We start from the raw sequence: 68444 nt of genomic DNA, 5'->3' as shown, positions 1-68444 counted from the left end.
CAGAAACCACGCTTAATGAGGGAGGGCAAAGAGCATGCTGAAGAAGGCAGAGAGGCGCCGCAGGAGGGGTCTAGAAATGGAGATGAGCGGGGGCCTGGGTGCGGTGATCCATCCACTGGGAACACCTCGGGCCAGGGAGAATTCAGCTTCCAAACACTTAGATGCTCAAGTGAATGGAGGAAGGAGAATTCATTCACACAACCACTGCCGAAACTGCAGTGTGGCCGCTGCACCCTGCTGCCCTGTGTAGCCCAAGCCCAGAGAGCTTGCCTTCTGGCCTCCTCCTCGGAATCTGTTCCCAGGGCCACAGCAGAGGCCAGAGGCCCAGGGAGGTGGGATAGGAAGTGGAGCTCCCTGAACTCACTGCCTCCACTGCTCTTTCCCCAAAACGTGTGTCCTGGAGCTGGCACATGGGCACCTCTCTCCCTTTGGGCTGGAGAGGATCCAGGCAGGCCTGGCCCAACACGGTGTCTCTGGGCCAGGAAGTCCCAGCCTGTCCAGGAGAGGCCAGCGAAAGGGGAGCCTGGCACTGGGCCATAGGTGAGGGGCCCTTCCAGTCCAGAGAGTTCTTGGAAGAGGCCTCCAAGGATTCCCAGGTCAGGGGTGATTCCCGAGCTTCCACACTTGCCACCCCTCCTTGGATGTCCCAGATGGAGTTCTTCATGTCTCCCCAACACCACCCCAGCCCCACTCTGTTCCTCCTTCCACAGCCTCACCCCCTCTGTCTCCCCTGGCCAGTGACCCCCCACATTCTGTGGACCCAGAATCTCTCTCCATTCTGCCTCCAGCTCCGTGGTTCTTTTTGTTTTGTTTTGTTTTGTTTTTTGGCCACAACACACAGCCTGTGGGATTTAGCTCCCCGACCGGGGATCGAACCCAGGCCCTCGGCAGTGACAGCATGGAGTCCTAACCACTGGACCGCAAGGGAACTCCCCAGCTCCGTGGCTCTGATTACCAACAGCCCTCGCCTGAGTAACTGCAGGAGCCTCCCGGCCAGTCTTCCTGCTTCCACCTTTGTCTCTGCTCTGATCCTTTCTCTTCCCTAAACCGCAGCCATCTTTCCAAAATGTAAACCTCAGCATGTTTCCACAAGACTTCAAACTAACAGCACTTCCCAAACTGTATTTGGGATAAAGTCCAAATTCCTTGAGCTGGCCTGTAAAGCCCTCCGTGGCCCAGGCTCTGCTTGTTATCTCCAGCCTCACTGCTTGCCCTCTAGATTCCAGCAATCCGGATCTCTCTCGTTTCTTCTAAGCTAACCTTCCTGGACTTGGCACATGCTTTGCCCTCTGACCAACTCCTCCTCACCCTCCCGGCTCAGCTAAAAAGTGCCACTAAGTCTGGGTTAGGTGCCCCGCTAAGCCCTCAACATCTCCTGTCACACGAAATTGACACTGTCTGTGTTCACCTCTGTCTTCCCACATTAGGGGAACTCCTTGAGGGTAGAGGCTGGGTGGGTCTGGGCCTCCCCTGTATTACCAGCACCCAGCACAGTGCCTGGGACAGAGAAGTTTCTCTGTTCACATGTGAGCTGAGCATCTCAACAGACCCCCCCTCCTGAACCAGCACTCCCAAAGCTCAACTCCTCCCTCTAATTTGTCCACACACCCCGCTCTTCAGCACCTAATTCTAGCCCTGCCTTCCTCCCACGTGCCCCTCACTGCCTCCCTGTATCGGAGCTCTACGTGTGCTCGCTCTGCAACCAGGCCTCTCTCCACACCCAGCCCAGGGCATAGTCCCAATACCAGTAGTAACAACGGCTACTGTTTACAGAGCGGTTGCTATGTGACAGGGCCTGTTCTAGGTTCTTTCCATTCATTGGCTCATTTGATACCCAGCAGGAGCTAAAAAAAGAGACTGGCCCAAGAACCTGACTTGTCTGATGGTTCAGGACCAATCTCTCCAGGAGCTTATAACTCTGTCATCACAGTGTGTAAAGGAGATGGGTTATATACTAGGCTGTCAATAAATGTCTACTGAGGGAAGGAACAATATAATTGCCTACATTTACAGCAGGTCCTATCACTCTTGAAACATTACCTCTGGACAGCCCTGGGAACTGAGCTGGGCAAGGTCATTATTCTCATTTTATAGAAGGGGACTTGGTCCAAATGAGTGGGGAGAGACCGGCTTCTGGCCACACAGGTGGCTCTCAACCAAATGGCAGAACCTCCAGGGCCATGCAGGGAGTCCTGTGTGGCACAGGACAGGGAGCCACTGTCCACGACGGGGGTGAGGGTGGGGTGGGATCTATTCGAGGGTTTTCAGGGGTCATGGCTGGGGGGAACCCTGTGGTCTCAACCCTCACTGGGCATCAAAATCGCTTGGGGGAGGGGGCTTTCAAAACTGCCAGCATCCAAAGTTGGGGTATTTTGATGCAATAATTCATCTAGGGTGGGACCCTGGCATTTTTCAGTAAACACTACTTCAGTCTGTCATTTAACAGATGGAGAAGCTGAGGTTTGGAGTAGGGATTATAATAACGGCTAACACTGAGTGCTGACGATGCCAGGCACTGTTCTAAATAGAGCAGGTGCATTATTCACCCGATCCTCACCATGACCCTGCGTGGGAAGGACTGTTATTATCAGCTCCATTTTACGGGTGAGAAAACACAGCACAGTGGGTCCAGGGTCACACAACCAATCAGTGGTGGAGCTGGGATTCAAACCCCAGAGACCTGGCTTGGAAGAGCACACTCTCAACCCCAAAGTTGCAAAGGAGCCAGTGGCGGAACCAGGCCCAGCCAGATGCTATCTCCTCTAGACACAAGTCAGAAAGCCGGTGAGAGTGGGTAAACCAAGGTCAGAGAAGCCACAGTCCAGGTGGGAGGCCTGAAAGCTCCCAGCCCCTCCCTCACAGGGGCAGAAGGGGCTGGGTGGTAAGGGCCTGGGCAGTAAGGCAACTTCCCCATGGGACCACACTTCCACCTGCCTGACGCCCTCCCCTCCTGAAGGGGAGCCCTGACCAGCCCCAGCTGAGCCATCACTCTCCCTGTGCTAATTGATGGAGCCTCCTAATTGCTGATCACAAGCAGGCAATTAAGTCCAATTAGGGAGCGAGAGCTAATTAGTCCTCAGCTTCCCACAGCCTCTGGGCACCCCCAGGGTCTGCAGGAACCTGCTGCCCACCTCCCCCTGCCCCCAGGGAGGAGAATTGCTGCTTGTAGTGAGCATGTGAAAAGTTCACGTGGCTTTCTTACTCTCCTAAGGATCAAGGGTCAAGCACCTCAGCTTATCATCTACCTCTGCACTCCGGGGCAACTCTGTCTCCAGTCCCACTATACATGACTTGCCTTCCCTGACAACCAAGAACATTCATGTCACCCCATAATTCATAAGAGCTTGCCCACCATCCCATCCATCATCCCTAAAACCCTGGAGGTAGGGTACTCCACATTATCACTGGGGCTCAGAGAGGGTAAGTGATTTGCCAAAGATCACGCAGTCCACTTTGACCAAAGATCCTCTACCCCCTGACATACATATGTGATAAGTCTTTCTGATGATCCCCCCACTATCATTCCTGTTGTAACATGGTAGACAGGTGGGGCATGAGTTGTGTACCTTCTTTCCACGGGCTATATACTATGTTAGGTTTTCCCATTTAATCTGCTGTCCTCCCTCTGTTCCTCTGCCTGACTCCGATCTAAGAACCCAGTGCCAAATTCAAGAAGGTTCTTTCTGGGATCACAGAACTTAGAAGACAGAGGATCTAGTTCTCTCTTCCATTAATTTGCTCTGTGACCTTGGAGAAATTTCTTCCTTTCTATGGGTCTCGGTTTCCTCATCTGCAAAACAAGTGGACTGGACTGGAAGATTTCCAAGGCAGTTCCAACCTCCATCCCTTCTGCTGCAGAGGAAGAGATGGTGAAGAGCTACAGTTCCTTCTTGCATGTCATTAGGGGATGAGACAGGGATACCCCCTTTCATACTGAAATTGTGGGGGCCCCACGACTAAACAAGAATGAAACTGTCCTGACAATGACTGGAGGATGCTGGGAATTCCCAGGCTCTAGTAGGGGCTGGGAGTGGAGAGTAGGGGGTCAAACATGATGACCTCTCTCTCTCTCTCTCTCTCTCTCTCTCTCTCTCTCACTCACACACACACACACACACACACACACACACACACACACACACACTACTGCCCCAAGGACCAGGATACAGGAAAATTGGTAGGGGAAATTGCATGGCCAGAATTATGACCTGCTTCCTTGGGCTTGGAGGACAGTGAGAGGCAGGCTGGATGCACAGTTTCTGGCCCACCTCAGGCTGTACATTTTGCCAAGCTCCCTCCCTGTCAGGGTTGGATTCACACAGGGCAGAGCAGGCAGGGAGGGTGGGGGAGATGGAGGGGCCCCTTCCTGTCTCCTCCTGGGTCTTAGCCACACTCTAACTTCCATGCCCCTGTTCTTCTTTTTCTGCTTTCTGGGTCTTCACAGGATGGTTAGAGTCAGACTAGCCTGGGTTCCAATCCTGGCTCTACCACTCATGTCCTACTTGTGTCACCCTTGGCCAGCCTGACAATTTCCTCTTCTGTAAAATGGGGTAACACTAATTCCAGAGGGCCGTTGTGAGCAATAAGTGAAATGTGCATGTACGGTGAGGAGCACAGGGCCTGCCTCTTGTCAGGGCTCAGCTCCCCTCGCAGCACCTGAAAGAGCACAGGTTCGGGAGCTGTGGTTGGGAGAACGTGTGCTGAGCACCAAGAAGGAACCACAGGGCATCCGGTCCCCAGCATCCAGTCCCTCTGCAGCTTTCCCGTTCCTGCGGAGAATCACTGTTCACAGGCCCTGGGGTCCCAGGAGTCCCCAGCTTGCCACAAACACTACCATTGTCATAGAAACCGGACCTCCTCTTCCTCTCTCACTGATTGATTTCACCACATTGTCCCCCACACTGTGTCTGGTTCCTAGATCTCAGCTTTTGATTCACTGATTGAACCGTTTCTCATTTCATGTCCCCAGGATACCATCAACCTTGTCCCCACTTCAGGATCTGTGCCCACAGTCCCTCAGCAGGGCCCTCTTCCCCAGCGGCCTCCACTCCCTTCCCTGCCAAGTTAGTCTGGGCACCTCCTGGAAAAACGTCTGCCCATGAGGTATGAGTGAACTTCAGCCCCGGCTGCCCCCGCAGGCCTCAGGACCTCACCTTTCCTGCCCATTTCAAACTCCGTTAGCGTGGGGTTGTAAAAGCAGCGAGGGCAAGGGAGGTGGCCACGGACAGAGACTGACGGGCGCTGGCGCCACCTGCTGGCCCGGGGGTACCAGCCCCACCTCCTCCTTAAGGGTGGGCGTGTCCAGGCTAGTCCTGAGTGGCAGAAGGCCCTGGCTGTGTCCTGCCAGGGGAGACAGTCATCCACATCATTCGTTCATTCATTCATTCACAGATATTTACCATCTGTGTGCCCCAAATAGCTCTTGTCCTAGCGGAACAAGCAATTAAACTGTCATGAGTGCCTCAAAAGGCGCAGCTAGGGATGCGAGGGTTGGCAGGGGCAGAGAACCAGGCACCTAACCCAGGCTGCGGTTCCCCGAGTAAAGGGTGACCAAGCTAAGTCCTGAATAATAATCACCAACATTTATTAAGCACTTTCTGTGTACTAGACGCTATGTCAGTACTTTACATGCCTCTTGCCACTAATCACATAACAATCCCATGAAGTAATTGCTTATCTTCATTTTATAGATGGGGAAAACAAATTCAGAGACATTAAGTAATTTGCATAGAGCTCACCGGTAATAGGCCACCTGCCCACCTGTAGCCCAGGTGCGGAGGACACTACGGGCTCCCGCTTGAATAGCTGGGCAGAAAGGGAGAAGAAAGTGTGTTCCAGGTGGAGGAAACTACAGGCCTGGAAATCACTGGCCCTGTGGAAACAGGAGGAGAGACGGGCAAAGGAGACCGAAAAGGAGCACCCAGGGAGGGAGGAGAAAAGCCGGGGAGGAAATAAAGGGTATAGAGAAGGAAGGAGGGGCCAGCAGGTTCAGAGGTCAGAGGTCCAGCAAGATAAAAACTGAGACTGGACTCAGCCCCTGCTCTAAGGGAGCCCATCAGTGTGGGAAGGTGGGACCCAGAAACACCGGGAGAGCAGGGTAGGTAATCCCTCTGCACAGGTCTGATGTCAGGGCTTGGGCCAACCAACAGGCCTGGAGCAGTCTGGGAAGGCTGCCTGGGAGAGACATGTATAGTTACCCACCTGGAATGGGCATGGAAGCGCCTCTAGAAAACTGGCAATAAGGGTATAACTGGCAGCCTGGGTATAACTGGCCAAGTCCTGGAACTGTATACAACTGGGGAACAGCCTGACCTCCCTCAGGCTCTGGAGAAGGGGCATTGTGCAAGGATGTTGGAATGAGAAAGTGCCTTGAAGTCCCTCTGGCCCAAGCCACCCCATCTGTAGTCCTGAGCTGGAGGTAGCTTATGCCTGCTGGTAAGAACCCATTGTTTACATTGAAATCAGCCATGGTGAGAGAATTTACACCTTGGAAATTGACAACTGCCACAAACCAGGACTTCCCCCCACCCCACCCCTGTTATTAAACATGTGCAAGCACATCTCTGTTCTACCCTCTCCTGTCCCTACTTCAAAGAAGACGAAACTGAGGCCCAAAGATGGGGAGTGACTTATTCAGTATCACACAGTAATTTTCTTCCTCTTACTCATTCAATTAATCATTCACTTAATAAATTTTTATTGAGTGCCCCCTCCGCTAGGCTTTGGGAAGACATGTCCCTTGTCCTGGGGGAGCCTGAAGTCTGGGGTAGCATACAGAACATGTACACTGGCTGTGACGGCACTGTGGGCTAAGTACCACCAAAGGGGTAGGTACCGGTGCCACGGCAGACTCAGGAGGAGCACTGAAGTCCATCAGCACAGTCAGGAAGGCCTCTCAGAGGACATGACTCCTGAGCTCAGCTCTGAAGGATGAGTGGGAGATAGACAAGATGATGGGGGAGAGAGGGTTGGAGGCAGAGAGAATAGCACCTGCAAAGGCATAGGGGAATGAGAAGACCTGGCAGGAGCACATGATCTATGTGTACTTCTTTGCACTCTCAAGGGCCTACTGGGTCCAAGACTCCTTTTACCAGCAGTGACTGAAGGGAGGGGTTTACATGCTTAGAGATCCCTTCTGAGCCATCAGTCAGAAGTCACACCAGTGAATTAGCACCATTATGGAGTTCCTGCTGTGAATGAGTTCCGGACTAGGCGTTGGCGAGAGGAGGACTCCTGGTTCCAACCCAGTGAAGGTCTATGCCAAGCATCATGCAAACGGCACCCCTCTGGAGACCAGATGAGGGATGGCTCTGAGGGCCCAGGGGTGGGGCTTGGGAGGGGAGGGGAGAGATGCAGCTGGGTGTGGAGGGTAGGAGGTATGGTGGAAAAGCAGAGGGAGAAGTTGAATATTTGGTGGGGTGTGGGGGTCAAGGGAAGAGGCTGTTCAAGAGGGAAGTATGGATGAGCACGCACACGCAGCTTCCAAGCAGCAAACATTGAGCACCTACTGTGTGCCGGCACAGGTGCTGGGAATACAGGAGTGGACTAGAGCCAGCCCCTGTCCTCAAGGGGCTCCCAGGGTACTTGGGGAGACAGAAATGTAAACGGACAGTTACAATATAGTGTGATGAATGGTAAGAGATCTCCAAAAATGACCGGGAGAGATTTCCCAGGGAAAGTGACCTGGAATTTGAGTCCCACAAGATGAACCAGCATGAGCCAGGTGAAGGGTGAGGGAACAGCAGATGGGACAGCACAGGCCAAAGCTGGATGATGGGCAGAACATTGTGTGCTCAAAGCCCTGAAAGAGGGCTCATGTAGCTGGAGTGGAGGGTGAGAGGGAGGGCAGGATCAGCTGACCGCTGGGCAAGGGCCAGAATGTGAGGGATATTCTAAATCACACTAAGGAGTTTGGTCTTGGATCTAATGACAATGGGGAGCCAATACAGTGTTTTAAGGAGAGTTTCATGATCATATTTGGTTTTTAAAAATTATCTCTCTGGCCACCATGTGGAGAATGGATTGGAGGGGTCAGGGGAGACAAGAATGGAGGAGAGAGACCAGCTAGAGACTACTGCAGGCAGGAGAGGATGATGGCTTGGATCAGGAGAGTAGCAGTGGAGGTGGGAAGTTGATGGATTTGGGAAATGTTTTGAGGGGTAGTTGACAGAATTGGTTGATAGACTAGATGGGAGGAAGTTAGGGAAAAGGCAGGGATGATAGATGGCTCCAGATTTCTGGCTTGAGCAACCAGGTGGAGGGTGATGTCATTTACCAGAAGCGGGGGAGGGGAGAGCCGGTTTGGACTGTTGTGGCGGAGCCAGGACTAAAAACTCAGGACTCCTGGTTCCAAGCCAGCACCTGTTTTCCCTGGGGGGACTACTGGGAGAAAGCAGCGAGAATGTGAGACAGAGGAAGGGGAACATGGGGATGGAGAAGGGCGGAAGCAAAGGGAACAAAATAATAGTAACAATTGCTAACTCAATGCCAGGCACTGTGCTTTATATATGTCCAGTTAAATTCTCACAACATGACCATTCTTTCTAAATTAACCACCTCACACCTTTCTGCCCCCAAATCCTGCTTTGTTTTTCCTCACAGTGATTACCGCTACCAGAAATTACATGATATACTTGTTTACTCTGTCTCCCCTCCCCCACAGAATATCAGGTCCATGAGAGTAAGGACTTTGTCATGTTCAATGATGTATCTCCAATGCCTGGAACAGCGCCTGACACAGCAAGTGTTCAATATGTGTTTATTGGATGAAAACTTTTTAACTCCTTATTAGGTAGGTTTTATTATTATTCTGCTTCAGACCCAGGTTGGTTGTACTCAAATGTCTGTTTGGTTAGCCTGGCCCCGATCAGTGTCTGCCAGGGACTCAGGAGGGCAACTGGACATGAACCAGTCTTAAGCAGCTGGAGGGGGCTCAGGATTACCTGGGGAGCTGGTCAGACCATGGGGATGGTCTGTAAACCCAGGCCACCTGGGTTTTTGTCCTTAGTCAGGAATAGACTGGTAGCCTCCTTGTCTCCCACTTGGTGGATGCCCCTCCAGAAAAGGGAAAGGTGGAAGCTTGAGATGACACTTGAGGAGGCAGGACTGGGCGTGGATCCCTAACTGGCAGGGAAGAAACCTCTGGGTCCTAGTGTGCAAGCCCACGCTGGAGCCGCTCCCAGTAGCTGGCCTGCAGCGCCACCTCGTGGCCAAAGTTCAAAGGTGCTTTTCCTCCACCTATCCCTGGCGCTCCTCAGGATCCAGGCAAGCAGGCCACTTTCCCAACCAGCAAGCCTCCTGGGCACCTCTGACATAAATCTCCAGTCCTCTCCCTTTGAATGAACTTCACTCATACTTCAGGGACTCCAGATCCAGGAAGCCTCTCCTGGTCCAACTTCAGTGATCACTCTCTCCTCGGCCTCCAGACTACTCACTGGGTGTCACTGTTCACTTCTGGGGTCCTAGGCTCTGGAGTCAGACAGATCTGGCTTTGAACACTGGAGTGTCCATTTACCAGCTGTGTGACCTGAGCAAGTTACTTAACCTCTCTGAGCCTTAGGTCCCTGATGTTAAGCAGAGATGGCAATTCCAGCCTCACAGAGTTGTGAAGAGTATTAAATGAGATCAAGTCTGTAAACACCAAGAAGAGAGCCTGGAAATAAGGAAACTCAGGAATTGGAAAGTCCCTCTTCCCACCCCTCTCTCTCTAACTTCCTCTTCCCTTTCCTGAAAAAGGAAGCATGATGGAACAGAAGGCACAAGAGAGTCATAGGACCTGAGTTCTCTGGGCCTCAATCTTCCTCGCTGTAAAACAAGGCCATTAGATAACTGGTGAATCTATTCATTCATTCATTCAGTTTCTAGTCCACCTATGACATTCTATACAGTCTTTTATATCCATTAATTCACCTGTGCCAGATTGTGTCTTATGCTTCAGTATCCCCTGTTAGTATCCAGTACAGTGCCTGGCACAGAGAGGACACTGGAAAAATCCCTCCCCAACAACCTAGCAAGGGCATGTTTACTGCCGCCCTCTCCCTGCCCCAAGAGAACACCCAGCCCTGCCTGGCACCAGGTGCCCCTCCCCCTCCCTTGCCTCAGCCCGAAACCAGAGCTGGCGCCACTGGGTGAGGAATCTGGGGACCAACTGTCACAGCTCTGGTATCACCTGCCTCCTGGACACCTGGGTCCGGCCCTGAATCCCAGGGGGGCCCTGTCAGCCAGCTGTCCTGGGGGACCCTAGTTCTGCCACAGCCCCTCTGAGCTGCTCTCCCTAGGGAAATCAGAGAGTGCAGGGGACCTGCTAGGGGGAGTGCTGGAGTGGTCCCAGGGGAGGAGCAGAGAGGTGTTTGTCTGTCCAGGTCCAAAGCCCTTGGAGATTGGGCCCACAACAGTGGAAGGACCCAGAGAGACCTCCTCTCTTCTCCAATCTCTGTAGCCCTCCAAGTACCAAAGACTGTTTTGCCCTCACATTTAATCCTGTTTGTCCATGTTCTCTGGGTCATGTAGGCTAGTTTCTGTGTCTTGCTGAGGGCAGAGATCAAGTCTGTTACTTCTTTTGTGTGTCCTAGAGAATTTTACCCAATACATTGTCACTGATTGAAATTAATGAGTTGAGGGGAATTCCCTGGTGGTCCAGTGGTTAACTCCGTGTTCTCACTGCCTCACTGCCAATGGCCTGGGTTAAATCCCTGGTCGGGGAACTAAGATCCTACAAGCCATGTGGTGTGGCCGGAAAGAAAGGGAGAGAGGGAGAGAAAGAAAGAAAAAAAGGAAGAGAAAGAGAAAGAGAAAGAAAAAGAAAGAAAGGGAGAGAGAGAGAGGGAGAGAAAGAAAGAAAGAAAGAAAGAAAGAAAGAAAGAAAGAAAGAAAGGAAGAAAGAAAGAAAGAAAAAGAAAATAAAGAAAGAAAGAAAAAGAAAGAAAGGAGGGAAGGAGGGAAGGGAGGAAGGAGGGAGGGAAGGAAGCAAGGAAGAAAGAAGGAAAGAAATTAATGAGTTGAGTGTATTCGAGCAACAGAGAGAAAACTGGCTGCGCTCTCAGCAGGAAGAATGGTGTTTAGATCACAAGGCAGACTTCCCATAAGGGAGGGGTATTAAGAAAAGAAAACATAAACCCCATAAAGCACAGGAGAGGGGAGGCTCAGCTGATTAAGACAGATGGAGAAGGCATCCCGAGAGGAGTAGGGAGATGGCTGAGATAACCTCTATAAGGGCCAGCCAGCTTGCTAGGGCAACCTTGGTGGTAGCCTCCTGTGTCTGCCTCCCTCCCTGGGGGCTCTGAGAATAGGGCAGGGGAGGGGCAGGTGTTAGGTTTGTGCCCCAACCCTTGGTACTTGACAGCAATAATAGGTGCCCAGGTTTGCTGGAAGAAGAAAAGGGACACAGCTCCACACACAGATAAGCACAGTCTGGATCACCCATCCTACTCCTGTCTTTCAGCCTCCACTCGAGCTCTGGGCCATCCCACTCTCAACTGGGTCACCTTTCTTGCCTTGCAGCCAGACCTGTGTGTACACACACACACACAGATACACTTGCACATAGACACACACGCTCATACAGCCAACTCAACGACTCCACAGGGTCCTTTGTTCCTCAGGCCTGAGGCTGTGTGTGTGCTAGAGACATATAGAGTTCACCTGCACTCCAGTGCTCAACAGGAATTATTTTTGGATTTATCTGCTGTTTGTTTGGGATGATCTTATTTCTGCAAGTCTAGATCTAGAACTATCTTCAAATGACTCACAGTGGGTCAGGATCTCCTCCAGTGCCTGGCACAACCTAAGAGCTCAATAGGAAGTAGTTAGCTGAATGAATGAATTAAAATTAATTAATGAAGACCACAGTCTAGGTAAAGTCAATTGCCAGGGGAGAGCAACCAGGGCCCCCAAACTAACATTGACTGAACACCTTAAATGAGCCAGGCACTGTGCTAGGAACTTGGCTTATTATTTCCATTTGAGAGATGAGGAAATCGAGGCTCAGCAGTAATTGACTGCTCAAGGGGCAGAACTAGCACCCAGCATGTTTGGCTCCAGAGGTCTGCTCCTTCCTCTTACATCATGAAGGCTGGAATGCGAGGTTACACTCACTACACCCTTACTGAGCTTCTGCTCTGGGCAGGGCCGTGTACTAGGTACTGGGGGACCAGGGTGGGAGACAATGACAAAGATGAGACCCACAGTCCTGTCCTCCAAGGTCCTGAAGGGGAGAGATATGCCACCTACACACCTTTCTGGTCATGGGCAGAGTGAGGGCTGGGGGGGCGGGGCGGGCATAGCTACCTATTTCCAAGCAAAATTGTTTAAGTAAGGCCTTCAGCCCTCATGGGGCTAATTCTAGAATGGGCAGGCAGGGGGAGAGAGGAAAAGGAGTGCCCCTGGACAGAAACTTAGCTTGGCCAGCACAAATGTCAGTGGAGGAGGGGAGTCCCCTGAACAAAGGACGGCACCAGCCTCTGGGAGTGAGGGAAGGACTCATCAAAACCCCTCCCGAGGGAATTCCCTGGCAGTCCAGTGGTTAGGACTTGAGCTTTCACTGCCAAGGGCATGGGTTCAATCCCTGGCCAGGGAACTAAGATCCTGCAGCCAAAAAAAAAACCTCCTGAGAACCTGGCTCTTCAAGGTGCCCATCGCCAGGCTCCGCTGCCACTGGGCACTCTGGCAGGCCCCCCCCCACCCCGTGGGTGGACGTACCCCGCACAATCTGCAGGCACATGCCTCTATGTGCACAGCCAAGCCCCAGACCTAAGTGCGCTCACACACACATCCTGCCCTCCAGGTGCCAGGTTCACGTTTGCCTCTCTCACCTTGGATATTTGGAGTCAGTGGGAGCCTGAGGGTGGACCCATGGTACATGAACACACCCAGGGGGGCTGATTAGTCCTTGTTGGATCAGTGAGCGGGGGTCCAGCAGGGACTGCCGCTTCCCCTACCCTGCCCCTTAGTCTGTCCCTTCCCATTCAGCAGCTGTCCCCTCCCCACTAGCACACACTTGTTTCTGTCCTTTGTTTTCCTCCCTGGCCAAACCCCCAAGGCTTCTTTGGTCATTAACCTCCTGCTTTAATTAGCTTAGTGGGGAGGAAAGTGGAAGCAGGGCCGATTCAGGAGTGGGTGTCTAGGGGGAATCTCATTTCAGAGGGGACAGGAAGGCTCAGACCAGCTGGTGACAAAAAGGCCTGGCACACAATCCATCCTATGCAACTGTTTGCGATTTCTGTTCATGTGAAAAACAGTCACCTGGTCCACAGAGTAGGAGGCTTTCCCCATAGCTCCTGGTTCCCCCAGTCCAGGTTCCTGGGGCAGAAGGAGAGGGGACAAGAGCAGGAAACAGCCACTCCCAAAGGCCCTGTCTCTCCAATTCTTCCTCGCCCACTCTTGCTTAGGGCGGGAGCGCCCAATCCAAGAAGGTTTATTGTTAACTTTATGTTAAATCCTCGATCCAGAGGGCACCCCTCTCCAATTCCGGGGGCTTCCGGGGTTTCTCAGTCACGGCTCCCCTTCCCTGGATCTTCTGCCGGGCAAAGAAGCAAGAGCCCCGCAGTGCGCCAACCCCCAACCCCTCCTGAGATCCTGCACCCTGGCTCCCACCCTCCCATTGGTGTGCAAATTTACTCTCTCCAAGAATCAGTTTAGGGAACTGGGTTTGCAGCTCAGCCCTCACGGCCTCACAGTGCCTGGTCTCTGAGGTCATCTCCTCTGTTCCCCTGCCTCCAAGCAGGACTTTACCTCACAAACTAGTTCAGATTTTTGGTTTCCAAGGCACTCCAGAAAAGGACACCTTACTACTGTAGCTCACCCCCCCCATTCTTATAAAACTCTTTTGGGAAGTTCTTAAAAGTCTGACCTCAAGCCCTCAAGCTGCAGTGCCATCCCTTCTCCTACTGGGAAAGACCCAGGCATAAAAAGGGTAACAAAAGAAATGTTGAAGCTATGGGGTAAGGGGAGAAAAGATTGCATTACACTCCAACTTCCACAAACTCCCCTAAAAGTGCCCAACTGTCCAATTCATGCCTTAAAAACTGATTTTTACTTTCACCAAATTTCCAGAGTCAAAGGAGCTGAATTAATTAATGGGTTTTCAATGGGGAGAGGTGGGTGAGACAAAGTGGGATGATGGTGAAGATCACCCCCAAGCTATATATATGGCCCAGGCCTGAAGAAGTCTGGGTCTCCATTCCATCCAGTCACTCTTTCCTCCTTCTGTCACACCCAAAGCTCCTGGCTCTCACCCGAAACTGTTAAGTCACATCATGCCTTTAAGACTTACTCGCCTCCTCACTCTCTGTCCCCCCACTTCTCTCCTCTCCCTCCACCCCTTCATCCTCCTCACTTCATCTCTCCACAGCCCTCCCAGCTCCCCTCTACTGATCAGAAGGATATTAACTAACTCACCTCCCAGTCGGTGCCTCTCAGATCTCCGAGACTGGGGGAGCGGGAGGGGACGAGGGGGGATGGCTTGCCGCTTGGGGATGAGGGGACCCCGTCTTTTACCAAGGGGTCCCACCCTCCAACCCGGCACCCCATCCCGGCCCCCCCAGCGCGCAGAGCCGTGTTCTCCCCGCATCGCGGCTGCGGGCTTTGTCTGCTCTGCGGAGAACCTCTCCCCGCGGCCCAGAGCCGGGATCGACTCTGGGAGAGCGGGAGGGGGGAGCTGAGAGCGGAGAGGGAGCGCGGCAGGGAGGGGGAAGAGGGGAGAAAGAGCGAGAGAGAGAGAGAGAGCGACAGAAAGCCGCAGTGACCCAGCCGGGACCGCTCCCCGCCCTCTCGCCCCCAGCTCATTACCATAAGAAAGAGGGACCAAAGACCGGCCCGGATCGGGAAGGAGCCTGCCTTGGGAGGGGGGCACATTCCATTAGCCTTTTTTCAACACGTTCCGTTTCTGTACACTGACTCCTCTCCTGGTGCCCGCCTCTTGGAAAAATGAGGGACCTTGACTTCCATCCCACCCCCAGCTTCGCCTCCCAGCCGCGGGTAAAGACCGAAGGCACATCCATATCTTCCTCGGGTCAAGGAATTCGTCCCCGCGCCCCCGAGGGCGGGAAACTACAACTCCCGGCATGCCCCGGGCGCCCCCGGCGCGCCCCCCTCCCGTCAGTTCCATGCTGCTCCATCCAGTTCATTTAAAACAAAAGAGTTTGAGCGCTGGAAGGGGCTGGGCTCTATTGGGGGCCACTGAGCGCCGCTCCTGGACTGGGGCTCGGTGCGGGAGCCTAAAGGGGGCGTCTGGACGGTGGGGTCTAGAGACTCCCGGGACTGAGGCGGGAGGGGTGGGGGCAGAGATCCCGCAGCCCCCCGCCCCCCGTCACCCCCGGAGAGGAGAGGAGATCTGCTTTCTTGGTTTTGCTTCTCTTTCCCCCCACCCCCACCCTGGGGGCTGGGGCGAGGGGAGTCGGGTTACAGGGTGTTTGGGGAGGGGGGCTTAGGGGGAGGGTCTATCTTTCTATCTCGCTTTCTTCCCCCCTCCCCAGTTCTTTGTTCCCCCCTCCCCACACACCCCCCTCCTCTCCTCTCCCCTCCCCTCCTCTCTCCTCTTTTCCCTTCCACCACCTCTCTCTCTCTCTCTCCCTCTCTCTCTCTCCCCCAGCTTTTGTTTCGCCATGCCTAGTCTAGTGGTATCTGGAATAATGGAAAGAAATGGGGGCTTTGGAGAACTAGGATGTTTCGGGGGAAGCGCTAAGGACCGAGGGTTGCTGGAAGACGAGCGCGCCCTTCAGCTGGCTCTCGATCAACTCTGCCTCCTGGGTTTGGGGGAGCCCCCCGCCCCCACGACGGGCGAGGACGGGGGAGGTGGGGGGGGCGGCGCCCCCGCGCAGCCGGCCGCCCCCCCGCAGCCGGCCCCGCCGCCGCCGCCCGCGGCGCCCCCGGCAGCCCCGACGGCGGCCCCCGCGGCGCAGACGCCCCAACCCCCCACCGCCCCCAAAGGGGCCAGCGACGCCAAGCTCTGCGCTCTCTACAAAGAGGCCGAGCTGCGCCTGAAGGGCAGCAGCAACACCACCGAGTGTGTACCCGTGCCCACCTCCGAGCACGTGGCCGAGATCGTGGGCAGGCAAGGTAAGCGGGCGCCGGGACCGCGGAGAGGGATTGGAGTGGGGGGCACGCCATTCCTACCACGGAAAGTTCATTTCCTCCCTTCTTGCCCGCCTCTGGCTCTGTCCCTTCCCCACAAAGGGGGACCCGCTCCCTACCCTGATTTCCAAGTGCCATAAAGTTCCCTGCTACCCCCACCCCGCCAGTTGGGACTGTTCTCCAGATCCTTCCTCCCCCAGGGCCCTGCCCTTAGACAAAGAAATATCCTCTCGTGGAGAGAGGGAAAAGGGAGGGGGATCGGTCTTCCAATCCGGGGAGGCTGTCCGGAGGGGGTGTCCACTCGTAGACAGAAAAACTGGTGGAATGTGCAAAGAGTTACTCAGAAGCCCCAACTCCGGCATTTGCTAGTGGTTTTGGGGAGGGGGCACCCCTGGGACCCCCAGCCGCCTGGAGTTACAGACTTTGGGGGAGACCTGGCCTGGGAAGCCAGACTGAGTATCTATCTCTTTGTTGGGCTGAGTGTAGGAATGGAAGGGGGTGTGGCTCATGGGAGGGTCCCAGCCTGGGGGTGAGGTGGGAAAGGGGGGCTGCTGGGAGGAGGGAGTCCTGTGGTCACCCACACACCAAAGTTGAATGGTCTATGGGGTTTTGGAAGGGGCGCCTCCAATGAAGTGCCACGTCCTGGTGTGGACCTCTCCTCCTCCCTCTCAGGCTTTTGTTCTGGGCTGGCCACGGCAAGGGGCCAGAGGCCTGGAGAGGGGTCTCTGGTAGTGAGAGAGTAGGACAGAGTGGGTGAGGGCATGCTGGGGGGTAAGAAACCTTCACCTGGAGATCTGGTGGAGGGCATGTGTCTGGGTGTGTTGTTGGGGGGAGGGGGGTGTGGGTGTAGAATTAATCCAGTGTAGTATGTCTGATACCACACCCTCCTCCGCTCCAGCATCCCTGGGCGGGTGGGGGTGGGAGTGTTGGTGAGGGTCCAGATTGAGCAGACGGGATCCTGGGGACCCTTCCCTCTCCCAGTTTCCCAAAGGGGAGTTGGGGGGTGGGATTTGGAAATTGCAAGGGGGCTGGGCTGGGGAGGTGTGGGGTGGGGGAGGAGCAGGGGAGGAGCTGTCCCACAGTGGGGAACAATAGAGGAGCTGCATTCCGGCTGGGAGTGAGGGAGGAGGCCGGCTGCTGGCCGGGGAAGAGGGGAGGCAAGCCAGGAGGGCCCCTACTCCACATCTCACCTCATCTACCAGAAGTGTGGGGGGTTGGGGGGATTTTGCAGGGAGATCCAGAATGGAGGAGGGGAAGATGCCACTCCCAGGCATAGCCCTCATCCTCCTGGGCACTCCATCTCTTGAGATTTCTGGTTTTAAAAGTTGGATTTCCTCTTGTTGCCAGAAACTAGGGACCCAGAGCCCTGGAGTTGGGTGGGGACACTGATATCTTTTCTTGGGTGCGGGGGTGGTCTTGGGAGGCCCCGGAATTTCATGGAGTCATTCTTTCCTCTTCTGCCTCCGCATCAGATGGGCCTGTCTCTCATAAAAGTAGGGGGATTTCTCCTATTCAGAGAAGATAAGCCTCTCCCTCATTCCTTAAGTAAATGGAAGTCCTTTCTCTTGTCTAACCTCCCTCCTCCTGCTGCAGTGTCCGTGCTCCTCTATTTGACCTCTAGGAAGGTGAAGCCAACTGGGTCTTCCCTTCAAGAGATGCTTCTTCAGGGTTGTGAAACCCAGGACGAGGTCCACCACCAGTTCTGCACCTCCAGGCCTCTAGCTTTTCTCCTTAGTTTTATACCCGGCCTGTCCTCCTCACCCCAACTCCAATCCCTAAAGACACCTAGCTCTCGCGTAAGTTTATGGGCCCAAAACTTAGAGCCAGAACGCCGATGCCTATCAGATGCCATGCGATTAGAAGTTGTAGGAGAAGGGGCTTCACTGTTCCTTAACCCTCCATGCCTCACAAATAGAACAGTCATTTACTGACTGACATTAAAGCAGCAAGGATGTGGGCTTGACAACAGGTAGGACTTCTCAGCTGCCAAGAGGTCTGAAGACAAAAAGGGAGGAGCAAATTCTCCTTCCTGAGGTCTCTTGAAGGTGAGGAGAGCTGCCCCCAGCCCACTCTCTCCTCCCACATGCCAATCTGGAGAAGAAGCCATCTGGAGTGGAGGAAGGAGAGGGAAAAAAAGATGAGCTCACCCCAGGCCTGTGGTTGGAGGGTTGGGGCAGAATCAGAAAACTAGGACCACTGGCGTTGGTTGGGGAGTGAGGAAGGGAATGGTGAATGTGTATCTGGAGAGGGGTGTGAACGTGTCTAAATGTGAATGGGAACCAAAGTTGTGGGCAGGTGTGTATAGGAATGTGCTGCTTGTGTGCTGGGGATGATGGGGATGGAAGAGTGGGATGGATGAAAGGTTGAAATGCAGGGAATCTGTGTGTATGGGACAGAGGAGTATGTGAAAGTGTACATTAGGCTTGCACCACAAGTATCACTTAGATAAAGGCACACTGCATCACGGCTCCTAGGTTCGTGTGTGTGTGCGCACGCGCAAACTCACACACGTAGCATGTGTGCTTCGAGAAAGCATGTGAGTCTCTGAGGTTCTGTGTGAAGCTAGGGGCAGGGAGAGGGAAGTGGGAGAGGAGGAGAGAGGCTTGTCCACTCAGCCATCAAGGTCTGCCACCTTTAAACTGCAGTGTGGCCATCCCAGCCTCCCTCACTTTTCTCTTTCCCCTTCTCCCTCTTTGTCTCTCTTTGTCTGGGCCTTTCTCCTTTCTCTTTCTGCCTCTCTTCCCAACCTCCCACCTTGAACCCACTCCTTCTTCAAAGCAAGAGTACAGGTCCAGAACACCTTCTTCCCCACCCTACTCAGCCCCCAGCCCATCTTGGCTCTCCTGCCCCCAGGGGACAGGGTGGCAGGAGTGTCCATGGGGTCAGGCACTACACATCATTATCCTCCTTTCCCTCTTGAAACTCTGATTCTCAGACCCTTCCCAGTCTCCCACACTCCACTAGTTGCTGAAAACTTGCTATGAATTTGGGACCCACTGAGAGACACTAATGGGTGGAAGGCATGGGAGCAGCTGGGGGGTCAGTGGTCCCAGAGTAGACTGGAGGACACTTTTAAGGCATGGAGATCAAGTGAGGAGTAGATTGTGGGTTGCTGGGTCCATTGCAGTTCTGAGGAAAGATCAAGGTCAGTGACAGATTGTAGATTGCATTTCCAGGGCAGGGTGGGGGTGATTAAGTGATTTGTAAGTTTGAGTAGCCAGAAATCAGTAGAGAAATTGTGGCAACGGCTCGTGGTTGGAGAGGAGTTAGTGAGTAGGTTTGAGGTTAGCACCTTGTCTGGAGGGTCAGTGATTATTTCAGGATTTCAAAGAGTGCATGAATTTGGAGGTCCTGAATGGAATTCAAGGGAAAGTTGGGACATTTGGCGATCTGTGGTTGACAGAGACGTTGGGTAGATTTAAGATACGATGAGTGAATTGTTCCGGTTAGGGTGGATTGGGGGGGCGGGGTTCAAAGGGTAGACAGAGGTTCCTGGGGGGCTGAGTATCTGAGTAGGAGCAGGAGCTTGTTGGACTGAGTACAAACCTTCTTGGCCGGTGAGTTTCTTTCTCTCTTCCCTTAACTACCTGTCCCAGGCTGCAAGATTAAGGCTCTGAGGGCCAAGACCAACACCTACATCAAGACGCCGGTGCGAGGCGAGGAGCCAGTGTTCATGGTGACCGGGCGGCGGGAGGACGTGGCCACAGCCCGACGCGAAATCATCTCAGCAGCTGAGCACTTCTCCATGATCCGGGCCTCCCGCAACAAGTCGGGCGCCGCCTTTGGCGTGGCGCCTGCTCTGCCCGGCCAAGTGACTATTCGTGTGCGGGTGCCCTACCGCGTGGTGGGGCTGGTGGTGGGCCCCAAGGGGGCAACCATCAAACGCATCCAGCAGCAGACCAACACGTACATTATCACGCCAAGCCGGGACCGCGACCCGGTGTTCGAGATCACTGGTGCCCCGGGCAACGTGGAGCGTGCGCGCGAGGAGATCGAGACGCACATTGCGGTCCGCACAGGCAAAATCCTCGAGTACAACAATGAAAACGACTTCCTGGCCGGGAGCCCCGACGCCGCGCTTGATAGCCGCTACTCCGAGGCCTGGCGGGTGCACCCGCCTGGCTGCAAGCCCCTCTCCACCTTCAGGCAGAACAGTCTGGGCTGCATCGGCGAGTGTGGAGTGGACTCTGGTTTTGAGGCCCCGCGCCTGGGCGAGCAGGGAGGGGACTTTGGCTACGGAGGGTACCTGTTTCCTGGCTATGGCGTGGGCAAGCAGGACGTGTACTACGGGGTGGCAGAGACTAGCCCCCCTCTCTGGGCGGGCCAGGAGAACGCCACGCCCACCTCGGTGCTCTTCTCTTCCGCCTCTTCCTCCTCCTCCTCTTCCGCCAAGGCCCGCGCTGGGCCCCCGGGCGCGCACCGCTCTCCTGCCGCCTCTGCGGGGCCTGAGCTGGCAGGACTCCCGAGACGCCCGCCGGGAGAGCCGCTCCAGGGCTTCTCTAAACTTGGGGGGGGCGGCCTGCGGAGCCCCGGCGGCGGGCGGGATTGCATGGTGTGCTTCGAGAGTGAGGTGACTGCCGCACTCGTGCCCTGCGGACACAACCTGTTCTGCATGGAGTGTGCAGTACGCATCTGCGAGAGGACGGACCCGGAGTGTCCCGTCTGCCACATCACAGCCACGCAAGCCATCCGAATATTTTCCTAAGCCCCCTGCCCCTTGCCTCCTGGGGCCACTCCCCAGGGGCCCTTCTTGGAGCTGTGTTCCACTAGGGCCTTTTGGAAATCAGTGATTTGAGGGGCAAGGTGCTTAGAGATACTCGCTCTCTGGGGAGGGGGGAGGGGAGGCGATGGTGGCTGGAGGGTGGACCACTTTCAGAGCCTCTGGTCACCCTGTCCTGGAAAGGTTGGGAGGGGGCCAGGCCGGAAATTTTACTAGAGTTACAACTCTGATACCTCAACACACCTTTCAGTCTGGAAGCAGCTAAGAGAAACTTTTGTTTTGCCAGAGGTGGCCGCTAAGGTATCCTGACCCCCTCTCCACCTACCCTTATGTGTGTCACACTACCCTTTCCTCTGTGGAGGGGATGGGGAAAGGGAGAGGGAGAATTACCATCTGTATCTAGAGGTGCTCTAACAATCCCCAAGCCCTCTGGTCCTGACCTCTGACCTCCAACCTCGACCCTTTAGACCCTCCACCGCCGTATCCTGTTTGGGAATCTGTTCCTGGGTTTCCAGCAGTATAAGGGGGTTGGGGCCCTTTTGGAAGTCGGGATAGATTTTCTAAGGGGGAAGGGGAGGAAGTATGTCAACCAATAAAGGGCTCAGAACTCATCTATCCCCACAAAGCTGGGCTAGAGGAATCTGGAGAGGGGGTGCTCCTCTCTGCCCCTTGCAGCTTTTCCCTCCACTCTCTCCTCCCCATCTTTCTTCCCTTTGGGTTTTCCTCACTCCTTTTTTCTCTCCCCCAACTCTCCTCTTTGCTTCCCCTGGCTGGCTGTCACAACCAGCCCTGTCTTGCTCTTTTTCTTTCCTCCCTTCTCCCCCCTCCCTCCTGCTCCTTCCAGCCCAGCTCTGGGGACACCATCCCCCTGGGGAGAAGTAGGGGGAAGAACAATTTGATGGTCCCCCCTAATTCCTCTTCTGGCATCCGGAGGCCCTCTCTCGTACTCCTCCAAAGAAACACCTCAAATTCTTGATGGAATGTATCCCTGTTCTCAGTGAAAATTTGAGAAGGGGACCAATACTGGGTTACATAAAGGGTCAAACCTCCACCTTTATCATCTTGGGGCATTACATTTAGGGAACAGTTCTTGGGCTGGATTTTCTGGTGGTGGGAGGGGGAGAGCCAGGGTAGTGTGTCTGCAGTTTTGAGCAGGAAAGGGCCTGAGGCCATAGGAGAGGCTGCTGGGGGGAGGGGCTGCTCCTCCTCCCCTGCGGTGCCCCACTCCATGCGCCCCTCTCTGGACCTGACCTGAACCCTTATTAGCACGTTAATCATGAAGTCTCTGTCTCACTCTTTGTGGGTGAGGAGAGAGACCAGGTCTTCAGAGAGGGGTCAATCCAGAGCCAAGCAGGATTGGGGTACAGCAGGGCCTGTTCTGAGAATCATGTATGATTTTAGGCCTTGCACCCCCTTTGCTGCTTCCCTACTGCTCATCTGGGGCAGCCACCAGCCTCCCGCCCTCCTGGGTTCCGCTGGCCGGGCCAGGAGAGGATGGGGGATGGGAGTCCCGCGGGGGTCCTAGGAGATTCTTGTATATAGTAGGGTGGGACTCTTCTAAGTGATCTCTGAGCACTTAAGCTCCAGAGTCCCATTCTTCCTGGATGGAGAGGGGGTGCAGGGATGGGGGTACAGAGGGGATTTCCTCCTCTCCTTCCTCCTGTTGTGAATTAACTCACCTCTCCTCAGCCTTCCCCTCCAGACCACCAGCCAGGGAGGGGAGCGGAAGGAGGTCACAGCCAGGAACACTGGCCTGTGACAACTTCCCTCCTTCCCGCCAATGTGAGCCATCCTGAGATGTCTGTACAATAGAAACCAAACCAAATGGGCACCCCTCGGTCGCCGAGGGGGGTGGGGAGGGGGGTGGGAAGATGGGATGTCTGTCTGTCGATCCCCCTCCCCCTCTCCACTCTACCCACAAAGGCAGAAGACTGTTACACTAGGGGGCTCGGAAAATTCAATCCCACTCTTACTAATTGAGCCAAACCTAGAAACAAACGCAAAACACATAGTGAGAGACAAGATAGAGGAGAGAAAGAGAGCGTGAGAGGGAGCGAGATAGGTGACCAACACAGAGGAGAGAAAACAAAAATAGCAAAAAAAAAAAAAAAAAAAAAAAACAGTTCTTTATAATTTAATATTCTATTTTAATAAAGGCGTTTATTACCGTATAAATGTAGCAAAGAACCTGGGCTAATATGAAAAAAAGACTTTTTATTAGGTAATTTATTATATGAAAAGGATATTTTATTTTATGATAAAGTGATCCTTAAAAAAAATAAAAAAACTTTAGAAGGTTTAGAATATATGTAGGGAGAGAAGAAAAAAAATACATTTGTATTCAGAGTTAAATCTTAAAAAAGTGTTTTTAATATATGTTCGGGTTTACGTTCCTTTTTCCCCCCACTTTTTTTTTGGGGAGGAATGTCATTTGCTTTTCCGGGGGAGCATCCTGGGATGGATTGTGGAGACAGGGGCTAGGGGAACTTGGTCCCTCTGGGGCCCTGCAAGTAGATTGGATTTCACTCCCGGGGCTCCCCCTCCCCTCTACCCCACCCCCTGGGGGGAGCCGGCAGAGCCAAACAAAGAAAGGGATTAAGGAGAAAGGAAGAAGTTGGAGGACTGAGGACTGAGGATCCTGGGGTGTCCCCCCCCCTTCCCCTGCCCTGTCCCAGGGGCGAGTGAGAAGGGCAAGTCCAGAACTGAGGCCTAGCAGGCCTCCGGGAACCCTCAGAGAGGTGTGAGATTTAAGAGAAATAGTTTTTTTTGTTTGTTTGTTTTTTTAACCAAAAATGAGAGAGAGAGAAGAAAAAGAAAGAAACCGAGGGGTTTAAAAGAAAAGAGTACTACAAAATAATAATTATAATAATAATAATAATTCAAATTTATTTCATATAATCCTAGAGAAAAAGAGAAAGAATTACTAGTTACTTAGTAGATGATATTCAGATAGCTTAAAGTTTAGTAGCATTGAGGGCCCCTGGGTCCAGTAGAATGTATAAAAGTCATAACGAAAAGGAAAATAGAGGAGGGAAGTGGCTGAGTCCACCCTGAGCCACTCCATCTTCAGGTATCAGGGTGGGAGCAGGTTGCTAGGTAAGGTTAGGAGCTTCCTTCCAGTCTGCTGGGGTTGATTCTGAGAATCCTTGGATTTTTAAATTATAGGACAAATAGATAAGGGGCTCAGTTCCCAGGGTCTTTGAAAGGATGAACAGTGGTCATTTCAACCAGAGGAGGGCTGGGCTAGGGACAGCAGAGGAGGGAGAGCACATTCACCTGCACCCCTGCTCTGCACCCCAGTACCTGAGGGCCTGGCCATCCTGGCCTTTCCTGTCTGTTGGGCAGCCCTTACTCCGAATGTGTCCTCTTGGGGTTCTCTGGGAGGGTGGAGACTGCCCAGCTCCAACCCTCCTGAGGCAACTTCTCCCAGGCCTAACTGAAGAAGTCCTTCTTGAAGTATAACCTCAATCCACTCCACCTCAGATTGATCCAAGAGCCTGGTAGGTCATTTCACCAACAGACACACATGCTCACGCTTCTTTCTCAGAGCTTCAAGGGGACTGAGGGGGTAGTCTGTCCCCTTTCCTTGTTCCCACCCAATATTCTACTTAGCTTCCGACCTCCATGGCAGCAGGTGGAGGAACCAACTCAATAATCGTTCTCCTTTAAAGCTGCACTGTGCTTTACAGCTTTGCAAAAGTGCTTTATTATCTCATAGAAGTTAGATTTCAAGAAGGACTTCCCACCCACTGGGGTAGAGCAGAGATGCTGTCCTTAAAGGCCTGGGAGAACTGGTCCCCAAGGGTACAAAGGCAGGGGGAGGGCAGGCAGCAGCGACTTTGGGTGACCCTGACCCTAATGCTCTGTTCTAGTGCACCTCCATCTGTAAGTGTTCAGGTAGGGGTCATCCACTGTGCCCTGGCCCCAGGGCACATCACCCTCCCCACAGAAAACTGGGGAGCTTGGCTTTTGCTTGTGAGAAATCAACTCGTTTTTTAAGCACTTGCCTTCTACCAACCCCAGCTTGCAATCAGGTCGGGCCCCTCCCTCCTACCCAAGGGAGTGGGGAGGCCCCTTGGCTCTTGGCAAGAAGAGCCTGCTCCATGACACCAACGACTGTCATGCCCCTCCCTGGCCCTAGACCCCAAACACACAACTCCCTCTCCCCAGTTTACTCTTCTCACCCCACCTAGGGACAGATATCCCCCCTGCTCTTTTTGTCCTAGAAACCCCGCTAGTTTGGGAAGGTAGCGTCTGGGGTGGGGAGGGCTTCCCCTTCCCCGCTCGAGGGTACGGGTGGGGTAGGGTGGGTGGGGGGAGACAGCCCTGGGGCAGGGGGAGTGGTCTCTCCACTGTAGAAAGTAGAGTAGGATTGTGGTCAGACTTAATTTGAGGCATCTAGTGAAGACACGTTACAAATCCACCAAGGAAAAACGTTTCAAAAGCAAAATAAAGGCGGGAATAAAACGGACCCATGAATAATCAAGTCAAAGTGATGTTGCACAAAACACAGAGAAACCAAGAAGGGGGAGGGTTAATGTATTAAATGTGCTATTAAGAACTTAATTTTATTAAAAGTATTATTACTTAAGGCTCCGGCTTCTTTCTCTGCATGTGAGTCTGAACCACCTTGGGGTGAGTGAGGTTTTCTCTGGTGTGATTCTGGGTGACCCTGCTCACCTTGCAGGAAGTGGATGGCTCCTGTCTGCTCTCCACAGCTCCCTACTTGCGTCTCCAAGTGCTCAACCTCTCTTTTTTCTCCCCATTTACCGCCTTCTCTTCCTTGGGGGTGCCAGCAGACCTCCTTCCACTCTGCCCTGCAGAACAGGGGAAGGCGAGGCTGGGTGACCTCGACGCTCCCTGGACAGCCAGCTTGTGGACTTGATGGAGAAGGGGCAGAGAGCTGAGAGCCCGACTCTCCCCGCTCATCCCCGCCAGATTCAATCCATCCCTACACACCACACCCCCTCTTCTTCGGGGTCAGGCAGAAACCTGGATGGAAGACTTAGACCCTCCACCTCCCAGGCTTAAAACCCCTTCCCCAGCACACACAGACAGGGCTAGCCCTGACTCCCCCTTCTCTCGAACAACTCCCCCGCCTCCTCCCCTCACCCCTGGCATCGGAGTGCCCTCAGTTCTTGGCACCAGGGCCCTGGGCACCAGATGGTACCCGCCGATGGTTTCCTTTTGTCTCGCCTTCCAGATACCCTCTCTCTGCCATGCTGTCCTCCCTCCCCTACCTGCCCTGGGGGTTGGCAGAGGGTAGGGCGGGCGCCTCCCACCCCCTTGGCACTGTCCCCGGACCACAGGACTCCAGAGGCAGCTGGCCCTGGGGGGCAGTGTATGGTGGGGAGGATGGAGGGAGGGGGAGGGGAAGGGGAACTGGGCCAGAGATGAAGGGGAGGCACCAGGAAGCAGCAGGATGGCCAGGTCTTGATACAAAACACAGCTTTATTGGGGGGCCCTAGTCTGTGAGGAGGTGACCGATAATAGAGATATGTGGGGAGGAGGGGCGGCGCATGAAGACCTTAGAGCTCTGCGGGGCTGTGAACAAGGACCGGCCACTCTGACATCTGGAACCACAGGGCAGGGAAAGCTCCTGGATCTGGGGTGGGAATGGGGGACACCAGAGTGCCAGCAGGGGCAGGTCAGAGGCTGATGCAACAGGCCCTCTTCTCACCAGGGCCCGGCTCACTGCCCAGGGTGAGGGCATTGGTCCGGGTGCTGTTCTGCCTCTGCTTGGACACCTTGGCGAAGATCTCTGTGAGGGCAGAGGGCAGTGGTCAGGTCAGATGAAGATTTAGAGCCTGCCCTCCGCATACACACTCTATGTGCCCCTTTCTGAACACCGTGGGTTTTGCTAGAAGGAAGAGGAGTTTGGGCACCTGGGTCCCTTCTACTTACGTGGGTGGAGAAGGGCTAAGACTCAGCTCCCTGGTAAGTGTGGCCTTCTGCTTCTTTCCCTAAGCTCCAGCTGAGGGGGTGGGGGGCATACTAGGGAGGCTCTGAGGAGGCTGGGGGCCCACAGAGGGGCTGAGGAATCAGCTGGGGCGGGCGAGGGCTGGGTGTCTGCGTTCCTCACACTGTCCACAGAAGGCTCACGGATGGGATGGGGTGCCTGCCGAATAGCAGGGGCTCTACCTTTGAGGACAGTCTCAAAGGCCAGCTCAACGTTGGTGGAATCCAGGGCCGAGGTCTCCAAGAATAGCAGCCCATTGTTTTCTGACAGGAAAGGAAGCACACCATTAGCTGTGGAGGGCCAACGTGATAATAATAATATTTACTTCATGTTTACCATGTACATTTGCTACGCACTAAGCCCTTGGCATGTGTAGCTCATATAAAACTTAAAACAACCTGTGAGGTAGGTTTGAATACTATCCCTTTCTTATAGAAGAGGAAACTGAAGCCCAGAAACAGAGAGAATGAATAAAGAACTTGCTTGGTGTCCCACAGCTAGTCATTGGCCAAGAGATGTGAAGCTGGGCCATGGGACTCCACAGCCTACACCCTTAACCACTGTATCTTGCTGCCTCTAAACCCCAGAAAGCCTGGGGAAAGTGTGACTGCAGGTGGTCAAGGGGAGCCCACCTGCTACACTTAAGATCTCTGAGCATCGCAGGGTGGGCTGTCCTAAAACCAACTATGAATAATTGCCCATAAAGACAATCTCAGGGCAAGTGGTGGGACATAAAGAGGGACACAGGGTCACAGAGGGGAGGGTCTAGGAGATTCTGAGGAAGATGGGATAGAGGTAGGGGATCCTGTGGAGGATGTCCAGGCCGGAGCCCTACGGTGGGAGCAGGGGCTGGGGAGGTGGGAGCAGGGGCTGGGGAGGTGGGAGCAGGGGCTGGGGAGGTGGGATCTGGGGTTGCATTGGCAGGGCTGGAGGGGTCAGGCTGGGTCATGGTGGGCTCTCACCAGCGAACATGCGGGCCTCGTCAGTAGGCACCTCTCGGGCCTGGCTGAGGTCACTCTTGTTACCAACGAGCATGACGATGATTGTGGCCTCGGCGTGGTCGTAGAGCTCCTTCAGCCAGCGCTCCACCACGGCATAGGTCTGGTGCTTGGTTAGGTCAAACACCAGTAGGGCCCCCACCGCACCACGATAGTACCTGGGTGGGGGGTAGTGGGGTGGACAGAGGCAAGGTCAGGGCCATCAGGCCCAGCCTCAGAGCAGAGCCCTCAAGCCAAAAGCCAGAGATGAGTACCAGAGATGGGGAATATGAAAACTAGAGTCCAAAGACCCAAACCACACAGGGCAGCCCAAAGCTCCCATGTCTGAAGCTGAGCGCCCTCCAGAGATACTGGTCTTGGAGCCTCCGAAGACTCACCTCCCTTCTCCAAAACCAGTGGCTCCCTCCTCCTTCCTAGGCCTTCTGCTTCTCCAGGTCTTTTTTTTCTGATTTGAGTCCCTGCTATTCACCAATGTATACCAGGGCTCTGGTCAAGACAGCCTCCTAGATGTCCCACCTCTAAGATCTTGACCCACAGTGCCTTCTCTCTCATGGCCATCTTTCTAGGACTAGTTAAATCTCCCCTATCATCTGAGGCACCCTTGCAAGCATCCAGTCTCACTCTTGGAGTTAGATGGAGCTTCTTCGGATTGGTGGTATCTAATTACTCCCATTTTATTGAAGAGTCAACTGAGGCTCATAAGAGTCAGGTGACCAGGACTTCCCTGGTGGCGCAGTGGTTAAGAATCCTCCTGCCAATGCAGGGGACACGGGTTTGAGCCCTGGTCCGGGAAGATCCCACATGCCGTGGAGCAACTAAGCCCATGTGCCACAACTACTGAGCCTGCGCTCTAGAGCCCGTGAGCCGCAACTACTGAAGCCCTCGCGCCTAGAACCCATGCTCCGCAACAAGAGAAGCCACCACAACCAGAAGCCCGCGCACCGCAATGAAGAGTAGCCCCCGCTCACTGCAACTAGAGAAAGCCCGCGTGCAGCAACGAAGACCCAACACAGCCAAAAATAAATAAATAAAATAAACGTTTTTTAAAAAGAGTCAGGTGACCAGTCCAAGAGTAATGCGTATGTATAAACCAAGCCCCTGACTCCTGTGCTGTCCCCCACTACACACACACACACACACACACACACACACACACACACCACCTTTGGCCTAACACTGCCTGGGAGATAACTCTGTGTCTGGTGTCAGGAGACCTACGTTCCTCTGTGTCCTCTGAGTCTTTGTAAAATGCAGCTGAGGGGTCCAGCCCTTCACCTTGTGGTTAGACAGTGAAGGCTGCCAAGTGCAAAGCACTGTGCAGAAGTGAGGGGGTGCTCTTGATCGCAGAACCTGCCCCCATCCCAGCAGCACCCTGATTTCACCTGCTTGAGACTCAAACTTCTCGTATTTAAAGAGGAATTAATGATAGCACCTTACTCCTGTGGTACTTTGAGGATTCCATAAAATGCCCAATGTAAAGTGCCTTGTACCTTCCTGGGCACATAGCAAGGACTTAAGTAAGTGGTGGCGATGGCCCTTGTGTTTAGTTCCAGCAGTCAGCATCACTGCAGCCTGTCTCAGACTGTTCGCAGCTCACAGTACTCACGTCTCCTGACTCGGGCCGCAGTGGCCCGTGGTCCCATTCAGGGAACTTACTGCTGAGTGTCCTTGCCTCCTCCTCCTCCTCCACGTCTCCTCCAGAGGTATGCCCTGACTTCCCCAGCACCCCCGCGCCCCAGGAGACCCCCAGCCCCAGCTCACGCCGAGGTGATGGCTCGGTACCGCTCCAGGCCAGCCGTGTCCCAGATCTGAGCCTTGACAGCGGCGGTGCCCAGCATGACAGTGCGGGTGGAGAACTCAACCCCGATGGTGGTACGGCTGTCGTGGCTGAACTCATTGCGAGTGAATCGGGATAGCAGATTGGTCTTCCCCACGCCTGACTCGCCGATCAGCACCACTGAAGGAGTGGAGAGATAAGGGCTGAGCTTGGAGGGTCTGCCCATCCGAAAAGGGGAGCTGAGCTCAGAGAACTGAGGAGGGAGCCAGGTCTCCTGGCAGAGGCTAGGGTCTGCAACTCTACATGAATGCATCCATCCGGGGGCAGAAGGGCTGAGAGTTTGAAACAGGCCGTTTAAGAGGTCTAGGCCTGGTCTGTTGTGACCTGGCTGCAGAGTCAACCTGCGAATACGGTGATGGAGTGACGTCTATGGGCTGTTTGTGGGTATTGGCATTCAGGGTTGTGAGGTAAGAGGGAGGGTAGGGGCCTGGGGGGAGGTTGCACATTTCTGGGTGGGGGAGTATGAGAACATTGTGCGTGTTTCTATGTATACGAGCTGGAAGGACAAGTGGGAGGTTTGTGTGTGTCTGCGTGGGGAGCAGAGGTGTGAACAGAAGTGTGGGTAAGGAGAAAGTTTGGCAGGTGACACGTCTGTGGGTGGGGGAAAGGTATGGACGTATGTGTACAATAAGTTAGGATCCAGTTGTCCCCAAGAAGGGGCAGTCTTGTATGGTTAAGACCATGGGACTGGGTGTGGGACCAGCTATGTGTGTCCTTCAGCAAGCTATTATCCTCTCTGACCTTTTTCTTATGAAAAAGTGATAACAGTAGTATCTATCTTATGGATTGTTGCAAGAAGTAAATGAGATATTGCCCAGGATATAGTGAGTGTGCAAAACTGTTACTGTCGTTATTGTTGTTGGTAGGCCAGTGCTTTTACCTTTAGGTGTTCAGGGACAAGGATCCACCAGCGGGGCCATGAAGAGCCTTTAGGCTGGAGGGCAGCATCCAGGGCCCAGCCTTACCCACCATGGGTGAGTTGGGGGCTGGGGTTAAAATGTGGGGCTGATGTAAGTACAGCTCATAATCTCACTGGCCCTGAGCTACCCAGGGTGGTTCTGGAAAGGCAGGCAGGCACCCCAGGACTGGACACCACATATTCTGGGTGCTGGTCCCCACTCAGCCTCTGACTAGCTGTGTGACCCTGAACAAGTGGCTCACCTTTTCTGGGTCTCAGTTTCCCTGTTTATAAAACCTATAAAGGCTCCCTCCAACTTAAAAAATTCCTTATTTGTTTAGTGCAGGAAAGAGCTGGGAGCTATATGGGTGTGTGTGGATAAGAGGTTGTATGGACGTGTGTGTGTGTGTGTGTGTGTGTGTGTGTGTGTGTGTGTGTGTGTTTTCCTGCCTCTCCCCTACTGGGAACCTCATCCCCATCTCATCCCTCCCAGTGGGTGTGCTCTGAGCGCTATCCTCAGGCCCCAAAGGGGCTCAGGGCAAGGGCTTTGGAGTCAGACAGACTTGGGTTTGAGTACTGACTTAGTGACCTTTTGTAAGCTATTTGCTCTGTGTCTCATCCTCATCTGTAAAATGGAGATACTAATGGTTAACATTTATTGAGCTCCTACTGTGTGCCAGGCACCATCCTGAAGGCTTTACACATATTAACTCATTTAATCCTCACAACAATGCCATAAGGCAAGTACCATTATTAGTATCACCCCATTTTTACAGGGGGGTTAAATGATTTGCACAAGATGGCACAGCTAGTGTGGTAAACACGAGCTGTGCTGCTCAGATGAGCCTTCTAGGAAGGACTTGCCCCCAGCCACAGGGAGCGCAGTCAGCACACAGCCTTCAGCTGTTGGCTCCTTCAGCATCTGCTTCTGATGCAGAGGGCAGCCTCACCTGAGGTCATACCTTTCCTGGGCAGCCTGCAAGCAGCGCCCGAGCAAGGAGAGGGGAACCCAGAGCTGCCTGCCCTTGGCCAAGGCTTTGTGATCTTGCCTTGCAGTGTGACTTCTCCCTTTGCCCAGTCCTGCGCCCTGCCTCTTCCTTTCACTGCTGTTGAGCCACAATAAACATCTTACACCCCACATTTCTCAGTGTCTGCTTCTAGTGACCCCAACCTGTAATAACTCGTAAATGGCAGGGCTGAGATCTGAACTCATGTTTTCAAAATGAAAGATAATTTTTGGGTTGTTATGGTGATTAATGAGCCAGTGGCTGGCACATAGCAAGGGTTCAGTAAACGATAGGAGTAGTATCGCCCCAGTCTACTGCTAATCCTTACTCTGTCTCCCTTCCTGGGAAAGATGCTGGGAGTACAGGTTCCCCAAGCCCTGGTCGACTGAGAGTCCCAGCTCAAGTGAGGGCGGAGCCGAGGCTGGGAGAGGCAGTGGGGTGGGGTGGCTGGACAGGGAAGCATAGGGCAGCTGGTCCACCCTGCCCTGAAGGAGGTGTGCAGGTGGGGGTGGGGAACACTAGACTGGCCAAACACAGGGGCAAGATAAAGGAGCAGGAAAGATACATGCGGACTTCCAGGGACAGCCAAGTTGAAGCCAATTCCTGGTATTTGAGCCCAAGGGGTCTGCCAAGGGGCAGACAGACAAAGCCGTGGCGCTGGGAGTCCTCCAGGTTCTATTAGACCCTTCTCCCAATCGTTACATCTTCCCTATGGCTTTCTCCAGCGCTCTGACGGGATAGATCTATCCTATCTCTCCTTTCCTGTACAGCTGCCTAGAAAGGTGACTTCCTTCCTCTTAAGTCGGCTTGTTTCCCCTTCTTCTCAGGAGGGAATCCTCCATCTCTGGTGCTGCAGTGGCTGACTATTCCTAGGGGTTTGGGCTTCCATTGGGAACAGGGCAGAGGAGCCTAACTTGGCACCATTAAGGGGTGATCAGCATTATTTACTAGAGCATTCTGGCAGCTCCAGGACTTTTGCACCAGTAAACAGACCCTCCCCCACTCCTTAGGCTTTCTTTCTTATCCAAAGGAATGAGGAGCCCTAGGAGGTAGGTCCTGCTAAGTGATTAAAAAACAGGAAGGGGCCTCTGGCTCTGTTGTGCTCTTCCTGGGTCTCTCTCAGGCGTTCCTCTTTCCCTACGGACCCCAACTCACCCTTGAAGACAAAGTTATAATCTTCCTCGTTTCTGTTCCCCATCTTGGCTCCGCATGGAGGGCACAAGTGTCTTCAAGGGCAGAGGTGACGGGTCTATGCGTTGGCTCAATGCCCTCAACCCTCAGCTCTCAAGAGACCTGGATCCGCCCTTCCTCTCATCGGGAGTAAAGAGACTTCTGCAGCCAGAGGGATCGAGGGCCGACTTCAGGCTAGCCAGGGCCTAGGGGGGCTCAGCTCTCGCAGGTGGCGGTGCTGTAAGGAAGCTGAGAGGACGGAAGCTGAGAACAGGAACAGTGAGTGGCTGGAGACCTGGGGCCCAGGTGGGTGGAGAGACAATGACGTCAGACAGGTTAGACAGGTTGGGTGTCTGCTCTCAGCCTGGGCTCCCGCAAGCAGGCGAGCAGGCTCAAGGGAGTGACAATGGGGGCAGCTGGGACAGGGACAGGACCTTCACAGAACCAGCTGAGAGGACGGAATACGCGTTGCTAGGTTTCTGGGACCTGTGGCCATGGGGGGCCCAGCCACCAGTGAGTGAGAAATAGTCCCTTGGGGAGCAGGAAGCTACTCGGCCTCCAGCTTTTCCGCAGAGCCTGTGGTGAGGGGTAACTGGGGGCACAAGAGGAAGGGCTGTTGTGAGGAGGGGCTGGGGTCACCCTGCTGCAGTGCAGAGCTCTGGGAGGTGCATCTTAGATATAGCAACTTCTGCCGCTCCCTGACAGCCCAGGGCCTGGGATGGGCAGTTTCTCATCCTGGGTGGAGCTGGAACTTGCAACCCACCTGCTTGCCTGGGATGGGTCCCTTCCTACAGCACTAGGAAAGGGGCTGGTAGCTCCCCGTCCAGTCTTGTTCTAAGGACACTGGATAGGGGGAGACCTGGGGCAGAAACAGCAGATGAGGTGAGGGGTCTGAGTGCAGGGACAGGACTTCTGGATCTTTTCTACTCCTTCACCAGGACCTGAGGCTTCAGAGCAAAGCCCTCCTGTCTGCAAAGGGCTTCCTGATCTGGAGAGGGTCTGTGTGAGCTTGTGAATGCCTGGAGAAGAGGGAAGGGGTGGCCCTTGTAGGCCGCCAGGGGGCACCCTCCCAACCCCGAGTAGAAAAGGTGCCCCCCAAGGGACTTCAGGACTGAAGGACACTGAACTCCCACGCCCTGTTTTCTGTCTAGCATGACCCCCACCAGCCCCTTGTTCCTCTCAGCTCACTCTCAAGGTTTTGCCAACAGGTGGGTAAGACTCTTCTCTGAGTGGCAGCGGCCAGGTGAGGTAACACCACTGGAGAGGCCAAGGGACCTGAGGCACCACTGCCAATAACCTTTTGGTGTTGGAGGTTGTGGAGAAGGAGTGAGTGAAAAGCCACTCACTTGCAAAACATGAAGAACCTTATAAGCAATCCCTGCTCCTTCCTATCTCCTCTGATTCCCCCCATCCAAGAAAGCAGCCAAGACACAAGACAGGAGTTGAAGTTTATTCTTGGGAAGAACAAAGTCCCCCCAACCCTCCACATCCAGGAAGGCTTCCCCAGGGGGCCCTGCCCCTCCAAATGGTCATCTCTCTTTTCTGAACCCCTGCTTCCACCAACAGTCATTACGACGCTGCTACTTGGGTGAGAGGCTCCTCCAGGTACTGCACCAAGGCCTGGGCCTGTGAGAAAGGGAGGAGAAACCAGTCCCACACAAGGCCTGCCACTAGAGGGATCTTAAATTCAGGTCTACTCCTAATGCCGAGCCCCCAGCCCCCAGCCTCCAGTGTTAGCCCGCACCAGACATGGACTGGGTGACAGGAGAATGACTCCGGGAAGGTGGTGGGGATGGGAGTGGACACAATGATGGAGCATGAAGGCTGGGCCCAGGGTTTTACAGGGATGGGCACATACACACCTTGGCCTTGAGCATTCCGAAGCCAACAGTCTCCTTGGCATACATGCATAGTAGAAGGTTGGCCACTCGAGTGATGGCTACACGGCCCTCCTGGTGGGGGTGATATCAGGGGATGTGATGTTCTGCTTGTACCCTTTGCCCCCTCTTTCCCCATGGGCTCTTCTTGAGAGAGACTGTATCTTCCTTCCATGTCCTGGGCCCAGCAGGAGCTTCTGCTGGGGGACTTTGGCCACAGACCTGGACGTGAAGTTCTGAGGCCATTCCAGCCTCAGCACAGCCACCTACTAACCAAGTTGCCCTGGGAAACTCAATCTCCCAGAAGCTCAGTTACTCTTTCTGTAACCTGTACCTCACTCCAGTTGGTGAGGATGCTAATACACAGGAAGGAGTTTTGTATCTGCAAAGGGCTGTCCAGATGGGTGATGTTATTATTATGGTTTATTATACAGTTATTATCATTATGGTAAGGGGAGAACAGTAACCCAACTTATACTTCTCCTCACTTCCCAAGGTAATGTTTTGCAAACTGTAGGTTTGGCCCCAGGGTTAACCGACCCCAGATCAATTAAGAAGTTGATCAGCATTAAAAGAAAAAGAAGGGGAATTCCCTGGTCCAGTGGTTAGGACTCGGCACTATCACTGCTGGAGCCCAGGTTCAATCCCTGGTCGGGGAACTAAGATCCCGCAAGCTGTGCGGCGCGGCCAAAAAAAAAGAAGAGAAATGAAGTATATTGCATATAGTAAGGGAAGTACTGTTTCATGAAACTTTCGTTTTACTGGACTCTGACTTAAAATATATTTCTTATGGCTGGGTTGTGGTCAGAACATTTGAAAGCTATCACCCTTATAGCACCAGCTCTAGGGTAGGCATCCTAGGAATCATCAGTGGAACTGGCATCCTTGGTTAAGGAGGGAGTGAGGGAGAGGTCGGTGGCTGAGTTACAGTGGAAATCCTTCCTGGAGAGTTCACTCTTGGGGCCTTTTCAATTTGGTTCAGCAAACTTTCACTAAGCATCCACTGTGTGCTTGGAACCAGGTGCTGCACCCCCTGCCTCTCTGGGTGCCTCATCTACTAACCCCTCCCATTCTCATGCTACTCCAGCCACTTCAACTTTGTTGATCTCTGACCAGGCATCATTCTGCCTCAGGGCGTTTGCACTTACTGTTCTCTCTATCAGAAATGTTCTTGGACTTCCATGGTGGCGCAGTTGTTAAGAATCCACCTGCCAATGCAGGGGACACAGGTTTGAGCCCTGGTCCAGGAAGATCCCACATGCTGCAGAGCAACTAAGCCCGCGAGCCACAACTACTGAGCCTGTGCTCTAAAGCCCACCAGCCACAACTACTGAAGCCTGAGTGCCTAGAGCCTGTGCTCCGCAACAAGAGAAGCCACTGCAGTGAGAAGCCCGTGCACCGCAACAAAGAGTAGCCCCCCTCACTGCAACTAGAGAAAGCGCAGCAACGAAGATCCAACGCAGCCAAAAATAAATTAATTAATTAAAAAAAAAAAAAAAGAAAAGAAATGTTCTTAACCCAGACAGCCACATAGCTTGCCAACTTCCTTTAGATCTTTTAGATCTTTGATGAGATGTCACCTTTTCAGTGAGATAGTCCTTGACACAAACATCCTATCTCACTTCCTTTTTGCTTTTTCTCCACAGCATTTTCAATACCTAACATACTACTTTTTACACTTACATACATACGTTACAAAACATATTTACGAACTTATTTTACGAACATACATATTTTACTTAATTTAAGGCATATGTAAGACTGTAAGCTGCATTAGGGCTGTAGTTTTTGTCTGTCTTGTTTGCTACTTTTTCCCCAGTCCTGAGAACACTGCAGGGATCTAAAAATTTGTTGACTGAACAGATAGAAAGGTGAATGAGACAGCTTCTGTTTTCAAGAAGTTCACAGTCTAATGGCCACTTCCCCTTTCTGGACTGCATCGTGTTTCTCTGTAAACTGAAGGGATTGGACTAGGGTCTGGAGACTCTGCCATGCTTCTGAGTCTGTGAATCTCAGATGACAACACTTTGTGTCTGCATATCACTCTACAGTTTATATCCACCCTCTCATTTGATCCCAACAACCCTGTGTGCATGGTGTGGTGATGGGGATTATTGTTTTCACCTTGGAGGTGTGGTAAGAAAGCTCAGAGAGGTTAAGTGACTTACCCAAGGTTCCACAAATGATAAGTGGCTGGCTGAGACCAGAACCCCAGCCAGACCTCAGGTCCAGGACTCCTTTCTCATCACCACTTGATGCATAGGGTCCTGCCTATTATAAATGCTGCTGCAGACCGACTCTTAGTAATCTTCCAGAGATCCTGTCCCTGCCCCTCTAACCATCCAGGATGGGGTCCAGGTCGCCCCTTGGGGGATGCCCTTAGAGAAAGAGGAAGTGGCTCCCTTCTCCATACCATGCAGTCCATGAGGATGAATTTGAGATTGTCTTCATTAAACGCTTGGTTCCCGTTCCGGTCGTAGGCCGCCCAGATGTTACTGGCGATGGCAGCGGTGACCCGGGCGTCCGTATCCCCGTAACCGGAGTAGGCCAACAGAGATCCCTCGTTATTCAGCAGCCTGGCGAAGGATCAGGAGGGATATCAACGTGCTGAGGACGGGGAGGCAAACGCCTGGGCTCCCATCCTAACTCCCGCCACTGGCCCTTCTAGAAAGCAAGCGTCTGGGCTGAGTGTGTGCTAGAACATGCCCCGAGCACCCAGTACGTCGGTTTCTCTTTTCGAGAGGGGCCCTCCGGCCGGTTCACCTAGCTGCTGCCCCCTCTGCCACCTCCTCCCTTCTCCACCCCTCCCTCGGAGAGTCGCGCGCTGCCCCACGCCAGTGCTCGCCACTCGGGTTCTCGGTCCGCACTCACAGGGTGCTCTGGACGCCTCCAGTGTTGGCCTGGCTTAGCACCTGGGTCAAAGCCTTGGGACGCAGCATGCCTGCGGCTCCTATCCCTGGGCTTTTGCACCCAGATCCCCGAGTTTCCTACTACTGCCCTCCGCCTGCCGCTTCCCGTAGTCCAGCTGCCCTGCTCCGGAACGCCCTGGGAGTTGTAGTTTTCTGGCCTGGCTTTGTGGTTCTGACTCAACCCCGCCCCACCGCGGGGTGCCCTGGGAATTGTAGTTCTTTACGATTTCGCGAGGCACCCTGGGAACTACAGTTCGCTTTTCCAGTGCGACCACGCGGTTATGGGGGAAAAGAGCGGGAGAAAAAGGACAGAGGCAGTACTGGAAGGACATTTAACCCCCTCGGGCAGAGAAAAGTCATATCCGCTTGACAATTCACGATTCAGTAGTTAAAAGAAAATAAAAATCCCTATATTTGTCCGGCACACCTTTGGTTACTTTTCAAAGCAAATTTCTACATTATGCACAGTTCTGCGAGATGAGGCGATAGATACTATTGAGGAAACCAAGGCTCAGAAGGGCCACGCAGGCAAAATTCAGATCTCTAGAACTGTACTTAATAGACTTCGTGAAGGCCACTACTCTCAGGGGAATAAAGTCAATCCTAGAGACAAGGTTTTAGGTGGACATCCAGAAGTGGGAAAATTCAACCTCAAAGTCGGGAGAGGGCTCAGGCCTGGAAAGAATTTGGGCTTCCCGAGAAAGACCAGTTATCACAGGCAACGGAGATAAAGCGGCGACACAGAAAGTCCTTTGTCCCGGAGCGGGACTTAACCCGCGGAGGGGCGGGGGCAGCTTTGGGCCCGGGTGGACCTCAGCTCGGCTTGGGCGAGCTAGTTCGGCCCCCGTCCCGCAGTGACGGACACGCCCCGCCTCCGCCCCGAACCCCTCGGGGGCCGCAGCCCAGCAAGGCCCTGTCCAAGCTGCTGGACCCCGGGCTCAGTCCTGGGCGGACCCCGCTGCAGTGGCCCCCCCAGTCCGCCCGGGGCGCTGTGGCTGCGGCTGGTCCGGAGGGGGCGGTGAAGCCTTGGGAAGGGGAGGGGAGAGGGGAGTGTTGGAGGCGCCGGAGCCGAGCCCGGACGGCCGGGCGGGCGGGGAGAAGGAGGAGCCGGGGCGGGCTGGCGGGCGGCCGGGTGGCGGCGGCGGCATGGCGGAGCCGAGCGGGGCCGAGACGAGGCCCCCCATTCGGGTCACCGTCAAGACCCCCAAGGACAAGGAGGAAATTGTGATCTGCGATCGAGCCTCGGTCAAAGAGGTAGTATGGGTGGCGGGGGTGAGGGTGAGCGTGGAGGAGGGGTCTGCGAAGAGGCGGGTGGCTCTGAGACGGTGGGGCGTACGGGAGGGCCGGGGAGAGGAGGGCGGGGGCCCAGCACGCACTCGGAGGAGCGGAAGGGACGGGCAGGAGGGTAGGGGGCGTCCTGCGGGGGTGGTCTGGGGGAGCGTGGCGCGTGTTGGGGAAGGGAGGCCGGCGGTTTGCCTTGTAGCCTGGGCTGGGGGCGTGGTGGAGAGTGGGAAGAGGACACCTTGCACAGGGAAGGGGGAAGGACCCTGGGTTTGAGGGGAGTATTCGTCCCAGTTACTGGTCGGGGTTCGAGGCGCCGAGTCAGAGTGGGGGCCAGGCAAGGAGCTGAGCGGGCGGGAGGCGCAGGTTGGGGGAGAGCTCCGGGCGCCTACTGTGCGCCTCAGAGAACGCTCAGCATTCTCACGCCCGGCCAGGGGGTAGGATTTCCCTCTGCCCGGATGTTTCGTACTCTTTCAAATCGAGGTGGTTACATTTGATTCTCAGCCCCTCTGGGATTTACACAGTGTGCAGTAGGTGCTCAATAAAAATGTGTTGAATGAGTGAATGAGGGAATATTGCCTATGTTCACCACCCCCCTCTGGCTGCTCCAGAATTTCACAGAGGCGGGGCTTAAGATAGGCGTCTGGTTGGAAGGGAGGGATCTGGAAGCTGCCTTTGCTTAACAAGTGCACTCTTTTTACTTAGAGTGTGGGTTTGATTTGGTTGGGTTGATAGAGGTGTTGCTGATAGATTTGGGGAGTCTAACTCTCCCCAAGCCAGCCTTTAGTGCCGTCATTGCCCCTCCCCCACCTTATAAAATGACTACATTCCAGAATTTAAATAATTTTTGCCTGCAAAACTGAATTTGAAATCAGCCCTAATTGAGTGGCCCCATGTGTTTGGTTAAGAGCCTGGGCTTTGATGTCAAGACCTGAGTTCCAGTCTGCCCAGAGCAAGTTACCTAACTGCTCTGATCCTCAGTTTTCTCATCTTTAAAATGGAGATAATAATTAACATGTATCTCATGGAACTCTTAACTAGTGAATAGTTAGTGCTGTTATAAATGGGATCTATTTGTTGTAGTTGTTACAAGAACACTGGGAATAAAGAGAGGAAAGAGAAGGCTGAAGGGAGATAGGGCCTGGGCCCAAGGCTGTTGAAGGAGTTGGGATGGAGAGAACTGCCCAGGTAGTATGCTCACAGGGAACTGGGTGGATGGACTGAAGAAGGAGTGGCAGATAGAAGCAAGGGCTTTCTAGGGTGGGAGACCCTGGGGTAGAGCTGAGAGGAGCTTCTCACTGGTCCACCTCCTTGGTTAAGAAAGGAGCTGCTTATTGCAGCTGGAGGGATGCAGTCAGGACTGCTGAAAGGACTTCCCACGACTAGAGGTGGGAGCAAGGGAATACAGAGGCTTTGAAGAAGAGGCAGGGTCCCTGGTTGGAGGAGCCCAGGCAGCCTTCACAGTGACCTTTGCCTCTTGATCACAGTTCAAAGAGGAAATCTCCCGGAGATTTAAGGCTCAGCAGGATCAGCTGGTCCTGATCTTCGCAGGCAAGATCCTCAAGGATGGGGACACACTGAACCAGCATGGGATCAAGGATGGGCTCACTGTCCATCTGGTCATCAAGACCCCTCAGAAGTAAGTTCAGGAGAGGAGCAGGTCCAGCTTCGGACTGGGCACTTTTTTCCCCATCTGATACTTTCTCACCCATTGTTCAACTGTACATCTAAGGCCTATGCCAAGGCCCAGGAAGGTGGCTCTTGGATGGATTGTCAGGAAGCCCTGTGATCTCATCTGCAGGGGAAGGGAACCTGATTTACCTCTCCCTGAATACCCTGAAGATAGAGGATACTCGCTCCTCTCTTCCTCTGTCTGATATACTGACTGCCCCCAGCATGACCCTGCCCCAGCCTCAGGGTTGCTTAGGAGGTGGCTTGGGTTAGGGCTGAACCTGCACAGCAAATATAGAAATCATTGTCTTCCCTTTTGTGTTCACTTCAACTAGGATTTTTCTTTCTGTCCTCAGGGTTCAAGATCCGGCTACTGCCACTGCTTCTTCCCCTTCCACTCCAGACCCAGCCTCAGCGCCCTCCACCACGCCTGCTTCACCTGCCACTTCTGCCCAGCCCTCCACTTCTGGCAGTGCCACTTCGGATACTGGCAGTGGAAGCCGAAGGAGCAGTGGGGGGGGTACCTCCCCAGGGACTGGGGAGGGACCTCCCAGTGCCACTGCATCCATACTCTGTAAGCCTTTAGGGTGGAAGGCACTGTCCTGTTCTGGGCTGTGGAGTGGGGGAGAGCCAAGAAGAGGGGAAAATATGGTCCCTGATCCTGGTTCGATGGGGATTGGGGACCCCTGGACATAGGGGTCCAGACCTTGGTACTTGAGCCAAGAGGGAGAAGAAACTAGTTTGTGAGGGCTTCCCAGAAGAGGAGAGCATGGCAAAATGTTAAGAGTGAGGGGAGAAATGGGGCTGGGGATGTGGGGAACCCTGGGTAAAGATATTGGAGTTTGGGAAAAAGGTGGGTCCAACAGTAGCCGGTTGGGGAATATTTATTTGCTCATCCAGTAGGCCATCCCTGGTTGCCCTCTCTGTGCTCAGTATTGTGCCTGCCTGTCAGCCTCGGCCATCAAAGAGGTCTCAGTCTAGTAGGCTCACATCTGTCTGCCAGCAGTGGATCAGGGCTGGGGCTGTGGAAATGATTGGAAAAGGGAGATGTGAGAAGCAGAAGGGGCCCATCCTGGAGACCTGACTTCAGTGGCTCTGGCCAGGCAGGGGAAGAGTCTTGCAACAGACTGTGACCCTGCCCCCTCCCCCCAGCTGGCTTTGGGGGCATCCTGGGCCTGGGCAGCCTGGGCCTGGGCTCTGCCAACTTCATGGAGCTGCAGCAGCAGATGCAGAGGCAGCTAATGTCCAATCCTGAGATGCTGTCGCAGATCATGGAGAACCCCCTGGTCCAGGACATGATGTCTAACCCCGACCTGATGCGCCACATGATCATGGCCAACCCCCAGATGCAGCAGCTGATGGAGCGGAACCCCGAGATCAGCCACATGCTCAACAACCCTGAGCTCATGAGGCAGGTGGGTCTGAGAGAAGGTTGGGATTGTGGAGGACACCTGGTGCCCAGCTGTGCCCTGCCTGGCCTTTTCCCACCTTGTCCTACCTTGACTTAGTCATTCATTCATTCAGCAGCCATGTTTTGAGCCCTGGGGGTACAGTGATGAAAAGACATAGGCCTAGCTTTCCAGGAACTTCTGGTCTCAAAGGGAAGTGGGACAAGTAAGCAGGCAGTTATAATAAAGTGTGGTCGGTGCTATTATAGAGATAGTCACAGTATCCCCTAGAAGCACACAGAAGGGCTCCTGATCCTACCTGGGGCTCAGAGGAGGCCCTAAAGGAAGTGTCACCCAAGCAGAGACCCAAAAGAGGAAGAATGAACCAGAGGAAGAAAAAGAGAAGAGTATTCAGGGCTGAGGGACAGCAAGTACAAAGGCCTGGGAATGAAAGATAATAGGAGGATTGGGGAGCATTGTGTCTGGACAGGGCCTGGTGGGTAAGGGAGACCCAGGGGAGGTGCTTTGGTGTTGGTCTTTGGGAGCTCCATCTCGTGGCCATCCACCAGGGGATGGGACGAGGGTAGATGATCTCAGCAGAGCTGTGGACACTAGTGCTAGACTCACCAGAAGATAAGTTCCAGAAGGGCAAGGATTTGCAAGTGTTTTGTTCACTGCCTAGAACAGTGCCTGGTATATAGTAGTCACTCAGTAAGTACTTATTAAATGAACGAATTGTGGGATAAGAGATCAGAATCTTATCATAGACATAAAAGTGTCTTAGAAGAGGCAAGTGTGGAGCAAATTTGGGAAGAAGGACAGGGAAGGCATTCCAAGTTGGATGGGAACAAGAAGCAGCTATGCTCATTTTATCTGTTATGTACTGCTGTCCCCTAGAGCTGACATAGGTCACCCCCTCCTTATTGAAAGTGAGCCATTGGTTCCCAAGAGAAAGCCCCCATCCTGTTTCTCAAGATTCAGTGAGGCCAAAGACCTGGGGTGAGATCTAGAAGGTGTTGGTAGCATTGTCCCAGCTTGAATCCTTTCCCTCCCCAACTTGTTATTTACCAGAAGCCATAGTCTGGTCTCAGTCAGACAGACCAATCTGGCCTTAAACCTTGTCTCCACCACTAACTGGCTGTGTGTCCCAGGCAGTGAGTCTCTGAGCCTATTTTCTCATCTGCTAAATAGGGACAGAAATACCTACACGGGATGGTTATTGTGGGTATTAAGTGATTTGAATTCTGTAAAGTACTTAGCCGAGTGCCTGTATGTCGTAACTGCTCAGTAGATGTTAATTTTCTCTTTTGCGTCTTCTTCTTTCTCATGTCCTTTCTTATTCAACTTCCTTGTGCTCCCTGACACTTCTGTGGATCCTCTGAACCTGAGGGAGGGAAGCTGCTGCCCTCACCCCATCTGGGATCATTGTACCCCCAGAAGTCAACCAGAATACCCATAGGGAGGCAGGGTTATTTAGAGCCAAGGTGACAGTAGAGGAAGGAAGTCCAGTTCACCCTACTCCCTGCCACTATGGGTCAGTTCCTAGGCCCTGGACCCTGGTCCTGATGCAGACCTCCTCATCAGGGCCCACTCTTTTCCAAGCTTGGTGATCCCCTGGTTCCAGGGCCATTCTCTCTCTTTCCCTTTTCCACCAGACGATGGAGCTTGCTCGGAATCCAGCCATGATGCAGGAGATGATGCGGAACCAGGACCGGGCCCTAAGCAACCTGGAGAGCATCCCTGGAGGGTATAATGCCCTCCGCCGCATGTACACGGACATCCAGGAGCCCATGTTTAGTGCTGCCCGGGAACAGGTGGGGCCAGGGGCTGGGCTGTGGGAGGGCAGTCTGGACTCAGGATTACCTACCCCAGATCCAGGCAAGACTGAGGTGCTGTCTGCTCCTCTTTCTTTCCCTAGCGCCCTGAGGGTGGGCCTTGGCTTAAAAGTGGTTCTCATGCTGCATAGCCAGGGATGGTCCAACTTGGCATGGGACTGAGGCACTAGGGCAGAAGATAGCAGAGTTCCCTAGGGAAGTGGGCGAAGGGTAGTATCCAAGGGATTTGACATTGTTCTGACAAACTTCTTGCACCAAGGGCTCAAAGGTTGTGGGGCAGGCCTGGGGTCAAACAGCCAGCCCTAGCACAGTGTGTCTCAAGTGTGGTCCACAGATCACCTGCATCAGAATCACCTGGGGATCTCGTTCACCATGAGATTCCTGGTCCCCACCTTTGAGCTACTTATTGAATCAATCTCTGGAATCAAGTCCTGGGAATATGCACGTTAAAAAAGGCTTTAAGAATTCTTTCCAAATATACAAAAAGTATAGCATTCTCTTGTACCCTTGTGGCCCTAAAATGTTGCCATATATAGTTTCAGTGCCTTTCTGGGTTCTTTTTTTAAAGTTTAGCTTACACTAAATACATTATACATTTACCTGTTTCAAAACTCAAAAGTTACACAAAGTAAACAAAACGGTATTTGAAAAGTATAGAAAGGTATACAAGCTCAACAAAAGTATACACAAGGGATCCTGCTATTTCCATCCCCCAGCCACCTCTTTTCCACCCCAGAGTTAACAAATGTTGTTAGTATTTTGTATGTTTTCCTAGACGTATTAAACATTAGCAAATAAGATATTACACATAGAATTGCAGCCTTCACATACCCCTCCCCCATCTTATACCTCTCTTTCCCTCTCCGGAGCTAACTACCACCCTGAAGTTGGTGTTTGTCATTTCGATTCTTTTATTACCTATGTATGAATCCATAAACAATCTGTGGCCTCGTTTTGCATATTTTCAACCTTATAGAAGTGGTATCATGCTGTTCATAAAATTTTAAACTTGTTTTTTAAAAAACATCTAAAAATGTTTTATTGAAGAATAATATAGTTGCAGAAAGGTGCACATATGATAAGCGTACAGCTGGATGGACTTTCACAGACTGAACGCCCCGCCATCCCCAACCAGCGCCCAAGTGGGAGGGTGGGGCCTCACATTCCTTCTTCCTTGTGGAAAGGAAAAAGCACCATATCCTGAGTGGCCCATGCTATCCCAACGGATTCCTTGTTCATGCCATCTCTGCCCTACACCAAGTCTCCACAGATGAGTGTGCCTTGTTGACCCTGTCCCTACGATGATGCCACATTGTCTTAATTAAGTCTGGGCATCTGGTAGGGTGAACCTCCCCTCCCCCCTTCCAGCTTATTCTTCACCATCATCTTGGTTATTCTTGGCATTGCTGTTTCAAATTTTAGAAAGTACTATAGGGATCAACTGTGAGTTTTTAAAGAAATTAATTTATTTTAAGTTTTATTTTATTTAAGTATTTAATTTAAAAATGTATATCAAAGTAATGTATGTACCTGGTTAAAAAAAAATTCAAGTAGTTGAGCAAGGCTTTATAACAAGCACCCAGCTAATTCTGATGTACTCTGAGGTGTGTGAACCACTGGTTCAGCTAAAAGAACATAACGTTTGGCATCAGCAAACCTGGATTCAAATACCTGCTCCATCATACTTCAGTGGTGTGATCTTAAGTGAGTTGCTTAACCTCCCTGAGTCTTCACTTCCTCATTTGCAAAATGGAGACAATGTGTTATAGCAGTATTCTCAATCATTTTGGTCTCTGGACCCCTTTATTTATTTTTTGTTTAACTTAAAAAAAAAATTTTTTTTTTTTTTTGGCCACACCGTGTGGAATGCGGGGGTCTTAGTTCCCCAACCAGGGATTGAACCCGAGCCCCCTGCAGTGGAAGCTCGGAGTCCTAACCACTAGACCGCCAGGGAATTCCCCTCTGAACCCCTTTATACACTTAAAAATTATTGAGGACCCCAAAAGCTTTTGTTTTTGTGGGTTAGGCCTATTGATACTCACTGTATCTGAAATTAAAACTGAGAAGTAAAAAAAAATTTATTTATTAACTCATTTAAAAATAACAATAAATCCATTATACATTAACATAAATAGCATATTCTTTTGAAAAATAACTTTATTTTCCAAAACAAAACTTTAGAGGAAAGAATGGCCTTGTTTGATTTTTTTGCAGATCTCTTGAATGTCTGGCTTACTACAAGACAGCTGGATTCTTATATCTGCTTCTGCATTCAGTCCGTTGCAATGTCACATGTTACATAGCCTTTGGAAAACTCCACTGAATACTTATGAGAGAATGAGAGTGAAAAAGGCAAATAACATCTTAGGATTATAAAAATGGTTTTTAAACCTTGCAGGGGTCCTAGGACCACACTTTGAGAACTGGTGTGTTAGAGGGATATTGTAAACATTAGAATAAATGGGTCAGGCACATAGTAGGTGCTCAATAAATGGCAGCTATTATCACTTTTGGGAGTTCAGGGAAAGAAATTCAGGCCTTAAGGTGTATGGGGAAGAGCAAAGCAGGACCCAGAACTAGGTGGGTTTGGGTGCTAGGCAAGTTACCTGAACAGGAAATCTGAAACGTTGACAAAGACTGAAACTGGTGCATGAACCCTGGCCTGCAAGCCCTGTTATCTGAACAGGCATCTGGTAGGGTGAAGGAACCACAGCTCAGAGCAGGAGAGTCCTTGGTCAGCCCTGGTCCCCATGACCCCCTTCGAATAAACAGGAAAAGTGACTGGACATGAAACTCCATGGTGGGGAGGGGCTGAGGCTGCTCAGGTACCTCCTGCGTGGGTGTTGGCGGGTCCAGAGGGAGGACATGTGGGTGCTGCCGTGGGCAGCCCACCATATGCTGGGGTGCAGACCCTGAGACGATCCTGGATAACATAGTTGGGGGCCTGGTGCTGATGGGGACTGTTTAGCTGAAGCAGCCAGTCTGAGGAGATAGGCTGTGGGGAGGGAGGGGAAGGAGGAGATTACATGGAGAAGCAACAGAAGGAGGAGAAGACCTAGGGAGGTGTGCTTAGCCAGAGGTGTGCCCACTAAGGGTCTCCATTTTGGTGTGCCTGGATGGACAGAGTGCCACGTGGGGGACCTGGGGGTGAGGGAGAGGGTTCGGTGGAGTTAGTCTTAGACCAGGGTGGCTGGAAAAGGGAGAGCTAGAGGCAGATCGGGGTCGAAGTAGAGAGCCAGCTCCCATCAAGCCAATAATTACCTATTGAGCACCTACTAGTGTCAGGGGCCAGGGGTGCAAAGGTGAATCTGACATTGTCTCTGCCCCTTAAGAGCTAAGGAAAACAAATATCTCACCACACAATGGGAAAGGTGTGTGTAAAGTACTGATACTATAGAGCACAGAGGAGATTAGATACCAAATATTTAGAGCCACCAGGGGAGATGTGGCGTTTCCGGTTATCTGAGGGGTTCAGTTATCCAGTCATCAGCATCAGGCAGCTCCCACCCTGCAGGATGAGGGTGAAGTTGCCCATTGTGGGGCTAGAAATTGACCTGAGGACCTCCAAGGTTTTAGATCTCTCTCCCTTTCCTGGGGAAGGGGAGGCTATTAGGTGAGAATAAAGAAAGGGCCTAGCCCTTATCCCTGATTTGTTTCAGTCCTTAACCCAAAACCTTTCCCTCCTCCCAGTTTGGCAACAACCCCTTCTCTTCCCTGGCCGGGAACTCCGACAGCTCATCCTCCCAGCCTCTGCGGACTGAGAATCGAGAGCCCCTCCCTAACCCCTGGAGCCCCTCGCCCCCCACCTCCCAGGCCCCCGGGTCCGGTGGGGAGGGCACCGGAGGATCGGGGACCAGCCAGGTGCACCCGACAGTCTCGAACCCCTTTGGGATCAATGCGGCTAGCCTGGGGTCAGGTATGTCCTAGGGTGGAAGGAGCTTAGTGGGGTCACCAGGGCAGTCCCTCTGCCCCAGGACTGAATGGGGTTCACACTGCTCCAGAATATTGAAGACAGAGGTGAGACTGTATTGAAGCCACAGAGGGGGCTCTGTAGCCTGGAGTAGTGGCTCGGCCCCTCAGGGTAAGGGTTGGTTCTGGCCCTGTCCTGATGTCCCTAGGAGTGACCTAAGTAAAGGCTCATGAGTAAACCAGGCCCCACTTCCTAAGCTCTTTCAACACTGCTGGTACTATCCAGAGTAAATGGGTCAGACTGGGAATGGGGTGTGGGAGAGGAATCAGGGGGCAGGTAGATGTGGGCTGGGGGAGAGGGATGTGCAGAGCTGCCTTGTACAGAAGTGCAGGTTATGCACTGCACAACCCTGGGAGATGCCCCGTTTGTCTGGACTATGACGATACATATGGCTCTAGGGATGTGTGGTAGATGCTCTGATTTCTCTGTACCCTGGGGAGCATCTTGATTGGGAAAGTCCCTTCCCCTCTATGTGCTTATTTCATAAATAAGGTACTTGAACCTGATCCATGGTTTTAAAATTGTACTTCTGAGTCTTGAGGGCTCTGGCCCATCTCCAGGATGAGGGAAGACCAAAAGCGAAAGGCTCCAGGCCTCCTGCCCCAGCTCCAACCAGACCACTGACATACTTGGTTTCCAAGTGAGATCTGGTTTGAGGAAAGGGTCTCTGCTGCTAAGACAAGTTTGAAAACCATTGAACTGGATGATCTTTAGTCACATCCTTTCCAACTCTGACATCTGACCTGTGGCAGGAACAGTCCAGAGGGGCATGAATCAGACCTAGTTTGCAACTGGCTTGTCCTTAGCAGAGTAGTTGGGGAAGGGGCCAGGACAAAGCCGGGCGAGATGACCTCAGAGTCAAGAGAGACTTGGACCCACGCCCCAGTACTTGGGTGCCCATTTTACCGTTGCCTTTCTGAGTTTTGTAACCACTCAGTGCCTGAAGTAATGTAGATTGAAGTGAGGCATCTGGTTTCCATCTGGACCCCTTTTCTCTTGTTTTTTCCTTCTTGTCCTAGGGATGTTCAACAGCCCGGAAATGCAGGCTCTCCTCCAGCAGATCTCTGAGAACCCCCAGCTAATGCAGAATGTGATCTCAGCCCCCTACATGCGCAGCATGATGCAAACGCTTGCCCAGAACCCCGACTTTGCTGCTCAGGTATGGAACTGGCACGAGCGGAGTGTACTGGGGGCTGTTGCTTGTGATGATCAAAACACTCTGGAGCCAGACTGCCTGGGTTTCTGTATTGAGCTCTGCCACTTCCTAGCTGTGTGAGCCAAGCAAGTTATTTAACCCCCGTTTCCTCATCTGTAAAATGGTAATAACAATAGTTCCTGCCTCAGAGAGTTGTGAGGGTTGAGTTAATACCATAAAGTGTTTAGAACATGGCATGGCACGTAGTAAGCCCTACGTACTCGGAAATGTTAGCTATCATCCTCCTCGTCAGACCGGCTCCTGACTCGTCCTCGTCCAGAGTATAGTTCCATTTCCTCTCACTGTCCCACTTAGGCCTTCAGGATACTTTGAGAGCCTTGGAAAAGCTGGCCAGATTTCCTGCAGTGGAGGGGGTGCCAAGGGAGATGAGGCCGTGGGGGCATTCTGGGGGTGGGTAGGCCCAGGCCTCCCCTACTGCCTTCACCCTGGCAGATGATGGTGAACGTGCCGCTCTTCGCGGGGAACCCCCAGCTGCAGGAGCAGCTCCGCCTGCAGCTCCCAGTCTTCCTGCAGCAGGTGAGTGAGGAGCCTAGATGGGCGGAGGTTGAGGGCCGGGGTGGACCGCGAGGCCCAGTGGGTGGAATTTAAAGGAGGGGCCACGCTTGGCTCTGGACTCAGGGTCTAGGCTGCCTCCTGTCTCCTGGCACCTCCTGTTGCCTTTCTCTGCTGTTTCCCACCAGATGCAGAACCCGGAGTCACTCTCCATTCTTACCAATCCCCGAGCCATGCAGGCGCTGCTGCAGATCCAGCAGGGACTGCAGACCTTGCAGACCGAGGCCCCCGGACTGGTACCCAGGTGAGAGTCGGTGGCAGGTGGGCAGCAAGGTTCTGGCTACTCCTCCCCCTCAACCCCTTTCTCTGCCACTCTCTGAGCAGCCCTTGTGTCTCTGAGGGTGTGTTTTCCTGTTCCTTCCAACTGCTTTTCCTTCTGGCTCTCACATTGCCATCCCTTTCTCAGAGGCCATCTCCCACCTCTTGGTCTCTCCTGCCTGCAGCCTTGGCTCTTTTGGGATGTCCCGGACCCCAGCCTCCTCTGCAGGCAGCAACGCTGGGTCTGCGCCTGAGGCCCCCACCTCCTTGCCAGCCCCGCCAGCCACATCCTCTCCAACAGGGGCCTCCAGTGCTCAGCAGCAGCTCATGCAGCAGATGATCCAGCTTTTGGCTGGAAGTGGAAACTCACAGGTACATGGGGCAGCGGGGCTGGTGCTGGGACCCTGCAGTGTTAAGGGTGGCAGTAGAATGGAGACAGCAGAGCAGACTTCGGAGTCAGCCAGACCTGGCTTTAGTTCCTGGTCTGCTACTTTCTAGCCTTGGGCAAGTTACCGATCTTCCGTAAGTTTAGTTTCCACAGCTGTGAAATAGAGATGAGACTAGTAATGGCGCTTACTGGGTCAGCTGGGTACTGGTCTATGTGCCTTATGTATAAGAGCTCATTTACTTTATTCTCCACAACAGCCTTGCCAGGAAGCTATTATTATTATTTCTGTGTTACAAAAGGGGAAAACTAAAGCCCAGAGAGGTTAATTGGCTTGCTCAGAGTCACATATCTAGAAAGTAATGGAGCTAAAATTCAAACTGAGGCATGCTGGCTCCAGAATTTACACTTTAACTACTGTTACACCATTTCTGCTTATATCAGAGGACCCTTTTGATAATTAAATTAGCCTCCCTCTCTGAGACAAGAGAGGAGGATTCTGGGAGGTGAGGTGACCAGAGCCCTGGGCCACATAGTCAAGGCCTGGGGTTTGGGGGAGGAGCAGGGATGAGCCCCTTAACCCTTCTATGGCCTCTGTGACTCATCTGGGAAAAGCCTTTCAACAGGAATATAAGTGTGCCCAGCTCTGTGCAGGGCACTGAGGGGGCTGGATGAAGGGATCCCCAAGGCCCAGTCCAGCTTAAATTGTGTGGACCGTGATGAAAAACAGCACAGAGCATTGGAAACGGCTCTTGTACTGCATGTTGGGGGCCTCTGTGATTGCTGGGCTCCTTCCAGCTCTGAGTCTTCTGTTCATGATCTAGGCTAGTGCCTCCTAAACATGCCTTGGGGAAAACATTTCCAGGAGATGTTTATAGGAGTGTCAAAAATGAAAAGCCTTCTCTTTCGTAAATAACCGTGTTTGTTGATTGGTTAAACACAATTAACAGGTTCTTGCTTTCCTGGGGCCCTTCTCTGACCTTTAATATGGCCGTGTGTGTGATGACTGCCAGGAAGGAGGGGGTTTGGAGGCGGTATTCATCAACCACAGAACATTTGGCGTTTGGATTGCCTGTTAACATCTCCAGAGTGTTGATGGAAAGCAGTTGGGAATATTGGCTGATCTAGGCCTACCTATTACTTCGAAATCTTAAGAGAGATGCCCCCTGCCTTATGATGACACAGTTGTTTAGTGACTTGGGACGCCGGCTCCTTGGCCTCTGTTTGCAGCTCACCGACCCCTGCCCCATTGGTTGACTCTGAGGATGTCTTCTTCTCACCATTATAAACGCTCAGAATCAGATAGGCCCCCTGGGGTTGGTCCTGTGCCCGCTTCAAAAGGCCTGTCCCCTCCAGGTGCAGACGCCAGAAGTGAGGTTTCAGCAGCAGCTGGAGCAGCTCAACTCCATGGGCTTCATCAATCGTGAGGCCAACCTGCAGGCCCTGATCGCCACAGGAGGGGACATCAACGCAGCTATCGAGAGACTCCTGGGCTCTCAGCTGTCCTAATCCCTCGGCCCGTGCCTCCTGCCTCTCCCGTCCCTCGATGCCAGCGTTTGGTTCCGACCCTCTGCGGCTTGTCATCCCTTCTGTCTTCTCCCTTGTCCTCTCCAGACGGCAGGGTGACTTTAGAGGCATGGGCCCCAGCCCCGTAGCTCTGAGAATTCCAGTTTTACTTCTGCACCTCTTGTAGAACCTTCTCTCCTGGTCCTGCTCTAGCAGAGCTATTTAAACAGTTCTCACAGTTTTGTTGATTGGCCCCTCCTCCTTGGCCCTCCCCCCCTTCACCTTTGCAACCTTCAAACTTCTCAGTGGCAGTGCAGAGCTGAAGGAGGAACCGACTCTCTGCTTTACTGGAACAGGGTATTCTGTCTGTACCACTAGGGTTTTGCTTGTCTTATGTTTACTTTTGGTAACTCTTCCTTCTTTCTCTCCCCCATCCCCTCCCACCTCCAGCCTAACCAATGCTAGACTTCCATGCTCTGAAGGAGGGGCAGGTGAAACAGGCTGTGATTTTCCTCCTCACCCCCTGTTCTGTTCACTTCACCCAGCACTTTTTCATGGGGTCTGTTGGGACTTCCAGAGGAAGGAAGATGCCTGTTCTCCCTGTCTGAAGGGAGAGGTGAGACACAGCCCTCTGGAGAACAAATTAACAGGCCCTGGACCAGCCCAATGAGGGGAGGAGGGAATGAGATTTTCTGGAGGAAGGGAATTGGGGAAAGAGCCTGAGTAGAGGACTTGGAAGTTGGAATGACAGGGAATGGAAGCACTAATAGTTCTTTTAGGCCGGAGAGTCCAGGCTCAGGCCTGGCAAAGGAGACTTAAGAGATGTTAACGGAATTTGAGTGGAAGAAAAGGGCTCAATGAAGCTAAACAATACGGCTCACAGGGGGTTATGTTGGTTCCATTTCCGCAAACACACATGCTTATATATATACACACACGTTTCCATGAACCCAGGACCTGTCTGTGTCTCCAGGTACCAGTAATTTAAGCTCCCCTCAAAAGACATGAAGAGGATTGGGGTCTGTCTTAGCAGTGGGGGTGGGTGCATGAATGCATGCACGCACACATGTGCATGTGAGTTGAGTGGGAGGGTGGATCCCTTGTTGATTTCTGGTTTAGAGTTTTCTCCCACCAGAGAGAAGTAGGCAAAAGGGCCAGTCTAGGTCAGGAATAAATACAGCCTGGAGAGCTAGATCCCCTGGGCTTCTGGATGCTGGGTAACCCAAGGGTAGTGTGGGTACCTCTTCTGAAGCTGTCAGGGCTGTGACCAGCACCCTTATTACCCCTCCCCTCATTGCCTCGGGGAATAGGAGGGGAGGAGTCTTTCCCTCTAGAACCCCTGGCGTTTGGCGTCTTAGCTCCTGCCCTTTGAGTTTTCACTGTTTCCCTCCAGGCCAGAAAGTTCTATTTGAGGAAGGAAAGGAGAGGGCAGCAATGATGCCTTTGATCTGGAATTGGACATTGCTCTATTGGAGCACAGAGGAGGCTCATATCACCCCCTCTCTCTGCTACTTAGCCCAGCTGCTCGGAGGACCCATTGCTGGGAATATGGAGGCAAGAGGAACAGAATTTTCTCCAAGTGGGAAAGGGTCCCAAGCAGTCCAGAGAGGATGTCTGTGTGGCTTTCCCTCCCTACCTCCCCCAACTCCCACACTGGCCTTTGTAAATAAATGGTGTGGTCTTTGTTGTGAGGGTGTCTTGGTGTTTGTTTTCTGGGGGAGAGGAGGCTGGCTGAAGACAACTGCTTGGTTTTAGAGGGCTTTTGTAAAGTGGGATCTAGAGGAATTTGAAGTTGGGTTCGGTTACCACAGGTGTTCAGAAACATCGAAGATAAAGGGATAACTGATCGTGGGGATATCTATAATCTGTAGTTTAGGAATGGGAAGGATTGCTTTCTTCCACTCCCCATTGCCAGACCATAAGTTATCAGATCCCACCCCTGCTCCCCCATAGGTCAGGGCTGGGAGAAGAATGTATGAAAGGTGCCGGGAATATGGCTAAGTCCTTACTTCCATCCTCTGATCTTTTGGCAAGACTGCCATCTCCTTACCCCAGGGAAAAAGGTCAAAACAAGAGAAACCCTTGTATCCAGATCTAATGCAAGCGGAGTTTAACAGTTATTAGTCTTGAGCTCTGAGACTAAACCTAGCTCTACCACTAAATACGTGAATTTAAGAAAGTCTTTTCATACGTATGCGGTTTTATCTTTTGTGTGGTGAGGTTATGGATTAGAGCTCTGTGATATCCGAATAAAGCGAGTGGGAGGTTCCACTTCTGATAGTGGTAGGCTGAATGTTTCAGACCAGCACTCTCAGAAATTTTAAATATGAAAGCTATCAAAAAATCAAAGGGCTAACAAGATTGGCTGGGAATCCAGAGAGAAAAGAAGGCCCTAAAGGCTGCCTTTGCCCAGGGGGCTTTTCCAGTTGGGAAAAGGCTGCTGAGAGGCTGAGCTGTGGTTTTGAGGGCCTTGAAGGATTAGGAGCTAGAGGAACAAAAAATTGGAATCTGGGGACAGCTAAAGATAGGGATGCTGGTAAAGATCCACTTGGACTAGGAACCCCTAAGGATGAATCAGGAGTAAACCAGTCCTCATATTCTGCAGCCTAGTGTCCCAACATTCTGGGTGGTTCAGAAATTCTCAAGTCTCAAACTTGGAGTAAGATGATCCCAGATTGCTAGCATCTCCAGATGCTTGGTAGAAGCAAGCAGAAATCTCAAGGAACTTAACAACAACCTAGACCTCAAAAGTATTGTAATTAATAATTTTTCAAATATAACATCAGCCACAATAAGAATTAGTCAATTAGTCGAGCTCTTGAAGAAATAAGGCAATGAAAATGAAAGCAAACAAATGACCAAAAAAAAAAAAAAAAAAGGAAATGACAGACAATAAATAGACAATTCCATATATTGGAGTTATACAGAAATGAAAACAACTGCTTAGTATTTCAAGAAGATAAAAGCGAGGCTTGGAAATTTCAGCAGAGACAGACCTGAAACTACACAAACAGACATAGCACAATTGGAAAAGGACCAAATAGACATTTTAGCTAGAAAAATAAAATAAATGAAATTAAGGTCTCAATAGATGGGTTTAATAGCAGATTAGACATAGCTAAGGAGAGAATTGGTCGATTATAGAAACAGAATGAACCTTGGAAAAATAAGAGGATGGAAAATACAGAAGAGACAGTAAGTTGGGCTAAATTATGCTTAATTGGAGTCCAAGGAGAAGAGAGAAAGGGGAAAAAGCAATCTGAAGAAATAGTGTCAGAATTATCTATAACTGATGAAAACCATCAAGTCACAGATTCAGGAAGCCCAATGAATTAAACTTGCACTCTGCAAAAAGGCAAAAGCAAAAAAAATATTTTAAAGCACCTAAGGAATAAAGATGGTTTATCCTCAAAGGAGCAACAGACTACTACTTACATCTCAACAGCAAAACTGGAAGACAGAGGAGGGAATGCTATCTTCCCTATGCTTAAAGAAGGTAGCTGCCCAGTGAAAATATCTTTCAAAACTGAAAGTAAAATAAAGATATTTTCAGACCAAAACAGTCCACCACCAGCAGTCTCACATTAAGGGAAATTCCAAAGGGTAATTAACTTCAGTCATAATAAAAAGGAAAAAAAAAATAAAAGGAAGAACAAAGAAAGTGGTAAATATGTATGTAAATCTAAGTAAACATTGACTATAAAACAAAAATGATAATGTGTCATGGTGTTAAAATGTATAGACAAGGAATTAAAGTGCGTGACACACCAGCATAGGAGTCAGAAAGGCAGTGGTAAATGGAGTTGGAGTATACTAAGGTCTTTTATTTATTTATTTATTTATTTATTTATTTATTTATTTATGGCTGTGTTGGGTCTTCGTTTCTGTGCGAGGGCTTTCTCCAGTTGCGGCCAGCAGGGGCCACTCTTCATCGCGGTGCGCGGGCCTCCCACCATCGCGGCCTCTCTTGTTGCGGAGCACAGGCTCCAGACGCGCAGGCTCAGCAGTTGTGGCTCACGGGCCCAGTCGCTCCGCGGCACGCGGGATCCTCCCAGACCAGGGCTCGAACCCGCGTCCCCCGCATCGGCAGGCAGATTCTCAACCACTGCGCCACCAGGGAAGCCCTATACTAAGGTCTTTGCATTGTGCTGGTAGAAAGTAAAGTGTCAGTTAATGTTAGGCGTTGGTAAGGCAAGGATGAATGTTTTGCTAAACCACTAAACATAAAAACAATGTATAACTACCAAACTAATAAGGGGGAAAATAAGATAAAAATTACCTTTCAAAAACAAGACAAGGGGAAAAAAAACCCAAACATGTCAAGAAGTACAAGAGATTTTCTAGGATGGTGAGACTATATGATCCTGTAATGTTGGATACCCAACAATATGCATTTGCCAAAACCCATAGAACTTTACTACACAAAGAGTAAACATTAATATATGCAAACTAAAAAAAACATATAGGACTTCCCTGGTGGTCCAGGGGTTAAGACTCCGAGCTTCCACTGCACGGGGCTTGGGTTCAATCTCTGGTCGGGGATGTTCCACATGCCGCGTGGTGAGGCCAAAAAAGAAAGGGAAGTCAGGTGATCCCAGGATGAAATGAAGAATGTAACCAGAGAATCTAACTATACTACAAATGTATGGAATAACTTCACTGAAGGATGGGTGGTAAGTTATTACCTAAGTAACTTGGAAATTAGTGGAATCTATAAGACTAAAGGCAAAAGAAACTATACATAAGCAGGGTACTCTGGTTGATGCAGTTGATCAGATACCTAGTTGATACATGTCCCATGGTTAACAGTTCTGATACCACTGTACATGTATACTAGAATTGAACAATTAAGTAAATGGTGGATGGTGGGAGCCAGGTTTCTCACTATGAGTTTATAGATAAGCAAGGTGATAAGGCTAGAATTATTTATGCAGTAATGGATTAGAGGTGGAGACATCAGTATGAACTCATGTTTAGCTTAATACAGATACAGATATTTACAAATGGAAATATTTATAGATATTAGTGAGTTAGTATACACACATATTTTCTTGTTCTGTCAGCTGAGAGGGCCTAGGAGTAATGACACTTGGTGGCAACAAGGACACCTAGTACCCAGATCTTGGTTTCTAATACCATTTTCAGTAAAAGGAGCCAGGGGTCCTCAGAGAAATGGCTGACTCCAGGCCTGGGGCGGGAAATAGACAAAATGTGTCTGGTGGATCTTGCAGTGCCAGAAAGTAAGTGATTTAAAAGTAAAGAAAAACAGCAACCTACAATGATGAGGGCATGTCAAAGGGACATAAGAGCCAACTGAAAGAGCTCCCAATGGCCAAATCTAGAACAATTTGAGCAACGAAATAAATAAGTATAAAATAAATGCCCTTGAATCTGTACTGATACAAATAAATAACAATAAATAAATGAGTGAGAAGAGACAAATCTGTGCAGAAAAATTACAAACAACTTATGTAAATGTTCTGCCCTCAAGGAGGGGATTGTAACACCCACTCCTCAAGTGTGGGCTGCACATGCCTTCCTTCCAGAGGACCGTGTGGAAAGGGGTGGGGTGGGGAGTGACTTTAGGGGAACACTACCCCAGCTAGGTGATCATGGTCAATGATAAATCATGCTGATATTACGTACTCTTGATGTGATGAAAACTACATTTTACCTCTGTTCTCTTCCTCCCCAAAACTCATAACCTCAGTCTAATCATGAGAAAAACACCAAACAAATTCCAACTGGGGGACATTCTACAAAACACCTCCCCAGTTCTCAAAACTGTCAAGGTCATCAAAAACAAGGAAAGGCTGAAAAAGTGTTACAGCCAAGAGGAGCCTTAGGAGAAATGACAACTGAATGTAATGTAGCATCCTGGATGGTATCATGGAACAGTAAAAGGATATTAAGTAAAAATGAAATAAATATGAATAAAGTATAAACTTTAGTCATCAGTAGTGGTTCATTAATTGTAATAAATGTACTATACTAATGTAAGATTTTTTTTTGTTTTTTTTGTTTTTTTTTTGTAAGATGTTAATGATAGGGGAAACTGGGTTTGGGTATATAGGAACTCTTTTACTATCTTCACAATTTTTCTATAAATCTAAAATTGTTCAAAATAAAAAGTTTAAGACAAAACAAGAGAGAAAATAAAATATACAGAACAAATAGAAAGTACACATAATATGGCAGATTTAAACCTTAATATATAAGTAATTTTATTAAATGTAAAAGGATTAAATGCTTCAATTAAAAGTCAAAGATTGGGCTTCCCTGGTGGCTCAGTGGTTAAGAATCTTCCTGCCAATGCAGGGCACATGGGTTCGAGCCCTGGTCCAGGAAGATCCCACATGCCGCAGAGCAACTAAGCCCATGTGCCACAACTACTGAGCCTGTGCTCTAGAGCCCGCGAGCCGCAACTACTGAGCCCACGTGCCACAACTACTGAAGCCCACGCACCTAGAGCCCGTGCTCTGCAACAAGAGAAGCCACCACAATGAGAAGCCCGCGCACCGCAACGAAGAGTAGCCCCCACTCACCTCAATTAGAGAAAGCCCACATGCAGCAATGAAGACCCAACACAGCCAAAAAATAAATAAATGAAATAAATAAATTTATTTAAAAAAAAAAAGTCAAAGATTGTCAGCCTGGATCAATAAAATAAAAATCTAACTACAAGGCTCTGAAGATCTTGCAAGTGGAGGCTATCATGTGAGCCTGCAGGACAGCCTAATCCACACCCCACCCTACACCTACTGGGGATCCAGGAGGCCCCGGGCCCACTGGTGGGCCATCTCTGGAAGGAGGTGAGGGACTGAGCCTGCTCTGAGCCTGAGCAGGGGTCAAGACAGCCCAGGGGCACTCACAGGGCCCATGGTGGGTGGGTCACAGGCCAGCTGCTTTGTGCTTTTCGGTCCCAGAGACCTCGCCACCTCCTGGGTCATAGCCCTGTCTGCAGAGTGATGGGGGAGGAGGGTTATGGCCCAGCCTCAAAGAGAAGCTGGTGTCCCAGAGAAGCATGGCAAGGGGCTAGTTTTAATCACTCCCTTTTAAATGAAACATTCTGAATTCCCCAGTGGGTGGAGCTGGGGGTGAGGGCAACAGCCTAACAGTATGCTTACAATAAGACATTTATAGAACATAAGAAAACAGAAAGATTGAAAGTAAAAGTTTGGAAAAAGATAAACTGTACAAACACAAACCAGAAGAAAACTAGGATAGCTATATTAATAATAGACCAGCTAGAATTTCAGGCAGAAATTAACATTAAGAGATAAAGAGTTGGGCTTCCCTGGTGGCACAGTGGTTGAGAATCTGCCTGCCAAGGCAGGGGACACAGGTTCGAGCCCTGGTCCAGGAAGATCCCACATGCTGCAGAGCAAGGAAGCCCATGTGCCGCAACTACTGAGCCTGCGCTCTAGAGCTCGCGTGCCACAACTACTGAGCCTGCGTGCCACAACTACTGAAGCCCACGCGCCTAGAGCCCATGCTCCGCAACAAGAGAAGCCACCGCAGTGAGAAGCCCGTGCACCACAACGAAGAGTATCCCCCGCTCACCGCAACTAGAGAAAGCCCACATGCAGCAACGAAGACCCAACACAGCCATAAATAAAAACAAAAAATAAATAAAAAATTTTAAAAAAGAGATAAAGAGTTAATTCATAATGATAAAAGGTAAAATTCACCAGAAAAATATAATAATCCTAAATATTTATGCATCTAATAACATGACCTCAATATATAAAAAGAAAAAAATTTAGAGCACTTTGAAGAGAATTAGAAAAACCCTCAATTGTAGATTTGAATATACCTCTCTCTGTAATTTATAGAATAGGCAGGGAAAAAATATCGATGTTAATTCATTCTAAGATACAGATTTTTTCACATTTTAACAATTCTGAAAGGAAGTTTTGTTTTGTTTTTTAATCTGTTGGTTTCCTGGTATTGAGTCATAGTTTAATTGGCAGCATGTTAAAACCTTTTGATAGTAAGTAAAGTAACAGTGTGTTCTAGTTTGGATTGTATCCCTCAAAAATTCATATGTTAAAGTCCTAACCCTCAGTACCTCAGAACGTAACCTTATTTGGGAAAAGAGTCATTGCAGATGAAATTAATTAAGATGAGGTTATACTGGAGTAGGGTGGGCCCCTAACCCAATTAGACTTGTCCCTTTTAAAAAGGGGACTTTTGGACAGAGACAGGCAAACAGGGAGAACATCGTTTGAAGATGAAGGCAGGGTGATGTTTGTAGAAGCAAAGGAACACCAAAAATTACCAGCAAACCACCAGATGCTAGGGAAGAAGCATGGAACATATTCTTCCTCCAGCCCTCGGAAGGCACCAACCCTGCCAACACCTTGGTCTCATACTTCTAACCTCCAGAACTGTGAGACAATAAATCCAATTGTTTAAGCCACCTGGTTTGTGGTACTTTTGAAAGGCAACCCTAGCAAAAAAATACTGGGTGCATCTTAGTTTCAGTGAAAAACAATACATATAATGCTGCAACCAATAAAGTATAGAATATATATATATTTTTCAAGCATACATGGAACATCTACAAACATTAAATATATGCTGGGAAATAGAGCAATTTTCAATGAATTTTAAAGGACAGAAATAATACAAAGTATGACCTCTAATCATAATGCAGTTTTCTAGAACCCAAGATTTTTGGAAATAAGGATATATACTAATAAATAAACCATGGGTCAAAAAAGAAATAACAATGTAAATTATAAAATATTTAAAAACTAAATAATAAAAAATTACCTGTAAAAACTGATGGGAGGCAGTTAAACCAGTATGTGGAGAAAATTTTGTAGCCTTAAATGCATATATTGGAAAAGAAGAAAGTTTGAAAAGTAATGGGTTAAGCAACCAGCTCAGAAAGTTAAAAAAAGAATAGCAAAATAAACCCAAAGAATGTAGAAGGATGGAAAAATATAGAGAAGAGCAAAAATTAATGAAATAGGTGGTCCAGTGGGTAAGACTCCATACTCCCAATGCATGGGGCCCAGGATCGATCCCTGGTCGGGGAACTAGATCCCTTGTGCATGCCGCAACTAAGAGTCCGCATGCTGCAACTAAAGATCCCGTGTGCCACAACTAAAACCCGGTACAGACAAAATAAATAAATAATAAATATTTTTTAAAAATCTCACCACTAACTCATGAGGTTGTATACTATTATAAAAAAATTAATGAAATAAAAACCACAACAAATCATATATCTGATGAGGGATAGAGAATATATAGAAATATATATAGACTATATAGAAAACTCCTAAAACTCAACAACAATGAAACATACAACCCAATTCAAAAATGGGCAAAGGGCTTGAATTGACATTTCTCAAAAGAGGATAATACAGATGGCTAATAAGCACATGATAAGATGACTAGTTATTAGGGAAATGCAAAGTAAAACTACAGTGAGATACCACCTCACACCCATTAGGATGGCTACTATAAAACAAAAACAAAAACAAAAAAACAGAAAACAAGTGTTGGCAAAGATGTGGAGAAATTGTAACTCTGTGCACTGTTGGTGGGAATTTGAACTGGTACAGCTGCTATGGAAAAGAGTATGGTGGTGGTTTCTCAAAAAATAGAATTACCACTATGATCCAGCAATTCTACTTCTGGGTATATACCCAAAAGAATTGAAAACAGGGTCGTAAAGAGATACTTGTACACCTATGCTCATAGCAGCATTATTCACAATAGCTAAAACGTGGAAGCAACCCAAGTGTCCACTGATGGATGAATGGATATGCAAAATGTTGTATATACATACAATGGAATATTTTTCAGCCTTAAAAAGGAAGGAAATTCTGTAATATGCTACAGCATGGATGAAACTTGAGGATATTATGCTGTGAAATAAACCAGTCACAAGAAAAGACAAATACTGTATGATTGTATGAGGTACTTAGAGTAGTCAAACTCATAAAGACCTAAAGTATAATGGTGGTTGCCAGGGGCTGGGGGGAGAGGAAAATGGAGAGTTATTGTTTAATGAGTACAGAGTTTCAGTTTTACAAGATGAAAAGAGTTCTGGAGATGGGGGTAGTGATGGTTGTGCAGCAATGTGAATGTATTCAATACTGCTAAACTGTGCACTTAAAAATGATTAAGATGGTGAATTTTATGTTGTATATTTTACCACAATAAATTTAATTAATGAAATAAAAAATAAATACAACAAAGCATACAGGGAAACACAAACAAATATATGCTCTATGATTTCATGTATATAAAACTCCAAAACAGGCAACATTAAACTTTACTTTTTTTTGTTTTTTTTTTAAATCTTCTCCTTTTAACATTCACTTTTTTTAAAAAATTAATTAATTAATTAATTAATTTTTGGCTGTGTTCGGTCTTCGTTTCTGTGCGAGGGCTTTCTCTAGTTGTGGCAAGCGGGGGCCACTCTTCATCGCGGTGCGCGGGCCTTTCACTGTCGCGGCCTCTCTTGTTGCGGGGCACAGGCTCCAGATGCGCAGGCTTAGTAGTTGTAGCTCACGGGCTTAGTTGCTCCGCGGCATGTGGGATCTTCCCAGACCAGGGCTCGAACCCGCGTCCCCTGCTTTGGCAGGCAGATTCTCAACCACTGCGCCACCAGGGAAGCCCTAAACTTTACTTTTTAAGGATGGTTGCCTGGAAGGAAAATCTGTAATGCAAAGCAAGGAAGTAATTACCATAAAAGTCACCATAGCGGTTACCTGTATGGGAAGAAAGAAGTTGTGATTCGGCAGAAGGACATGTGGGATAATTCAGGGGTACTGATAATGTTCATTTCTTGACCTGAGCAGTGGCTACTATAATTTCTTAGAGTGAGCATTTATTTATTTAATGTTTTGTTTTGAAATAATTTTGCACTCACAGAAAAGTTGCAAAAATAGAACAAACAGTTCCCATGTGTTCTTCACCCAGTTTCTCCTATTGTTAGTATCTTGCATAACCACAGTACAATTATCAAAACGAATTAACATTGGTACGATAACATGAACTATACTACAGACTTTATTTGAATTTTACCACTTTGTCTATTAATGGCCTTTTTTCTGTTCCAGGATCCAATCCAGAATCCCACATTGCATTTAACTGTCATGTCTCCTTAGTCTCCTTTAATATGTGACAGTTCCTCAATCTTTCCAAAGTCTTTTAGAGCCTTTTTTGGTAAATATATTTTTTTTAATTTTATTTATTTTTTGGCTGTGTTGGGTCTTCCTTGTTGTGCGCAGGTTTTCTCTAGTTGCAGAGAGCGGGGGCTACCCTTCCACCATTTCTCATTGCGGTGGCTTCTCTTGTTGCGGAGCACGGGCTCTAGGCGCCTGGGCTTCAGTAGTTGTGGCGCATGGGCTCAGTAGTTGTGGCACGTAGGCTCAGTAGTTGTGGCGCACGGGCTTAGTTGCGCCACGGCATGTGGGATCTTCCCGGACCAGGGATCGAACCCGTGTCCCCTGCACTGGCAAGCAGATTCTTAACCACTGCGCCACCAGGGAAGTCCCCCTTGGTGAATGTTTTTATTTTTAATTAATTAATTAAAATTTATTTGATTGAAGTACGGTTGATTTACAGTGTTGCATTAGTTTCTGCTGTACAGGAGAGTGATTCAGTTTTTCATACTCTTTTCCGTTATGGTTTATCATAGGATATTGAATATAGTTCCCTGTGCTATACAGTAGGATCTTGTTGTTTATCCATGCTATATATAATAGTTTGCATCTGCTAACCCCAAACTCCCACTCCATCCTTCCCTCACCACCACGCCCCCCCCACCCACGGCAACCACAAGTCTGTTCAAGCCTTGGCAGTTTTGAAGAGTACTGGTCAATCATTTTGTACAATATCCCTCAATTTGGGTTTGTCTGATATTTCTTATGCTTAAAGGGAGGTTATGCATTTTGACATGAGTGCCTTCTCAGCACAACATATCAGGGATACACAATATCACTGTGTCTTATTACTGGTAACGTTAACCTTGATAACTTAGGTAAAAGGGTATGGGGTCTGCTGGGTTTCCCGCTGTAAAGTTATTATTTTTACCTATGTAATTAATAAACATCTTGAAGGAGATACTTTGAGACTGTGCAAGTATCCTGTTTCTCCTCAGATTTTCACCCACTAATTTTACCCTCCATGGTCGGGTCTTGCTCCAACAATTATGACTCTGGTGTTTTAATAGTGGTTTTCTATCTCCTGCATTTCTTCTACATGTGTTTGTTGCAGTTCTTCTGTAAGAAAGAGCTGTCCTTTCTCCCCCATTTTTATGTTAACTTTTATGCACTTTACTGGAATACACTTTTCAAGCACACCTGGGACATTTACAAAAATTAAATATATACTAGGAAATACATGAATCTCAATGAATTGTAGAGTTGCCCTGCCCAGATTCCCTTTATGGGGCCACACACCCATTCTCAGCTGCAGTGGGGTTGATTGCTAACAGCTAAACAGCCCCTTCACCGGAGAATTGCCCTCATTCAATAGGGAGGCTGCCTCACTGGAGAACCTAGGGCAGCCCGCAGTGATTGACTGATATGGGCTTACAAAAGGCCAACCCCTTGCCTCAAAAGTGCAACCAATTTTGTGTTGTAACTCACGCTTCAGAGTTCCTTGGAATCAGGTGGAGGCAGACTTCACTGTTAACTGTTAACAACCCTGCTTAGCTTTCTTCCCCTGCCCTATCCTGCTTCCCTCACTCCCTTTCCTTCTCCTGAGAGCATTCTCTCAATAAAATCCTCACACAAGAACCTCCATCTCAGCCTCAGCTTCTAGGGAACCTGCCCTAAGACAGGTTTCCTGATTTCTAAGATTCCTTCTGAATGATTAGTGTGTATGTGGGGAAGCGGGGGTGGGCTTGGGGAGGCTCTGGAGGGTAAGGGTTCCTCTTCTTTACTCAAGCTGAGGAAGGAAAAGTGAGATAGCAATATAAATTTGGGAGCTAGCCTTAAACTTTGTTGCCGGGAACAATCACGATCTTAAAAATGACTTCTGAGTTCCCTCTGGGAAGTTTTTATTCCAGTCTTTTTGTTTGCTACAAGCTCAAAAGCTTTGCTATACAGAGCTGAGGGTTACAAGGAAGGAAATGAGACAAGTCTGGAGTTGAAACCTGGAAAATTAGGCCTTGAAGCCTCCCTCATGAGTTACATCAAGACTCTTTCTCGGGCTTCCCTGGTGGCGCAGTGGTTAAGAATCCGCCTGCCAATGCAGGGGACACGGGTTCGAGCCCTGGTCCGGGAAGATCCCACATGCCACAGAGCAACTAAGCCTGTGTGCAACTACTGAGCCTGCGCTCTAGAGCCCGTGAGCCACAACTACTGAGCCCATGTGCCACAACTACTGAAGCCCACGTGCCACAACTACTGAAGCCCGCACGCCTAGAGCCCATGCTCCGCAACAAGAGAAGACACCGCAATGAGAAGCCTGGGCACCGCGACGAAGAGTAGCCCCTGCTAGCCGCAACTAAAGAAAGCCTGCGCGTAGCAACCGAAGCAGCCAAAAAAAGGGACTCTTTCTCTTCAGGTTGTTTTTCACCTTCTTGGGTTGCAGGCCGGAAGGGTTTCTAAAGCCTTCTCATACCTCTCAAGGTATGCTAGCCCCACATCTTAAGAGACAGAAATTCATATAAAATTAGAAAGGATGAGAAGATGTTCAGAGAGATAAAAGGGGGTGGGGAGGAAGAAAGTCAATACATCGACCAAAAAAATTAAGAAAGATAAAAACCTGGAATCATCAATCAGGCTCATACATGCCATCCACAAAAATAAAATTTGCTTTATTTACAAGCTGAAGGATTACACTCTCCGTTCTCCTGGCTTTTGTCCAGACCTTCCCTTGGAGTTCCCCCAGGAGCCTGTTGCCTCTCTCGCTTATTAATGGAACCTGTGACTCCATCCTCATTTTCATTTGGGTCTCTACTTTCTTTGGAGTCCGATGCCTTGTTTTCCTCCATTGATTTCTGCTTATCGTGGCAACACATACACAAGTATTGACGGAACTCGGTCATACTCCAGCGGGATGACTTGGTCTTGGAGGTGGGCGTGCTCAAGCTGCCTTCCAAGATGCTCAAGTGCTCCTTTTGCCTCTGTTGGCAGGTCTTGGAGTATGAGTGTCGCTTCCGTCTCACCCCAGGAGAGCGCTCTGCCTCGTCCTCCTCATCATCGTCATTCTCATCTGCCTCCCTCACCTTATTTCTCCTCATCCGCACGATGGCAACTTTATTCCGCTTCTGACTCTTGGCTCGATCAAGGCTGGGATCTTCTTCCTTGGGGAATCCGAGAGCAAGGAATGAAGCATGCTCTCCACTGACCCATCCCCTTACGCGTCTGATGGGGGGAAGTGAGGCAGAGAAGGACTGAGATCAGAGGGAAAGGTTAAGCCAAGCACTCACCTGAGAGTACAGAGTGGGCAGCACAGATAACAAAAGACTGCACTGCCCAGGGCAGACATGCACTTAAAATTACCAAAGAGGGGCTTCCCTGGTGGCGCAGTGGTTGGGAGTCCGCCTGCCAATTCAGGGGACGCGGGTTTGAGCCCTGGTCCGGGAAGATCCCACATGCCGCCGAGCAACTAAGCCCATGCGCCACAACTACTGAGCCTGCACTCTAGAGCCTGTGCTCCGCAACAAGAGAAGCCACATCAATGAGAAGCCCGCGCACCGCAACGAGGTGTAGCCCCCGCTCGCCACAACTAGAGAAAGCCCATGTGCAGCAACGAAGACCCAACGCAGCCAAAAATAAATAAATAAAATAAAATAAATTATTTTAAAAAAAATTACCAAAGAGAAGTTACTAATCAGTTTCAGCAAAGGATATGCAGGTGTATTCTGAATGCGTTAGAAGAGAGCTCATTATTTTTTTTTTTTTTTTAATTTTATTTATTTATTTATTTATCTGTGGCTGTGTTGGGTCTTCGTTTCTGTGCAAGGGCTTTCTCTAGTTGCAGCAAGTGGGGGCCACTCTTCATCGCGGTGCGCGGGCCTCTCACTATCGCGGCCTCTCTTGTTGCGGAGCACAGGCTCCAGATGCGCAGGCTCAGCAATTGCGGCTCATGGGCCTAGTCGCTCCACGCCATGTGGGATCTTCCCAGACCAGGGCTCGAACTCGTGTCCCCTGCATTGGCAGGCGGATTCTCAACCACTGTGCCACCAGGGAAGCCCCGAGAGCTCATTATTTTAAAAGGATCCTAATGCAAATACTTTGGTTAAATAAAGACTCATTTTAGAAGTCAGGTAATAACCCTCCAATTTATCTATTCTAGAAATCCTGGTTGTTCATATTTGGGGGTGATGGATATGTTTATTATCTTGATTGTGGTGATGGTTTCATGAGTATAAATATATGTCAAAACATCAAATTGTACACTTTAAATATGTACAGTTTACTGTGTGTCAGTCAGAGCTCAATAACAAAAAACACAGCTAGCATTTAAACCCTCCCCCACATAAACAAGCAAATAAGTTCACATATCATGTGTGCTTAACAGCATGTGAATGTTGAAAGGATACCTTGGAGGACTCATAAAAATGGGATAGCTAACTGGGAGGCAGCTGTGTGTGAGATCTTGAGTCAGACAAACTGAGCTCAAACTCTAGCATCTCTGCTTCCCACTTATGCGATCTTGGGAGAGTTACTTAACTTGTTCATGTCTCTGTTTCTTCATCTGAAAAGTGGGGACAATAATAGTATTGAGCTTACCTGGTTCTTATGAGGTTTAAACGAGATATAAATTCTTACAAGTGGCATGTAGTAAGTACTCAGTAGATGTAAGCTGTGACTACTATTACTGTTGGTATTTTTTTCCGGAAGGAGTAAATTTGAGCCATGTTTAGTAAAGATGTGAATTGGAAGGATGTAGAGAAGACATGGATGGTTGCCACAGGACATCTTAGGGGAGGTCAATGAGCTAAGATGCCGACATGGTGGTAGAGCAAGGGGTGAGAGACCCCAGAGGAGGGAGAAATACAAAGTAGGGTACTCACGCTGGTTAGGTCCTGGCTGCCTTGATAGCCTAGGTCATCAGTGAAGCTGTAGATGGATGTCAAGGATACATCAACGGTGTTAAAGGAGGGATTTTCTGCCCCTGAGGATTCCCAAACTTCTCTGGTCTCCTAAGGGGGAGAAGAAGGAGAGGTTAGTTAGAAGCAGGGCCCCTCACACCAGGCAGAACTTCAGGAGTCACCCTACCCTTGCTCCTGCCTGTGTCCCATCCTGCCCTGCTACTTCGAGATTTGAAGATAGAGACACATTATCTCTCTTCTTCATTATCATAAAGTTCTATGATCACTAATGCCATGAGACTCTGGTGTGTCCCCTGCCTCCCTAACCCCACACTCACAATTCTTTAGTCCCCATGTCCTCACAGAAGTGGTTGTCATAGCAACAGGAGGGTGGGGTCCCAGGCCCATGGGTTCAAGGAGGGCTCCTCTGTGGGTATGAGAGGGTGCACGTGCACACATACACACACACACACACACACAGCCCTCCTCCTTCACTTTCAGCAAGAGGAGGCTGGATCTGCTCATCCCCCTCCCCTGGCCCCCACCAGTGATCAGAATAAGAAGACTGGGCTTAAAAAGAGACACTGTGACCAAATTCTAAAAAATGGGACAAAACCCCAAAGGGCACCAAGACATGGCAGATGCAGATTCCAGAATCCACCTAGGAATCCACATGTGCTGGAGAGAAATTTGGCATGAAGCAGACAATAGTCCACAACCAACTTTGGGTGGCCAGGTCTGTCTGAGATCTTCAAGGGATCCAAAGACTTAGAAGGGACACTTCAGTGTCTGTTTCAAGAGCCTGAGCTCTGTCTGAGCCTTCTCTTCCCTTTCTCCTCCCGTCCTCTTAGTCTGGGGAGGTAGTAACCAAGGCTGTATCCTCCATGCATTTTTTTTCTCTCCACACTCTCCCTGGGAGAAACT

The 68444-nt window shown here is 50.6% G+C and overlaps 5 protein-coding genes across 7 annotated transcripts in view; 2 read left to right on the top strand and 3 right to left on the bottom strand.

The window, feature by feature from the left end:
- The first annotated feature begins 15562 nt into the window (after positions 1 to 15562).
- On the top strand, positions 15563 to 20877 carry MEX3A (mex-3 RNA binding family member A). The gene is made up of 2 exons (XM_059902143.1): positions 15563 to 16053; positions 19665 to 20877. The coding sequence occupies exons 1-2, from the start codon at positions 15600 to 15602 to the stop codon at positions 20771 to 20773; spliced, it is 1563 nt and encodes a 520-aa protein (XP_059758126.1). The 5' UTR covers positions 15563 to 15599; the 3' UTR covers positions 20774 to 20877.
- Positions 20878 to 26219: 5342 nt separating this feature from the next.
- RAB25 (RAB25, member RAS oncogene family) lies at positions 26220 to 32950 on the bottom strand. The gene is made up of 5 exons (XM_059933739.1): positions 32643 to 32950; positions 29507 to 29702; positions 27710 to 27903; positions 26930 to 27010; positions 26220 to 26549 (listed from the first exon to the last, which is right to left on the bottom strand). The coding sequence occupies exons 1-5, from the start codon at positions 32683 to 32685 to the stop codon at positions 26437 to 26439; spliced, it is 627 nt and encodes a 208-aa protein (XP_059789722.1). The 5' UTR covers positions 32686 to 32950; the 3' UTR covers positions 26220 to 26436.
- Positions 32951 to 34093: 1143 nt separating this feature from the next.
- LAMTOR2 (late endosomal/lysosomal adaptor, MAPK and MTOR activator 2) lies at positions 34094 to 37585 on the bottom strand. The gene is made up of 4 exons (XM_059902135.1): positions 37406 to 37585; positions 36948 to 37110; positions 34520 to 34609; positions 34094 to 34283 (listed from the first exon to the last, which is right to left on the bottom strand). Exons 1-4 carry the CDS (start codon positions 37471 to 37473, stop codon positions 34227 to 34229), a joined length of 378 nt encoding a protein of 125 aa, XP_059758118.1. The 5' UTR covers positions 37474 to 37585; the 3' UTR covers positions 34094 to 34226.
- Positions 37586 to 38549: 964 nt separating this feature from the next.
- UBQLN4 (ubiquilin 4) lies at positions 38550 to 53196 on the top strand. 2 transcript variants are annotated; one of them, XM_059933731.1, is made up of 11 exons: positions 38550 to 38697; positions 40212 to 40363; positions 40752 to 40969; positions 41548 to 41810; positions 43439 to 43597; positions 47309 to 47534; positions 48608 to 48747; positions 49237 to 49320; positions 49536 to 49600; positions 49800 to 49986; positions 51356 to 53196. In XM_059933731.1, the coding sequence occupies exons 1-11, from the start codon at positions 38590 to 38592 to the stop codon at positions 51506 to 51508; spliced, it is 1755 nt and encodes a 584-aa protein (XP_059789714.1). In that variant the 5' UTR covers positions 38550 to 38589; the 3' UTR covers positions 51509 to 53196. The 2 variants fall into 2 exon arrangements, with proteins under 2 accessions (XP_059789714.1, XP_059789703.1); XM_059933720.1 differs by having other exon boundaries at positions 49485 to 49600.
- Positions 53197 to 65277: 12081 nt separating this feature from the next.
- LOC132371909 (uncharacterized) overlaps positions 65278 to 68444 on the bottom strand; it is an 8960-nt gene continuing 5793 nt past the window's right edge. For both annotated transcript variants that reach the window (XM_059933687.1, XM_059933678.1), the window contains 2 exons: positions 67503 to 67631; positions 65278 to 65786 (listed from right to left, as the gene is read on the bottom strand). In XM_059933687.1, the coding sequence (XP_059789670.1) occupies positions 65298 to 65786; positions 67503 to 67631 (618 nt within the window). In that variant the 3' untranslated portion in view covers positions 65278 to 65297. The remainder of the gene's footprint in view (positions 65787 to 67502; positions 67632 to 68444) is intronic.

The sequence above is a fragment of the Balaenoptera ricei genome, chromosome 1 (assembly GCF_028023285.1).
Source record: "Balaenoptera ricei isolate mBalRic1 chromosome 1, mBalRic1.hap2, whole genome shotgun sequence".
Taxonomy (NCBI): Eukaryota; Metazoa; Chordata; class Mammalia; order Artiodactyla; family Balaenopteridae; genus Balaenoptera; species Balaenoptera ricei.
Note: the sequence above shows the minus strand (reverse complement) of the source record. Positions and strands in the feature narration are given on the sequence as shown.

Bases quoted from the DNA above. Each gene is read 5' to 3' on its own strand.
- MEX3A (XM_059902143.1), top strand. From the start codon at position 15,600: ATGCCTAGTCTAGTGGTATCTGGAATAATGGAAAGAAATGGGGGCTTT. The intron at 16,054-19,664 runs GTAAGCGGGCGC...TACCTGTCCCAG, and splicing joins CGAGATCGTGGGCAGGCAAG to GCTGCAAGATTAAGGCTCTG.
- RAB25 (XM_059933739.1), bottom strand. From the start codon at position 32,685: ATGGGGAACAGAAACGAGGAAGATTATAACTTTGTCTTCAAGG. The intron at 27,011-27,709 runs GTGAGAGCCCAC...CTTTCCTGTCAG, and splicing joins CGAGGCCCGCATGTTCGCTG to AAAACAATGGGCTGCTATTC. The intron at 26,550-26,929 runs GTAGAGCCCCTG...CTGCCCTCACAG, and splicing joins CTTTGAGACTGTCCTCAAAG to AGATCTTCGCCAAGGTGTCC.
- LAMTOR2 (XM_059902135.1), bottom strand. From the start codon at position 37,473: ATGCTGCGTCCCAAGGCTTTGACCCAGGTGCTAAGCCAGGCCAACACT. The intron at 37,111-37,405 runs GTGAGTGCGGAC...ATCCTTCGCCAG, and splicing joins GGAGGCGTCCAGAGCACCCT to GCTGCTGAATAACGAGGGAT. The intron at 34,610-36,947 runs GTATGGAGAAGG...CACCCCCACCAG, and splicing joins TCATCCTCATGGACTGCATG to GAGGGCCGTGTAGCCATCAC.
- UBQLN4 (XM_059933720.1), top strand. From the start codon at position 38,590: ATGGCGGAGCCGAGCGGGGCCGAGACGAGGCCCCCCATTCGGGTCACC. The intron at 40,364-40,751 runs GTAAGTTCAGGA...TTCTGTCCTCAG, and splicing joins GTCATCAAGACCCCTCAGAA to GGTTCAAGATCCGGCTACTG. The intron at 49,601-49,799 runs GTGAGAGTCGGT...TCCTGCCTGCAG, and splicing joins GCCCCCGGACTGGTACCCAG to CCTTGGCTCTTTTGGGATGT.